Raw genomic sequence first — 72,089 nt, forward strand, 5'->3', positions numbered from 1 at the left:
GCCTTTAGGATCCTAGGTGTAAGAGAAAGGTGACAACGACACCCAATTTTTCCTTTATTAGGAAAATATTCAATAGGGATTTCATCACCCCGTTAGGCTATTTCAGAACTAAAATACCTTTGAGGATTTCATCACCCCATTAGGGTATTTCAAAACTATATTCAATTTAGGTATTTCATCATCTGTTAGTGATTCCTGAGTGGTATTTCTCTTTGGGCTGCTATATAAAAGTCTTTGCCAAGTGCTCCCTACGGCTAGAGCACAACCTGTGTCAAGGGTTTTTCTTATAGGGATTGTCAGAGCTTTAAGTAGCTTTCTTTGAGAATCTATATTTTGATCTCATCCCTCAAAGAATTACTATGAACCAATTTTTTAGTATCCCAAAAATCCTTTGCTTGTTTGTGTAGGAGGTCAGACCTCCAAAGCCACACCACACATACTATTTATTGTAGAAATAGGAAATTCCTTGGTTCATAAGATCTCAGGATCTTTGGGGTACGATATTTGGTGTGCGTGTGCCATGGAGGGGAGCTAGTGTCACCAATATCTCTAGTTGTCGTCTTTGTATCATTATATAGATTTATCCAAGTGGGGACTTAGCAAGTGGTATCCTCTTTCTAGCCCATGATGTACATGCTTATGACTATTTTCAAATTTTTTGAGACCACTGAAAAATTTAGGCTAATCTAGGCCCCATTTAGACTTTTACTTTGATTTTGTGTTAGAGTCATCCAAAAAAAATTGTCTATTGTGTTTTATGTGTGTGTTTAAAACAAACATTTTCAATCACAATCAAACACAACACTTGAAACTTATAATATTACAACCTTGCAAACCTTAAAACTTGTCCAAAAGTCAAATAATACAAATGTCCACATGACCTCTTGCAAAACAAAAATCCCTAAGTGAAGACCCACATTTCATTTTTTCAAACATAGACATTGTAGTTCAAGGTCTATCAAAAAAATGCATCTTGAAGAACTACCACAATCGTGAAATATTACTTAGAAATTTTTACCAACACCCTTTGAGGAACAAACTAGACCTACATATCCAAAACAATCCTAGTTAAGTGCTCCTTCTTTAGATTGCATTTACATTTAATTCTCTTGGGGCATTATTTTTAGTTCTGGTCTTTTAGGTTCTAACCCCTAGTCCTTTCATAATTCAATCATTCCATTTAGTCATATCCTCAATCCTTGCATATTGAAATCATTTCATTCAGTCATATCTTCATTTCTTTCATATCTGTCATTTGTCAAACAAAACTTTCATCTTGCACTTAGGTCACTCTCCTTAGGTCTTGAATAAAATATTGTCCATTGATTACATGTATCACTTGAGGTCCATCAACCTTGAGTTAGGGAACATATCAACATCTTTGAGTAGGGTAATCTACTTGGAGTTCACCATCTCCTACTTTAGCATACCCTCTCTTCATCACTTGTCCTTGTGTCTATCCATCATAGCACAAGTAAATCTTTTGCTTCACAATTATTTTTAGACTAGAGTTGCCTTGAATTCTTCCATTTTTATTAGATCAAGCTTGTTATTTATCTTCATATTTTAATTAGATTCCAATCCCATATCATATCATATAATCATATCCTATCATATAGTTTCTTCCACATTCTAGAGTTTGCATTGCATCCTAATCTTGAGTTTCATACATTGTCTAGTCCTAGGTCAAAGATCAAAACAATCACATATGTCCACTAAAACAAGAAGAAGAATGTTTCAACTAATCATTGGGAGGACAATTTAGAGGGGGAAGAACACATTAGTGTTGCAACTAGTGAAATAAGTGAAACTAATGAAGAAGTAACCCAATCTCATATAGAAGCACTTAATGATCATAGATTCACTAAGATACTTAAAGAAGTGTTCAAATGTAATCCAAAACAATATTTCAAGGCCCTTGGTGATGAAGGAATCCAACTACCACCTGATTTTGATGTACCATTACTCACGATGAATGATAAACCTAAATTTGGTGAATCTAAACAAACCAAAAAAAGAAATGATGACAAGATAAAGGATCATATACCCTTTTACTTATAGCCAGGTTACAAAATATCTACAAATACATCAAAACTAGCATCTACAAATGATCCCATTTTGGATGAACTTAGAGCATTAAGACAAGAATTAGACACTCTCAATAATAGTAAGACATAATCCCACAAGTTGTTTTTTGACGATATATGTCCTTATCCTTTCAATACAAGCATTCCAATACCACCTTTTCCCTTTTCATTGGGAGATACCAAAACTTGATAAATATAGAGAAAAATTGGATCCCAAAGATCATTTGAGAGACTTTTGTGTTGCTAATTTGGAATTTGCCGTTGATGAACCATACGTTATAATTTTATTTCCTAATAGTCTTGGAGGAGGTGCTATGGAATGGTTTTCATGACTATTCTCAACTATCATGTCATTTTAGAAATTGGTTGACAAATTTATTTCACACTATGCTTATAACTATGAACATGAAGTGGCCATGATGGACCTCTTTAATACCAAACAAAAATAAGGAGAATCCTTTGTCTTTTTTTTACAAAGATGGAGACACTTCACCAAAAGAGCACCTTGCAACATTCCTGATAAACATCTAGTTGATCTCTTTTGTCAAATTTTGAACAAAGAAATTGGAAGAGAACTATTCTGTAAATGTTTGGACCCCTTTAATGAAGTAATAGAAATGGGATTTTGGATTTGAACAAACCCTTATTGATGATGGTACTATCAAGATACATTATGATAAAGATCACAATACAAGCTCAAATTCAAACAACAAGACACCTTTTTGGGATAAAAGAAAAAGAATATGGTTAATGATGTATTTGTCAATGTAAAACTTACTAAAACCCCATCACCCATTTATAACCTTAAAGGTTCATGTTTACACAAGAGAAAAGAAAAAGAAATGATTTTTTCTAAATAAAATTTTACACCATCGGTACAATCACTTGAGTCAGCATTGAAAGAACTTATTAAGAATGATCTTATAACACTATCTGAAATGAAAGAATATAATCCACAAGTCAAACCCCCATGGTGGAATGACAATCATTTTTGAAAATATCTTAGAGAAAAGGGACATAAAACTAATAGCTGCAATTGGATCCAACATGTGATACAAGACCTTATTGATGATGACAATATTATAGTTGGACATACTCCTTCTAGTAACTCTGATAATGAGATTTTTAAAATCCCTTCCCTAAGCATGATAAGGATACAGTAAAGGCCCCTAAATATAGTGATGGTGTGAATTAAACCACTGCTAAATATGACTATGTCATAAATAACATCAGTGAGGCCGATAATCATGTAAACACTATCATTATAAAAGGAAAAGAACTTGACTGCAATGTCACTACCTACAAAGATACAATTACCTATTGATGATTATCTTAACACACTCGCCAACAGTCAGATAGCCAATGTGAACACTCACCACCTCTCTTGAAAAGTAATAAGTTTTGGGGAACTAATCACTCCAAGGTCTCTATAGTGGAGTCTCGACGATGATGGGAAGCCCAATGGTTGATGTGGTTGTACCTATTAAGGGGCCTGGTGGTGAAACTAAATCCCACTAATCGTTAATAACTTAACTTCCTCCTTTTTGTATTTTTATGGTTTAAGATTCTCTGAAAAATAAAATTGTGAAAGATAAGGAAACAAGAAAACAACAATGAAACCAATTCAATAACAAATTAACAAGCTACTCAATTAATTCCCTGCAATCCAAAAATTATTAGATATTATCCAAATTAGCATTCAATAATGGACCTCTCATAAACCTGCAAAATCATCAACTTTACAGACTTATAGAAATAAAATCACCAATAATATCGTCTACCACAATAATTCTCATACACCACTTACGTGCACAATATGATTCATAAAGCAATAAACAGAAGATCAAACCACATTGCTAATTCCAAATAATAGACGTTACTAGATCAAAAATAATAACTTCATAGAATATATGTGTAGATTAGGCAATCCACAAGCTACATCTTGTATTAATTTCAAAGAATGTGTAACAAAAAAAACTCAAGTTCATAACAATCTGCAAAATAATCTAAAATTTCTAAGTGGGCCTCAAATCATCAATTTGTGGACCCTTACAAATGAATCAAACTTCTCAATTTATAGAGTTTTCTACCCTACTTTCTATGAAATAAATCTAATATAAATTAAGAACTCAAAACTAGGAGTCACAGTTAACTTGCAAGTTTCTGCCTCTAGACTCCAGTTAACTACTATGAAATGGAGGTTCAATGAGCACTATGAAGAGCATGTTGTATGAGCCAATCTTTTGTAGTCATGCAGAATTTTGTTCAAAACTGGAATAGGAGTTGGAACTGCCATCAGAGTGCCAATGGAGAAGTCATGCAAAATATCTTCTCATAAATATTTTTATCTTTAGCAACTATAGGTTCATCTTCTACTTCCTTTTATAAGATTTATAATTATTAATAATACATGCAACTTCTTCAGCAACAGGATCAGCAACATGCTTGATTCTAAATTTATACTTTTTCAAGATTTCCTGTGCCTTTTCTCTTTTCTTTTCCAATTCCCCTATTGTTTCTATTGCCTCTTGACATTGGGTGATTAGGTACATGTATCTGTCCTTTAGTGTGACATCTAACTAAGCCAGAGGTTGCAAATGTTGGGCCTCATATGCATCCCACTAACTCAATACTTTCTCTTCCTCCATGACCCCTATATTAGTTATCCCTAATCCAAAAATTTTGAGGATGTGCTTCACAAAATCCTCATATTTCAAAACTACCTTAAGGATAGGAACTTGGATGTCTGCCACATCCTTCACATACTACTAAAGCATCTCAATCTTCAGTTCCAAAATGTATGTGTAAGACTACAATTTTTTACAACTATCACCACCCAAAAGGTCCTCCTCCATTATTACCTCTTCTCCTAAATACAAAACTTTATTCAAAATCCAGAATTGTCTACTAAAAACTTTGATCTTTTGCTCCCATTGCTAAGAAGCAAAAGCTAATGCTCCTCCCACCTGTACCACCTCCTTATACTCCTTCATAGTAGTCTATAAAAACAATCTAATTTTCAAGGCATTTATTTGGGCCCATGACTTTGTTGTAGCAGCTACTTGTCTTACCTCTGTTAATGATTTTACCTCTCCCTCTCGAAGTGATGAGGTTGATGGTAGATTATCATTTCTACAAGTATCTAATGGATATCCATCTCTATCAGTAGTTGTTTGTACTACTCTAGCTATGTTTTGAGCTCTATGTGGGAGGTATGTTCTTTATCTATTTGTCCCCTGACAACACTGGTGGCGAGTTCCAAGGTATCCAACTCTCCCCACTTTGTTTTCTTATCCAATTTTACTTGGGATACCTGGTATTTTGGGGAGGCTTGACCCTCTGTGTGAAGTGGAACTGCCACATCTAAAATCACTTCATTGGAGCCTGTTCTTGACAAATGATGTACAACCTTAGGTTTCTTGACCTTTCTTGGCTCCTCCATGATTTCTTGTTGTGGAGTAACTTTAGGTGACTCTACCTTTCTCTACTTCTTCTCAAAATTAAATTCAAGCCACTGTGGTATATCTTTATCTTTGTCACCTTGATGTGACACTATGCTGATGGTTACAATATGAACATCTTCTTGTTCCTCTGCTTCATCCCTCTCTTCTACCTCTATATGTTTAAGATCTTGAGGTGAAGCAACTTGGTGGGCCATATTAGTTTGGAGAGCAATATTAACATTCATTTGTTGTTGCTTGTGCAACTCTCCCAACTTATCACTAACCTCCTCTCCAAATGTCCTTCCCTCCTTATCTATTTCAATCATACCCTTCCTGATAGCTATATCCTTAAGCAAGTCTTCTTGATCTTGAGGGGTTAAGACTAATCTTTCATTCAGAAAATCTTCTGCCTCATTTCATTCTTTCTCCCCTCCAAGTGATCGTTGTTCCCTTGGTTGTTCCTCTTCCCAATCAGAGTCTGATTCAAGATTTGTGATAATTACATTTTTAGTAGTATAATTAAATCCTTGTATCCCAAGTTGCCCTATGGTTGTATCAACTGGTGGTGGTATAGAAGCTTTGGTAATTGGGACCTGTGTTGCAGCTGTAGGAGGAGGTTGAGTGGGAACATCTTCATATGTTTATGTTCCTTCTTTTTTCTCTTGATCACCTTCTCCTATAGTCTATCCTATAGTTGTCCTTGGTGGAAGAACATCAGCAAGTGGCATAGCTCCTAATCCATCTATTACTCACAGGTCTGCAGCCTTCTTCAATAACTCAGACTTACTCATTTTTTCATGAAGCTTTTTAATTAATTCTTTGGTGCTATCTTGGGGCCCCAATACTTCATCAGGGTCAATAGATGTATTCTTTCTTGAACTCAATCTTGTTTTCCAAGCATACTCCTTATAACCCCTAGATTGGGGTACCCCTGAGGTAGACTATTTTTGCTTCCCCTTTGAAGCACTCGGCCTAACCCTTTGACTTAGCCACTCTTCGGTCTTGTTGATGACCAATTGGGAGATCTTTTCTATATTCACATCCTCATTTGTGGACCACCTTATTGGGGAGAGGGGCCTTTTATCAATTTCTTGCTCTTTGTATGCAGCATCTAGTAAGTCGTTTAGTCTCAATTTCAAAATCCCTTATTTTGGGTACTGATAATTTGTTGTAGTTCTTCTCTCTTACTTCAAAATTGTCTTGGAGGTTTACCCAAAAATCCTCTAGTCTAGGCTTATGCCCCTCATATGCCTTAGGCATAGTTTGCTTGAGTTTCTCGTAGGGATCATAAAATTCCTTAGCATAATCAAATTATTTTAAATTCAAATCCTGGAGCTCTTGCTCCGCCAACTTTTCCACCTGGATATTTGAGAAAGAGAAATACCCTATAGATATTGAAAAGTCAATCCATTTTTTGTGCTTGGATGATAGGAGGGATTGGAGGCCTAGCAATTTCCTAACAAATTCTAATAAGATGATTCAGTCATTGCAGTACCTTGGTAGCAGCATTGGGTTTCCTGTAAACCCACTAATCCTTATGTAGGTGGAGTGTGGGTTTTGGATAAACCAACACACCCACTCTTGTATGATAGCCATGGCCTTTGGGCTAATCATGTATCTAGTATCTCCTGTCAGTTTAATAGTTACAGGAAAAAGGAAGGCATCATTGATCCTTTTAAAATGTGCCTTTGCATTGGTGAGGGGGAGTTGGGAATAATATTCCCATACCTCCTTCTGGCCATCTTCACCTTCTAGTTGACCTTCAACCTGTAGACCTAGAAATTTTCCAGCTCTTGCAACCACCTAGATGACATAAGAGATAAAGAATAACTTCTTGGTCTGGTGGGCCTCTTTCATCTGTCTGCATATGTTGTCCAAAAGGATCTGAGGCCAATCAAAGTATTGTTTCCCTATGAGGATTGTGGTCATGAACTGGAACATCTTGTTGGCATATGTGCAGAGTATGTTGACATGATGATATTGTATGTTGTCATTGATGTCAATATTATGAAGAGTGAACTGATATATTGAAGTAAGAACTTGCAAGAGAACAAGTATATGTGAAAAAGTGAAGCGGTATGTTTGTCCAAGTGAACCGGTATGTTGAAATGTGAACCGATATATGTGAAAATGTGAACTGGTATATGTGAACAAGTGAAGCGATATGTTTGTCCAAGAGAACTAGTATGTTGGAATGTGAACCAGTATATGGAATTTTTTGTATCAAGGTTTCATATGGTATGAGTACCAGTTGGTAGTCTTAGCTTCAGGGTTTTCGGTTGAAGTATTCCATGCCTATGTGATTCAACTAATGACATTATGTGTTGTGCTAGCATTGTAATAAAGAATAGATTGTGTTGCCACATTAGCTCTGTGTGCATGAAGGATCTTGCATGAAGGAGATTGATCCTATCTACCTCAAGAATGTGCAAAGTCTCTGAAAATGGTGGAGAATGCATGATGGGTTATTGCCTCCAAGATGTGGTGAAGAACGAACGATGGAGAACGTCTTGAGATCTGTTAAAGATCATTGTATTCAAAGCAAAGTGTTCAATGGTCAGGATTGAACCGACTGAATTGCTTAACCTAAATGTTTAGGGTTTAGGGTTTATGCTACCGACCTATCTATTTCCTATAAGGTCGATGTTGTTTTTCCTATTGAGGCCGTTGGCAAATGTTGTGTCTGTATCTAAGCGCAAAGATACATGATTCTTGCTAGACCAAATATGAGAATAGATACCTAGAAAGTGTGAGTGCAGAAGGAAGGAACTGAAGCAGATTTGCATTAGCATTGAGTGTTGTTACCAAATCATTGTAATACCTATTGACCTCTAATCACTTAAATAGTTGGAAAATCCCTTAACAGGGTAGCTTTAACCAGCTTGATGTAAATCCTTTAACAAGGTGACTCAAAATCATTGAGTTCTAAAAATCCTCTAACAAGGTAACCTTTAACCGGGTTTAACCCTTAACCGAGTATGTTAGCCATCCCTTAATCGGGCGATCCCTAGCAAGATCGGTTCCTAATAGAACCTATTGTAAAGTCTTTAACCGGACTAGGCTCCTAACAGAGTGGACTTCAAAAGGGTTCAAATAACAGCTTGTGGGTATTCATCCCCATCGTGGTTTTTCCCAGTTGGGTTTCCACATGAAAAATATGTGTGTTATGTGTGATGCTTTTCATATGATGCTTTGTTATTCTCTATTAAGTAGTAAAGCATGTTGAACCTATAAGTCTTTACATTCCTGTTAAAGTATTACTAGTGTATGCATATGGGTGAAGTGGAAATAAGATGCTAGATTGTGTGGAAAGCTAAGTTACCGGTTTATGTCTTTCTCTATGCTTAACCGGTAGTAATCTGGTTTAGAACGATGTTATTGCTTGCCAGTCAAATGGCAGGGTTCTTAGTCTAACCAATTCAAGAGAAACTATTTTTCTCAATACTGATTCACACCCCCTCTCAGTACTAGTTTGGTACTAACTAGTCATCATTGACTTATCAATTGGTATCAGAGCTTCCTCCTAGTCCTCTGTGTTGTAAGCTTAACCGCTTGAGGTAAATATCCTACTCTAATGATGAAGAGGGAAGGTCCAAAGTTCAATAGAGACAACTTTAAAATATGGAAGGACAGAATGAAGATATACATCAGAAGCATGGGTGCTCAACATTGGAGCTATGTTGAGAATGCTTATGTTATCCCTACTGGTACTCTCACCAATGACCAAAAGAGAGAGATTCAGGAGAATGGGAAAGTCAAGGAAGCCCTAATTAGTAGTTTATCTGACATTGAATTTATTGATGTTCAGGACAAAGAGAATCCCAAAGAAGTATGGGATGCCCTTGAGAATATCTATGGCAGTGATGAGCATGTGAAACAAGCTAAGGAAGAAAGCCTTAGGGGAAAGTTTGAAGACATGCAGATGGTTGAAGGAGAGACCATTCAACAATATGGAATAAGAATCAAAATTGTTGTTGGAGATATCAAGAGTGCAGGTGGTAAAATGGAAGATTCCACTATTGTTAGCAAAGTTTTGAGATCCTTATTACCGGTCTATGCAATAAGGGTTGCTGCTATTCAAGAGTTGAGGTCTGTAGACAAGACAAAGGTATCCCTGGACTCCATCGTTGCAAAGTTAACAGCTCATGAGCTAAATAATTATGATGGCAGTATTCAGAAGATTGAATTAGCCTTCAGAGCATCTATTGCACCATCCAAAAAAGGCAAAGAAGCTAGTACCAGTGGTGAACCAAGATAAAGTAGAGAAATGGATGATGAGGAGATCCTGATGAAATTTGAAGCTCTTCTTGCCAAGAGACTTCCCAAGGGAACCGGTAAATATAGAGGTAAGCTTCCTTTGAAATGCTTTTCTTGTAACCAGATAGGACATATTGTTGTAAACTACCCTAATGGTGACAACAAGGATAAACTGGAGAGGTTCAAGAAGTTTAAAGGAGGAAACCGGAGAAACTGTTTTGTAGCAGTTGTTGAAGGTGTCATTGATGAGGAATCAGAAGATGAATAAAATGAAGATATTATGTTTGTAGCAGTCATGGAAGATGTATCAGACAAGAAGCCTCTTGTCTCCCGCTTTGATAATTCCAATGAGTGGATTATTAATAGTGGTTGTTCTCACCATATGACTGGTGACCAGAGTAAGTTTCTATCTCTGGAAGAGTATGATGGTGGTGTGGTTTGTTTTGGTAATGATGCACCATGTATGGTAAAAGGCAAAGGGTCCATCTATCTGAATGGAAGAAGTAGTGTTGACAATGTGTATTGGGTAGAAAGTCTAAGTCACAACCTTTTGAGTGTTGCTCAACTGAATGATAATGGACTCACTCTGGAATTCAAAAATGGAGTGTGTAAAATCAAAGGAAAGAGTGGTGAACTGATGGCTACCGGTATGCAGACCAAAGGTAACCTATTTCAGCTAAATGCTAATGTCAGTACATGTCTTATGGATAAGTTTGAGGATAGCTAGATATGGCATAGGAGACTCTGCCATGTAAACTTTGATAATATTGTGAAGGCCAGTAAGATCAAGGCAGTTAAAGGATTTCCTATGCTGAGCAAATCGGAAAATCCTTTGTGCAGAGAGTGTCAATTGGGGAAAATGTCTTCCTCAACCTTCAAAGGTAAACCTTTCACTGCAGACAATTTACTTGATCTTGTGCATAATAATTTGTGTGGTCCTATGAAAACTAGGAGTGTGCAGGGAGATAGGTATTTTATGATTCTTATTGATGATTGCTCAAGAATTATGTGGGCCACATTCTTGAAGGACAAATTTGAAGCTTTTGGAAAGTTCAAAGCCTTCAGAGCACTTGTAGAAAAAGAAAGCGGTAAGAGGATTACGTGCTTAAGAACCGATCAAGGAGGAGAATTCATTTCCAATGAATTCAACCAATACTATGAAGGGAATTGCATCAAGAGGCAACTATCTGCCCCCTGGACTCCACAGCAGAATGGCCTAGTAGAGAGAAACAACCGGACTATGGTTGAAGTAGCTATAACTATGTTGATCCAAGGAAAGGTTTCTCACACCTTTTAGAGAGAAGCGGTGAGCACTGTAGTCTACACAATGAACTAGGTACTCATCAAAAAGGGTAAGGACAAAACACCTTATGAGTATTGAACCAGTAAGACACTAGTGGTAAGCTACTTCAGAGTGTTTGGTAGTAAATGTTATATCTAGAGGAGTGAATATCAAAGCAATTTTGATGCTAAATGTGATGAGGGAATATTCCTAGGGTATTCCACAAAGAGAAAAGCTCTCAAATGTTTTAATAATAGGACTTGAAGAATTGCTGAAAGAATCAATGTTAGAGTTGATGAAACCTCTGAGAAATCTGAGGAAACCGACAGTGAGAAAGTAAGAGATGAACCGGTAGTAACCTTCTAGGAACCGGTTGTAAAATAGCCAAGTACTAGTAACACTGCTCCTACACCAGTGGATGTTGATGCTGATGAAGATGAGGATGAAGAAGAAAAGCAAGAGGAAACAACTAAGATCATTCCTAGGTATGTAAAGTTGAATCATGATCCAAAGAAGATCATAGGAGACAAGGATGCAAGAATTATTACAAGAAGAAAGATTAGAGAAAACTCTTGCATGATCTTTGAATTTGAGCCTAAAACATTCAAATAGGCACATAAAGATGAAGACTGGATCAAGGCGATGGAAGAGGAACTTGACCAGATAGAAAAGAATGGTACATGGTCTTTGGTACCTAGACCAGAGCATAAATATGTCATTGGCACCAAATGGGTTCTTAGAAATAAGTTGAATGAAGATGGCTCAGTGGTTAGAAACAAAGCTAGATTGGTGTGTAAAGGATATGCCCAAGAAGAAGGAGAAGACTATGGAGAAACCTTTGCTCCAGTAGCCAAATTAGAAGGAGTTTGTATGCTTCTTGCATGTGCAGCATTCAAGAGATTCAAGTTATATCAAATGGATGTAAAGTCTACATTTCTGAATGGAATACTAGAGGAGGAGGTGTATATAGAGCAACCAGATGGGTTTGCCCTATTAGAAGATAGTGACATGGTGTGTAGGCTACATAAGGCCTTGTATGGACTAAAGCAGGCACCTAGAGCATGGTATGAACACTTGCACTCCCATCTTGTGAAGATTGGATTTGAGAGAACAAGTGAGGATATTAATATCTACCTGAAGTCAAAAGGAGATCAAATTCTGATCTGTGAGGTATTTGTTGATGACATAATCTTTGGAGGAGATGACAAGATGAGTCACAATTTTGCAGATGAGAAGAAAAAAGAGTTTGGGATGTCACTTATAGGGGAGATTAAGTTCTTCATTGGACTATAGATTCAACAAATGAAAGATGGAATGTTTATCACTTAGTCCAAATATGTCAAGGAGGTGTTGAAGACCTTTGGCATGGAAGACAGCAAACCGGTTGGTACACCGATGGTGACCGGTTGTAAATTATCCAAAGAGGATGACTCATGGTTGGTAAATGAGAAGGAATATCGATCAATGATTGGTAAATTGCACTATGTAGTACATAGCAGACCGGACATTGCACATGTAGTGGGCATTGCTGCACGGTTCCAGAAAAGCCCAAGAGAATCTTAGTTGGTAGCAGTCAAGCGGATTCTGAGATATTTGAAGGGAACTATTGACTATGGATTATGGTATCCATATAGTAATGATTTCAATCTGAAAGTGTTAACAGATGCTGATTGGGCTGGTAATGTGGATGACCGGAAGAGCACAACTAGTGGTGCATTCTTTCTTGGTGGAAGACTAGTCTCATGGATGAGTAAGAAACAGAGTTGTATCTCTCAGTCTACAATAGAAGCGGAGTATGTTGCAGCATTTATGAACTGCACCCAGATAATTTGGATGAAGTATGTATTAAATGGCTTTAAAGTTCCTGTATCTGAACTGGTAAGTATATTTTGTGGCAACACAAGTGCAATTAACATCTCCAAGAATCTGGTTTTAAATTTTAGAACCAAGAACTTTGATCTTAAGTATCATTTCTTAAGGGAAAAGGTTTAGAACAGTAAGGAGCAGTTAGCAGACATATTCACCAAGCCTCTACCAAAGGCTACTTTTACCTATTTGAGAGGTGAATTAGGGGTGTTGGCCCTTCAAGAGGTGAACTAAAGGTGTGTGCTCCACATCAATCAGGACTTACATTGATATATTTTTCTTAGGATTGGTGTGTTGAAGGATGCTACTCATTAGGGGGAGCAGCATAGTAGATCATAGATGTTTATGCCTTCACTTTGGCATTGTTGTCAAAGGGGGAGAAGATGTGAAGTGGAGAAGATATCTGCATTATTGGGGGAGAAGATGTAAAGCTCAGAGATATCTTTGTATATTGCCATCAATGCCAAAGGGGGAGATTGTTGGCATATGTGCAGAGTATGTTGACATAATGATATTGTATGTTGTCATTGATGTCAATATGATGAAGAGTGAACTGGTATATTGAAGTAAGAACTTGCAAGAGAACTGGTATATGTGAAAAAGTGAAGCGGTATGTTTGTCCAAGTGAACCGGTATGTTGAAATGTGAACCGGTATATGTGAAAATGTGAACCGATATATGTGAACAAGTGAAGCAGTATGTTTGTCCAAGAGAACCGGTATGTTGGAATGTGAATCCGTATATGGAATGTTTTGTATCAAGGTTTCATATGGTATGACTACCGGTTGGTAGTCTTAGCTTCAGGGTTTTCGGTTGAAGTATTTTACGCCTATGTGATTCAACCAATGACATTGTGTGTTGTGCTAGCATTGTAATAAATAATAGATTGTGTTGCCACATCAGCTTTGTGTGCGTGAAGGATCTTGCATGAAGGAGATTGATCCTATGTACCTTGGGAATGTGTGAAGTCTCTGCAAATGGTGGAGAACACGTGATGGGTTATTGCCTCCAAGATGCGGTGAAGAACAAATGATGGAGAATGTCTTGAGATCTGTTCAAGACCGTTGCATTCAAAGCAAAGTGTTTAATGGTCAGGATTGAACCAACTGAATTGCTTAACCTAAATGTTTAGGGTTTATGCTACCAACCTATCTGTTTCCTATAAGGTCGATGTTGTTTTTCCTATTGAGGTTGGTGGAAAATGTTGTGTGTGTATCTAAGTGCAAAGATACGTGATTCTTTCCAGACCAGATACGAGAATAGATACCTGCAAAGTGTGACTGCAGAAGGAAGGAACTGAAGTGGATCTACATTGGCATTGAGTGTTGTTGCCAGATCATTGTAATACCTGTTGATCTCTAATCACTTCAACAGTTGGAAAATCGCTTAACAGGGTAGCCTTAACCAGCCTGCTATAAATCCTTTAATAGGGTGACTCAAAATCATTGAGTTCTAAAAATCCTCTAACAAGGTAACCTTTAACCAGGTATGTTAGCCATCCCTTAACCAGGTGATCCCTAGTAGGATCGGTTCCTAACAAAACCTATTGTAAAGTCTTTAACCGGACTAGGCTCCTAACAGAGCGGAATTCAAAAGGGTTCAAATAACAGCTTGTGGGTATTCATCCCTACCATGGTTTTTCCCAGTTGGGTTTCCACATGAAAAACATGTGTGTTATGTGTGATGATTTTTATATGATGCTTTGTTATTCTCTGTTAAGCGGTAAAGCATGTTGAACCTATAAGTCTTTACATTCCTGCTAAATTATTACTAGTGTATGCATATAGGTGAAGTGGAAATAAGATGCTAGATTGTGTGGAAAGCTGAGTTACCGGTTTATGTCTTTCTCTATGCTTAACCGGTAGTAATCTAGTTTAGACTAGTGTTATTGCTTGTCAGTCAAATGGTAGGATTCTTTGTCTAACCAGTTCAAGAGAAACTATTTTTCTCGGTACTGATTCACCCCCCCTCTTAGTACCGGTTTGGTACTAATTGGTCATCATTGATTTATCACATCCATGGGTGAAAGTGTTTGAAATCAGGCTTGCCAAAGGCCTTGCTCAAGATGATGATCAAGTTTCTCTGAGGCTCTTTGAATTCTGCCCTCAGTATCTCTATGGCCTTTAGAGTTGTTTTCCTCTCTTCCTCCAACCAATTTTCATTCATGTGCCTCTTGTTTGAGGTCACATTGTCACTCCATACATTCAAGGCTTCCTCTTTAGTTGAGAGGAATATCTCATCTGTAGTAGGGATTCCGAACACAAATCCTAGCATGTCAGGAGACAAATCTATCATTGTGCTACCTTGTGCATCTGTGCATTTCCTGGTGTCAGGGTCATAGAATTGGGAAATTGTCATTATAAACTCTGGAGACTGCACAGACTATGGGAATATGGTATCCTCTACTAAGCTTGGTCTCTTTATCCTTCTCTGTGGGGATTCCGACCTTGGTTTGTCTAACTAGTTTTAATGTCTTCAATTTTGATGTGTCTGATCTGAGTATCGGTAACCCATTTAATATTATCATCCAATTTTAAAGCATAAACCTTCCCTTGGTAATGGTACTTCATGGTTCTCGAAAGTCAATCAATGTCCTTGCCTCTCTTGCTGGAAGTTTGGTCCATCTAGTTTCTTGAATCTGCAAGAAGGAAACAAGTGTCAATACCTTATACAAAACATAAAAAAACCTTCATTCACCTCGGGACTCCCGGGTTCCAGGGTGGGTAGGTCTCTTTTTTTTAAAACAAGGACCTCGAAACTCTAGGGTTCCACAGTTCTGGGTTGGGTAAGTAAAATCAAAAGGATCTGAAACTCTGAGGTTCTGGGGTGGGTAGTTCTCTTTTTTTAAAAACAAGGACCTCAGAACTTCGGGGTTCCAGGTTGGGTAAGCTTGAAAATCAAAAAGATCTAAAACTTTGAGGTTCCAAGGTTCCAAGTTGGGTAAGCTTGAACGAAGTCCAAAATTCTGGGGTTCCAGGCTGGAAACCATTAATGAAGTCCATAACTCTGGGGTTCCATGGTTCTAGGCTCGATGGATTACAAATGGGTTTGGGGTTCCGGGGTTCTGATATTGAGAGTTGAGGCTAAGTTCAGGACTTCGGGGTTCTGGAGTCCCGGGTTAGACAAAAAGAACACCCAAAAGAACTTTTTAGGAAGACGGTCTCAGAAGAACGAACCTCAGAACTCTGGGCTTTCAGGGTTGATGGTATTACTTCTTTAAAGGGTTAATTCAGAACTCCAAGATTTCAGGGTTACGGATTCATCGAATATTAGGCACAAAATAACCTCAGAACTCTGGGATTCGAGGGTTCTGAGGTTAGGAAAAGCAACTAACCCGTAACTCTGGGGGTTTGAGGTTCCGGGTTAGAACTAGGGCACGTGGGAAGAAAATAAAAAACAAAATGAAAAACAAAACAAGACACACGTGACAAGAAGATCTAATCTAAAAATGACAAGGGGGGCTAGAAAAATCACCAACCTGGTGAGAAAAATCACCCAAGAACACGAAAGGAGCTCAGAAGGACGGAGGCACGAAGTCAAGAATCAAAATGCAAGATCTCTGGAAGGTTGAATGCACAAATGAGCTTTGAAAATTTCCTTCTTCCTATTTATACTCCCCAAACCTCTTCTGTACAAATGCCTAAACAAAACCTCGGGACTCCAGGGGTCCGGAGTTCCGGGGTCGACGCCAAAAACCAAAGAACAAACACCTCACCTAAGGACTATGGGGTTCCGGGGTTCTGGGGTGAGGGAGAACAAGAAAACAAACAATCAACCTCAAGAATCTGGGGTTCTAGAGTTACGAGGTTGACAAGAAAAACACAACATACCTCAAGACTTCAAGACTCGAGGACTCCAGTGTTCCAAGGAAGACAACACAGAATGCACCTCAGGACTCCAAGACTCTGAAGTTCTGAGGTAGACAACACAAAATGAGAGACAATGCACCACTTCAGGACTCTGAGGTCCCAGAGTTCCAAGGTAGGTGCACTAACAAGCACAAAAAGAGACCAAAATTGGGACTCTGGGGTTTCGGGGTAGGTGCACTAACAAGCACAAAAATAAACCAACCTCGGGACTCCAGGGTAGACAAAGCAAACCAAAATGGAAAGAGACCTCGGGACTTTGAGACTCTGAGGTTTCGAGGTAAAAGGAGGAAAACAAAAAGAAACAAAGCAACATAAGGCAAAACAGGGGACCCACATTTCAACACAAGGAAACTAATGGGGGTTAGGTATGCAGGGCATAACATTACCCTCAAAGTTCCCAATTACAAACTCACTAATTCTAAACCCATTGTACCAACTTAATGATATAACTTTATAGAACATTTAGGGAAGACGCCCACAGAAATTTCTATATTTGAGTTATTATGCCTATCCCCTGAGCATAAAGTTGTCCTTGATAAATTTCTTACTATTGCTATAGTGCTTATAGACTTGTATGTAAATCATATACAATTGATGGTGGGACATATCTTATCCCCTCTCACTCTCAATTTTACAAAGAACAATGATTCATACATGAAACAACCACACAACACACCCTTACACATTTAATTCCTCATCCACCGAGTTAAGATCAAGTAAATTTTGATAGATGGAGGAGTGGGTCTTAATATTTATACTATTAAAATAATTAGAGAGCTTAGGTTCTCTAAAAGTGCAGTGGATTTGAAGAAAAATATTACCATAAAGGCATATGATGAAGAGGAACACTAATATAAAGGATCGGTTACATTGCTAATCAAAATGGGACCTGTGGCGAAGGCTGTGATTTTCCAAGTCATTGATCTCCCCTTAAATAATAACATTCTCCTTGGAAGACCATTGTTTCATGTGATGCAATTTGTACCTTCTACATACCATCAATGCATCAAATTTCCACACAATGGTGTCAAAATTATAATACCATGAGATCCAAATCCTTTTGTGTATTGCAGTAATCTAAGCCCTAAGATTGAATCCATAATTCTTATAAATTGTGAAGCACCTGCTTCTCAAGGGTATGTTGATCCTGAATACTTAAAAGCATCCATCTCTAAATCCAATGAAGTTGAGATTTAATTACAAGTGAAAGAACAAGGAGTAGGAAAATATACCATGATTCCTGCTCTTTGCATCAGAAAGTTACCTTTATCTCCTCAAACTTATGGAAAACCATAAATTTTATGGGGAGTTTTGTATGATAAAATAGAACAAGATAATTCAAAATGTCAAGGAATTGGGTACGAATCACCTAATGTTATGGTTGCTAATCCTAAATACAAATCTCCTCTAGAGGTGCAAGTAGCTCTTGATATCAACAGTCCTAAGAGTGGTTCCAACAAAGAATCCAGTGAATATATCTCCAACCTTTTTGATAACTCATATTAGCTTACCATGTCATCCACTCCTTCCATTTCTACTCCTCTCCTAGACTTGTATCAACAAGAATTACAAAATCCCTTACTCATCAGAGATCAAAAATCAAGTTATGAAAAGGAAAATTCAAAAGTAAAAAATAAGAAAAAGTCCTCTAGTCAAAATCAAAATCAAAATCAAAAGCTATTGGACTCTACAAAAATAAAAGTCAAGGATAAAAATCCTATGAATAAAGAAGAACTTGAATTGATCTCCCTTAATGCTAAAATAACTAGGGGAAAATTTTCTAAAATTACAAGTCAAAAGGCATACTTGTTGATCCTAAGTCTCATGCCATGCTACTTTCACTTTCTTTTGCACTAATAAGGTTTCATTCTATATTCATTTGTTTTGTACATCCATCCCCTTTTTGTATATGTCATATCGATGGACTTTTTGCAAAACCTCCTCGAAGGGCTTTGCTATTACAGTTACCCTAACCCACTCAGTTGATACACATATGGACCTATGTGGTACACATATTAGTAATTATAACTTATTTTCTTCATAAAGGAAGGAAAAATATAAAGATGCACATCATTCAATCAAATGTCGAGTTTCTCAACAAGATTGAGAAAATAAAAAATGCAAGTTTGAACCAAATTGGATGGGTCCATACATCATTACTGTTGTGTATGGATCAAGAGAATATCAATTGGCTACTCCAAAAGGTGAATCACTTGAAGATCTAATCAATATAATTCACCTCCACAGGTTTAACAATTGCGAATTTTTGAGAATTTCTTTAAAAATCTTGAAAAAATATAAAAAAATCAAAAAACGTCCTAAAAAAGACAAAAAAAAATCAGCAAAAGGTCCTTAAAAAATACAAAAAAATCAAAAAAAGATCTTGAAAAAATACCAAAAATCAAAAAAAGATCCTTAAAAAATACAAAAAAAAATAGACAAAGGTCCTTCAAAAATACCAAAAAAAAGGTCCTAAAAAAATACAAAAAAATCAGAAAAGTCATGGAAAAAGAAAAGAAAAAAATGAAAAAGGGAAAAAAGAAAAAAGAAAAAAGTGAAAAATTAGAGAAAAAAAAAGTAAAGAGAAATAAATACATCCATGTGTGAAAACCACTTCGATGTTGCCTTGGGAAAGTACCATGGTTAAAACTGGGCAACCTCACTTATCTCTGCTTCAATACTCCACTTGATCATTCTCATCCATACCTTTCCTATCACAAAATAATAACCTTTCCACCCCAATTATACCTTCTGGATTGTTTTGTATAACCCACACACACATTGCTCCTGCATAATAAGTTAATCCTATCCCTCACTGGGGAACCTCCTCTACCTTATCGGTGGGTTGGGATAGGCATCTCACAATTGGAGGAACGATTATCTTTGTATGTCTTTTCACTCACAAACCATATTAAAGTTTCACTTGCACCATCAATCCATATCACCTCACCTTTTCTTTGCAATAAAGACATTCAGTTTGTGGATAAATTACACTTTAGACAAGCAAGCATCTTTTGACTTCAACAAAATCATGACTCGAGTAGACATAATAACATCCTATCAACTTGACAGTTCAAACACATTGACTATGGGACAAGAACCATTTTGCCATGAAACATAATGACTATTTATTTGCTAATGTCTTTTGATTGTTTTTAATTTTATCTTTGGTGACATGTCTCTTATCTTTTTCAACATGTCTTTGACTAGAGATCTTATCTCCATGATTTATTTGACTAGAAAGGTGAGGATGGGACATGTTCACTTCTTTTTTGCTTGTGGATTGTTCCTTAGTAATATGATGACTCATCTTAGGACATGATTGTCTAATATCATCAAGGACATATGGGTCTTATGTGAATAGGGGCATTCCATTACTTTTTGATTTGTTTTCTTACATGCATTTGGTATGTCAATTCATTTGGGTCTAATCCATATCTAGATTAATTCATCATTTTGTCATAATAAGCTCAATGATGATATACACACCAAAAACGTACAAGAATTTTCATCACCTAAATATACTTTTCTCATTATCCATTTTCTCATCACTTTCATCTTCTTTTCATCACTTTCATATCATTTTTCATCAATCATTTCTTTCATCATTTTTTCTTTCTCTTCCTTATCTTAGAGAGATCAATCAATTTTTTTATCCAACTGATATATGTCTCTTAATATTTATCAATTGCTTTATTAAATCAATCAACTTTCTTCTTGAGATTTCATTGCTCCCTAATCAATCAATCATTATACCAATTTGTCTTGCGCTATCATTAATCTCAATCATCTTAATCAACTTATCAACTTGGCTATACTATTCATTTCCATCAATTGTTTATTTATGCCTTTTAGTTGTGAATTTTCATCAAATGTGCATCTCATCTTAATCACTCGCAAAATATCAATGATCCAATATTTTTACCATAATCTATCGAGAGATCAATCTTCTCACAATCTATTTGATCAATCTCTCGAGGGGACATATCATATCAATCATCATCCTTACTAGGATATTTATGGGGTATATATCAGTTAATCATTTTCTTTGAAATAACACGATAGACTGCATTGTCTCAAAGAGGGGCAAAATGTAGACACATAAAAATTTCCTCTAATAATCTTAATGCTTTTATCAATATGTGACTCCATTATTTATTTATTAATTCCTTATTTTTCATTCTATAATAATATTCTTATTTTATTTCTTATTCTCCACTTTAATAGCACATTCCATATTTTCTATCATTCCATTAAATCTATTTAATAAAGAATCCCTTAATATCCACTTCATCCTCTATTTATCATCTTTCACTTTCATCAACCACATCCACTTAGTCAATATGGGATAAACATTTACAGCTCCATATCACTTCTTTTATCCCACATTTATCTTGATACTTGGATCCACCGATGGTAACATCTATAAAATCCATTTCCCCCTCTCATTTCTAGGCCTGACATCTTTTTACATCTCTCTTGCATTTTTCATATTCTTACTTTTATATTCTCTTGCATTTTTTTCTTCAAAAATTGTTTATCTTGCATCCAAATTGCATTCACTTTTCTCAATTTCAATTTTTCATTCATCTTTTAAATTTATCTTCTCCATACCTTCTTGTGCATAGTGCTTTGAGAACAAACATTTTTTAAAATAGGATCTTGATTGATAAGATGGCAATGGAGTTGGAAACCCATTGAATGCATTTGTGTGTTAGATAGTTATTTTGTTTTGCATGTGTTTTTTCTTTTGCAGGTAGTCCATTGTTGTGATGTTGGAACAAATATGAATATTTGATCCAGATATCACAAATATGAATATTCGATCCAGATATCCATTCCTTTGACTCAAAGATTTCTTTGGAAATAGCAACATTTATTTCCATCAAGTTTGCATTCTCGGAGATAGCAATGTTCAGTTCTCCTTGCATGTCTTCATTTTCCACTTTGCTCGCATGGAGTTGAGCAGTTAGGGCACAGATCTCTTGCTTCAACTTGGAGATTTCATGATCATTGTCTTTTACTAGATCTTCAACTTTCCTCTGGTTCTCAAGCTCTTGGCACATTTGAATAGTCAGTCCTTTCAAATCTTTTCTCAGGTTGGAATTGGATTCATTCAGCTTTTCTACTTCTTGAATTAGGGCTTCCATGTCCGCTTCATAAGAAGAACTATTTTCAAATAGCTCCATCAGTTTTTCAGCATGTTCTCTCCTTTTTTCCTAAGAGACCTTATATTTGACCATAAGATCATCATAGGCTTGCTCAGACTGAGTGAGCTGATGAGTAATTTCCCTCATAGTGTATTCCCCCATATCTCTTTCCAAGTGGTTAGACTTATAGAAAGGTTGGCTCTGATACCAATTGATGAATACTAAGAGGGGGCAGTGAATTAGTATGCCCAAAATCTGTGTACTTAAATACTTTACTAGACTACCAGTAAACCAGTAAAATAGTTTAGCAAACAAACTGGTTAGCACACATGCAAACACAATAGAAAATAATGCATTCACCCATAGAAGCACAAACACCATAACACAAGAGATTTTGATGTGGAAACCCAAATGGGAAAAACCATGGTGAGATGAAACTCACAAGTAACTATCTACAGAATAGGAACCAGACCGGTTAAGGTCATACAATGTTCTTTACCAGAATAGATCCTGTTAGGAATCTCAATCTTTGTTAGGAGATAAGTCTGGTTAAAGACTACCTTGCTAGAGGATTTTAGATCTACAAATGTGAACCACCTTGTTAGAGGATTTACAAAAGGCTTTTGGGCCTACCCGGTTAAGGGCTTCAGACTTGTTGAAGATGTGAGTAATCAACAAGTGAGTGATCTAGAAAATAGCACAGATTGCTTGGTTAGATCCTTGATAGCTCATTCCTAATGCATTCCAGCATTAATTAAGTCTTCAACACATTCACACTCTATCTATTTTCCACAGACCTGAACTTGTCTTCTGTGTACTCTCTTACAAAAACTCATCAACCACCTTAAACCCTAGCAACAACCTAAAACCCTAGACATGATGTCCTTATAAAGGAATCTGATTTCATGTCGGTCCAATAGGATTACAATACAATTTCCTAGGTTCAATGCATCTATACATATTCTATAACACGACACAAAAAGCACCGCCAGAGTGTCAGCATTGCCAAACAATCGGTGGATGGTAACTCATCACAAAGTATTACCGGTTCATACAAAATACCGGTTTAAGAAAAATACCGGTTGTCGGTTTGACAAAATGAAGACTGGGAAATATGAGTTGTGTTGCTTTGTTCCTCTGTACCACTTGAGATCCTCAAACCACTTAGGGTCTTCATACTACTTCAGAATAGTAAACACTTTCTGCAAAACACCGATAGTATAAAGACTATAATACATCATACCGATTGGAACAAATACCGGTTGAGCTTTAGCTTATACATACAAAAAGTGATCTCAAATCAAGTGTGTGTCCATCAATGACAATCACAGCATCAATCATCAAAAATTCCAACAATCTCCCCCTTTGGCATTGATGGCAACACTTAGGAAAATTTTGACATCTAAGTGTTTTACAACAAAAATATGCCCTAAACAAAATTACTCCCCCTAAGCATATACACTATCCCTTTTGCAGAAAATACAATGTATACTACTCCTTAACAGAAATACCATGAAAGTATACATCAAAACACTCAAAATTTATACTTCTCCCCCTTTGCCAACAATGACAAAAGTATTGCAGACTAACCCCTATTTCATTAAAATAATAAGTGTTTATGACAGTAAAGAGTAAAACTTGTCAAAAACTGATTTAAAGTCCTACAAAAATTGCTTCATGGATAAGGACCATGAGTCAAGTAGGGAGGTAGCCACCTCTTTCTCTGTTTGGATCTGGGAGACCTGTTCTTCCATGGCATCTATCATGCTCATCTCTTGAGTAACCGTTAGGGCATCAAGATTTAGGTAGCATTTCTGGAGAATTCACAATCTTGGCAGTAGGACCAGTTGAAGTTCCTACAAATTTCATGTCCGATTGCTTATCTCTGCCTCTAGTCTTGCAGACTGCAGTTGAAGCCGGTGAACAGTTTGTCCATATGTGGAAAAGCAATCATATGGAATCTTGAAGGTGCTAATGAATGACTGCATATCAGATTGTAGTTTGTTCTTCTGAATGAGCACATCATCAAAGAATAAATGAGGTTGGCAAATCTTGCTAAGTAGAAGATTGCCCTCATTCATTGCATCTCTAATGGCCTTTTGTGCCTTCTGGAGATCAGACCAAAGCTCTGTTAGCTTTCTCACCAGGGCAGTGTCCAAGGCCTTTTGATGTTCCTTCTTGGCATTTGCTTCTACAACTTCTTACATGCTCTGTACCTAGTCTTCTACAACTGAGCATAGGAGCTTCAATTGTGCAAGTGAGGAATTGCTACTAGGAAGGTTCGTACCGCGTATCAAACTAGTAAGTGTTTCCACCGCAGTTTGGATAACATCTTCCTCCATTTTTCTCCTTATAGCATCCAATCGCTCTTGAGCAAGCTTAATGCTCTGCAACAACTTCGATTCATTTGCAGACTAGAGATCAATAGGACTAGTAATTGTAGCCAGTTTAGCCTGACTATCGGTTGCCATTGGAGTCTCCACCTGTGTGCTCTTTTCCACTGCTTCCTTGTCCTTGGCTTTTTGCTTATCTTCTTGAGCCTTCCTCTGTTCCTCTTCTTCTTTCTTTCTTTTCTCTTCTTCTTGTCTCTTCTATTCACCTTTTCACTTCTTCTCTTCTTCATCCTTCTTCTTTTCCTCTTCCTTCTTCCTCTTTTCCTCTTCCTGTTTCTTCTCTTCCTCTTTCTGCTTCTCCTCTTCTTTCTTTTCCTTTTCCTTCTTCCTCTCTTCCTCTTGTTTCTTATTTTCCTCTTCTTTTCTCTTCTTCTCCTCTTTTCTCTTATCCGCTTCCTCTTTCCTCTTTTCCTCTTCTTTTCCTCTTTTCTCTTATCCACTTCCTCTTTCCTCTTTTCCTCTTCTTTTCTCTTATCCTCTTCATCTGCCTATTTCTTCTTTTCAGCTTCCTTTTTCTTCTTTTCTTCTTCTACCTTCTTTTCCTATCTTTTTCCTTCTGATGGTGTATCCTAACTAACATTTTCACCATCTAGGGCATCAATATCAACGGGGTCCATTTGTTCTATGACCGGTTCTTCTTCATTGTTATACACCTCATCCAGTTTGCTAGTTTCCGGTTCTCACTCAGCTTTTCTATTGGCTTCAGCCACTTGATGCATCTTAAGAGCTTCTTGAGAATGAGTGTGTATCTTTGATCACTTCATTAACCTTTCCTTCTAGTAATAGGAGTCTTCTTCATCTCATGAAGAAGAGGCCTTTGTATTTATTCATAACTTTGAAAAGTTCTAAATTTGATACATCAGGAAAATGTTGAGAAAATATTTCCTCCCTCATTTCCTGTTCCTTTTCTATGGCAATGCGCCATTTATTGTCTAAAGAATTATACAAAGAATCCAGTGTCTCAGATCTAATTTTTGAAGGCGACCGGTCATTAACACATAAATACTTAATGATTTCCTGTTCAACTTCTTCCTTTTCTTTATCATTGAAATCATCAAAACAATCAATTAAATCATTCAGCACTTTTCTCCTAATATTCTTTATAGTTCTTTGACAATGTGTCAAAGGTTTGTAAGAAGAAATGTCAATATTTTCCAGTGCAGATGATGTCGGTTCATTCTTTGTCTTTTTCTTTGTTTGCCTAGTCTTCTTCTTAGGCGGTTCTTCTGACACAGTTTCTTCTGAGTCAGGTGTATTGCTTTTTGTCTTCCGCTTCCTCTCAAAGACTTTTGCAGGTGTCGCTTTCAGTTTCTTCTTAAATGGTGACTACTTGGTCACTTTGGGACTGGCTGCAATAACCGGTGCCGATGCTGAAGGCATTGCCTTTCCTTTCTTTTCTGAGGGTTCTACAACTGGTGTAACCCTTTCCAAATAGGTGTTGGTTCTCTTTGCCTTAGGATCAAGGGATGAGGTGATTAGGGTAGAAACATACTCATCTAGCATATCATTCATTACCTCATAGCCCATAGGCTCTACTTCTTCCTTCATAGGCTCAACGGCCTCCATTATGCATTCATCCACTTTTATGGTGAAGCAGATGTCTTCCTCATACTTTTTGACCAAATCACCAGATATTCTTATCCTTTGGCTCATCTTGCATCTGAACTCATCAAAGTATTTGTTCAGTGCTTCCGGATAGCCGGTTCCAACCACTTGTAGACTTTCCTTGATTTGTTTTGTTACCGGTTGGTTGGCAAACCAATGAATATCACCTACTCCTGGAAAGTAGCCTTGAAAGTAAAATAACAACCCAACCAGTAGTTGTCCGAACTTGAATCTCAGTGCATTGTCCTGTTTGATCGACTTAAGATTCAACATAAGTTGTCTTTGCATACAAGTGCACAAATCAAATGATGCATCTTCCTTGATCATCCTGTAAACAACATTTATTGTTGCAGTAGAGATAGAATTAATTCTGCTGGCAAAGAATGTCCACTAACCTATCACCATGCAGGCATACTTGACCAGATCATCCTTGATTGAGTTGATGGTCATACCATGTGAGTCACTCACTCAAATGGTGAGCTTGGATATTTCAGTCTTGCTAACCTTCCTTAGGGCTGGCACTTCCCCTATATTGCAGAAACTGGTGATGGCATGAATCGCTTCCGGTATGATATCATGCGTCCGCTCTAAGTACATCTTGTCACCGTGTAGCCTACTTAGAATAATGTGAATGTGATCATCCAAAAATTCTTCAAGAAAGTAAACTACATTTTGAAGTTTCTTCTTTTCCAAAATGCTGAATTCTGATTTAATCTTCTTATCCTTTCCACAGAACAGGCTCAGCTGGGAATGGATCACAAGAGACCCTAGGTCTTCAATTTTGCAGTGTATGTAATCAGAAATGCCTTCTTCTACTATTACACCAGCAGGTACTTGAGACAGGGCATTGTATTTCGACTTTCGTTGAATGAAGTCCATAGAATCAGTAGTTGCACTAGAGCTATCATGAGATGCAGAAGCCATGATAAATGAAGAATTATGAAAAATACCTTCACAGATTGAAATTTAGGGCTTCGCAATTTGAACTTCTCTTCAAACTCCTTCGGTTGCAGAGATATCGCTTTGCATTCTACACTCCTCCAATAGATGTTTGCTTCATATTCTTCTTCGGGAATTTGATAAATTCTTTGATTCGTAGTGTAAATTGCTTTCCTTCGCTCTACACTTGAAAAAATTCTTCACTTGAAAAATGATAAGTGAGAAATGATTTGAAAATTCCTTTTAAACAAGTTCTCCACCTACCATAATAAATGCTCCAATATTAGGGCGTAAACCCTAATTTGCCTTTTACCATTTTCAATCTTCTGCCGACTGACAAGTATCTCATACCGGTTAAGGTCTTTTACCACTATAAACCAGGGGTTTGAAGTATTTCTCCATTTTCTCCCCCTAAGCTTTTCTGATGCTTAGTTTGCCAGTTCCATTATTTTCACACTAGGTGCAGAAACTGGTTCTTCTTGCAACACCATTGGTTTCTTTTTCCAGGTTTTGTTCATATCTGCTTGAACAGTTTCAATATCAATCTTTCCTTCTAGAGTGACCGGTATGTCATCCAATATGTTCTTTCTTGTTCTGCAGAATCTGGCAATGTGAACCGGTTTGTTGCAATGATAGCAAACCATTCCAGGTGCTCTCCAAGGTCCATTATTCATGTTACCATTCTTCCTCTTACATGTTGCAACAGTGTGACCATGACAATGATAGATCAAACAGTTTGCTCTCCATCTGGTTGCCGCTTGTTAGCCACCACTTCCCGATTGATGATTAAAGGTGTTAAACTGGTTGAGATTCCAGTTCACAAAAGGTTCTAAACCAACTCCTTGAGTCCTCTGAGGATATCTTCCAGTGTTGTTCATAACAAACCTACATTCAAATGCTCTATGCCCAAACTTGTTGCATGCATAACAATTACCATTGAACTTATTGGATCTACGTACATTGTTCATAAAGTAAGGAAAATTATTGTAGGCTTTTCTCCTACACACATTGGCAGTATGTCCTTTAAGATAGTTAAAGAAAACAGGTTTAAACTTTTGCTTACCTTTATCTTTGAATGTTGGTTGCTTCTTTGATGCTTCAGCATTTTCACCAGAGGTCTCACCTTCCTCATGACTAGAGTAACCAAGTCCATCAATATTCTTGACAGGTTTGGCCGATTCAAGCTTTTGCTCTAGCTTAACAGTATTCTTGTTGAACTTAGCAAGTATTTCCTTTGACTCAGAGAGTTCTTTAGAAATAGCAGCATTTATTTCCATCAAGTTTGCATTCTCGGAGATAGCTATGTTCATTTCTCCTTGCATGTCTTCCTTTTCCACTTTTCTTACATGGAGTTGAGTAGTTAGGGCACTGATCTCTTGCTTCAACTCGGAGATTTCATGATCTTTGTCTTTTACCAGATCTTCAGCTTTCCTCTGGTTCTCAAGCTCTTGGCACATTCAAATAGTTAGTCCTTCCAACTCTTTTCTTAGGTTGGAATTGGATTCATTCAGCTTTTCTACTTCTTGAATTAGGGCTTCCATGTTCTCTTCATCAGAAGAACTATTTTCAGATAGCTCCATCAGTTTTTTAGCATGTTCTCTCCTTTTTGCCTGAGAGACCTTATATTTGACCATAAGATCATCATAGGCTTGCTCAGATTGAGTGAGTCGATGAGTAAGTTCCCTCATAGTGTATTCCCCCATATCTCTTTCCAAGTGGTTAGACTTATAGAAAGGTTGGCTCTGATACCAATTGATGAATACTAAGAGGGGGGGGGTGAATTAGTATGCCAAAAATATGTGTACTTAAACACTTTACTAGACTACCAGTAAACCGGTAAAACAATTTATCAGACAAACTGGTTAGCACACATGCAAACCAAAAAGAAAATAATGCATTCACCCATAGAAGCACAAACACCATAACATAAGAGATTTTGACATGGAAACCCAAATGGGAAAAACCATGGTGAGATGAAACTCACAAGTAACTATCTGCAGAATAGGAACCAGACTGGTTAAGGTCATACAATGTTCTTTACCAGAATAGATCCTGTTAGGAATCTCAATCTTTGTTAGGAGATAAGTCTAGTTAAATACTACCTTGCTAGAGGATTTTAGATCCACATATGTGAACCACCTTGTTAGAGGATTTACAAAAGGATTTTGGGCCTACCCGGTTAAGGGATTCAGACTTGTCGAAGATGTGAGTAATCAACAAGTGAGTGGTCTAGAAAATAGCACAGATTGCTTGGTTAGATCCTTGATAGCTCATTCCTAATGCATTACAGCATTACTTCAATCTTCAACACATTCACACTCTATCTATCTTCCACAGGCCTAAACTTGTCTTCTGTGTACTCTCTTACAAAAACTCATCAACCACCTTAAACCCTAGCAACAACCTAAAACCCTAGACATGATGTCCTTATAAAGGAATCTGATTTCATGTTGGTCCAATAGGATTACAATACAATTTCCTAGGTTCAATGCATCTAGACATATTCTGTAACCCGACACAAAAAGCACCGCCAAAGTGTCGGCACCACCAAACAATCGGTGGATGGTAACTCATCATAGAGTATTACCGATTCATACAAAATACCGATTTAAGCAAAATACCAGTTGCCGGTTTGACAAAATGAAGACTGGGAAATATGAGTTGTGCCACTTTGTTCCTTCGTACCGCTTGAGATTCTTGAACCGCTTGGGGTCTTCATACCGCTTCAAATCGGTAAACACTTTCTGCAAAACACTGATAGTCTAAAGACTATAATACATCATACCGATTGGAACAAATACCGATTGAGCTTTAACTTATACATACAAAAAGTGATCTCAAATCAAGTGTGTGTCCATCAATGACAATCACAACATCAATCATCAAAAATGCCAACAACAATGCACTTTGAAACAATTATTGAAAAGGAAGATGCACATGTTGAAGAATAGATAGATGGATCTAAGGATAGAGAAGAAGAAGAGGGTTCAGAGAGTTCAAATGATGTGCAGGATGAGCATACAGAGGAAGATAAAAAAGTTGAGCCCATTACTCCTACCTTAAGGAGGTCCACAAGGAAATGGAATCTATTTGGCAGGCATAGACCACAAAAATTTTGTTGTATATTTTTTTTGTTAAGTACTAACAACAAACCTAGATCCTTCAGGGATGATCTCTCTTCAGAGGAAAGTGAGTCTTGGATGCAAGCCATTTAGGAGGAAATGATGGTCTTAGATAGCTATGACACCTGGTATTTTTTAAGTTTTCCCAAAGGAAGGAATCTCATTGAATGAAAGTGAATATTTAAACAAAAATTGGAGTAGATGTACAGTTAGAGTGGTACAAGTCCAAACTAGTGGCCAAGGGATACTCCTAAAGAGAGGGAATTGATTTTGAAATTTTATCTCATACTATAAATTTGACTTCAATTAGATTCATATTGTCTATTACTACTACTTGTGATTATGAAATAGATAAAATGGATGTTAAAACTTCCTTCTTGCATGGCAGTCTTGAGGAGGAGATTTATATGTAGCAACTTGATGGTTTTGTTGTGAAAGGGAAAGAACAATTAGTTTTTAGGTTAAAGAGATATTTATATGGTTTGAAACAGTCACCCAAAATGTGGTACTGGAAGTTCAATACTTTTGTATTGAAGCTAGGTTATAAGAGGAGTGAGGAAGATCATTGTGTTTATATTAAAGTTATTGATGATTAGATACTAATCATTGTCTTGTATGTTGATTACATGTTATTTATAGGTAATTGCAAGGTGATGATTAGAGAACTCAAGGCTCGACATTTTGGCACATTTGATGTGAAATAATCGAGGGCTACAAAATAAATTCTTGGGATGGAGATTAGCAGAGAATTAGATCACAAAAAACTTTGGTTAAGCCATAGTATGTATGTTGACACTATTTTGTAGAGGTTTAACATGCATGATTGTAAGATAGTTAGTATTCCTTTTCTAGTTGGTACTAAATTGAGTTTAGACATGTGCTTGAGTTCTAATGATGATTATGAGGATATCTTTAAGGTTCCTTATGCTAGTGTCATTGGGAGTTCTATGTATGCAATGGTTAGAACATAAATATAACCCAAGCAATGGGAGTTCTAAGTAGGTTTATGTCTAATCCTAGTAATAGCATTGGACTTTTGTTGAGTAGGTGTTTAGATATTTGTGAGGTACTTTTGATTATTGTTTGGTTTATCATTGTAATGATGATGTTCTTAAGTCATTAGACTTACAAGGAATCTTTAATGTAAATTGGGTAGGTGTGTTACCTCGTAGATCAGCAAGTGGTAACATGTGTTGAAAATTGAACCTACGAAACTGCGGGGCAATGGGTGCCAGAACATGTGAGGTGAATGAAGTTATTTCATAAGTTTGCAAGCAATGAAGTATGTAGAAAATTGAACCTATAGAGCTGCAAGTGACAAGGAGCAAGGAGGTTTATGTCTCCAAAATTCCATAGATGGTGAAATGTAAAAATAAATTGGCATTGTGAAGCTTCGGAGGACAAAGAGAAAAGGAAAGTATGGTGCCGCAAATCTACAAATGTCAAAGCATAAAGGAAAATTAACTTGCAAAGTTACGAAAGGGTATAAAGTAGTAGGGTGGGCTTGAGGAAGGTAAGGTATGACTACCACAATGGATAAAGACCGCCTAATCAACAAAATTCAAGGCAAAATATTGAATCTTGCTCGATCAAAATGCACATATGGCACAATCAATGACCCAGGTTTAACATACACAAACAACTACCAAATTTTAATTACTTGGTGTATACGGTAAAAAATGATAATGATAAACTATTGCAAAACCACAAAAGATCCAACCACAACAAAACCCTAGTTCTACAACAAAGCATTCACCATACACCATTAAAGAAACCTAATAACATGCAAATCAACAAATAAGATGAAAATACCATTCAAATTCCAAGTAGGGTTTGATCTCCATTGTCTCCTATCTCCATTGATCTTGCTTGATATATTTTCTCTCAGATTTTGTATCTACACAAGAGCTCAACAAAGAATGGATTGTGCTTGTAAATTCACTTGATCGCTTGAAGGCTACATTGCATAAAGTGTTAGGGTTGTAAAAGGAAGAAAGCATCCTCTTATATAGAGAACATATTAAGAAATGGAGGGATAAGATTAAGAGGTGAAAGGATAAATGGTCCGCTAGGATTAAAGGGTAGGTAGGGAAAATAATAAAATATAAAGGGGGTAGGTAGAGGAAAATTTAGAGATAAATGGCATGTGTCATGAAGAGAAAAAGCTAATGAATTAATTAAATAAATAAAGATCTATTTAATTAATAGAGGAAGTGGGATGAATTAAATAAATGAAATATTTATTTAGTTTGGGAAAGATAATTTAAATAAATAAAACTATTTATTTAAATAGGGAAAGTTTGTAAGAGGATTAATGAATTAATTAAATAAATAAAAATATATTTAATTAATAAAAGGCTTAGGACAAAATAATTAAATAAATAAAAATATATTTAATTAATAGAACACTTAGGACAAAATAATTAAATAAATAAAAATATTTATTTAATTATGACAGGACAATTTTAGGTGTCTACACTTGCATCAAGTGCTTTAATGCTGACATTACTAGACCTAGTGGGTTCTATAGAGAAAGCTACAGTAAAGGAGAAAGAGGAAGGGAGAAGGCCTTTTTTCCAGGATATTTTGGATATTCTCCCAGACTCAAGTGTAGACTAGAGAGATAGAGATATTTTTACAAATTCATCTGCTCACTATGGAAGTACTTAGCTGCCTATGATAGGATGGACCCTGTTTTATATGTTTACAAGGGAAGGGATGAGAATGTTCCCATGTCTAACCCATAGTACCTAGAATTGGCAAGGTTAATTGTTCCAGACGTCTTCATTGAGCCTAACTTGATCAAAATATTGTCTCTCAGATATGATTATGCTACAAAAACTTTTAAGTAAATTGAAGGAAAGATTATTGTGGATTTGAACAAGGCTCCAATTATTGAGTGCTTTGGTCTGATTGCACAAGCCCTGATACAAATTGACTTGGACAAGTTTCAAGAAAACTATGAGGGAAAGAAAAGGATTCTTAGGGAAAATTATTTTCCCTTATTTAGACCCAAGGGATGCGACAATAGGAAGGTCCCCATTTTTATTCTGATAAGGATCCTTTCTTGGTGGAAAAGTTTGAGAATCATTTTATTAACACATACTATGCATTATGCCAGGTTTTGTGAAAATATCTTGAAAAGAAAATGCTAGTTGGGATGATGTTGGTCGCAATGAGGATCTACCATAAGTATGCGAATGTGTTATATGATTTTGCTTCATTTTTAAAAGAAGAGATACATCAAGGCCTGATCAAAGTTGGGGAGGATGGGACAAAAATTGTTTTCAAGTATTATGCCCTGGTGTGCCACCTAATCTTATATCAGCACAAGTATGAGTGGAGTGGTAAGTTGGGATTATGATTCTTTTATAAACATGGAAGGGCATTACCAATCCAAAGATGGTGTTACTCATGGGACAACCAATGTCCAATTGTATATTATTTAACCCTTTTGTTGGTTCCCAAAACCACAAATTGGAAAACCAAAAGACTTGCCAAATCCTCAAGTAGTCCAATCGGCCTTGGCCAATGAACAGGGATGGTCAAAGACCAAATACCTCCGTACTTTAGGATCCACTGAACCTAGGTGGGTATGCCTCTTCCTCTCAAGCACAAAAGAGGTTATTTATAGTGGATTTAAACATTTTAGCAAGTTTACACAACTAGCAAATTATTGTTTTGCAACTATGCTTTATTATGTGCTTTAAACGAATGCTTTGAAAAGAAATGATTATGAATGTATATTGAAAATGAGATTGCTTTCAGGACTTAAATGAAATCTGCATAGATCAGTTCATATAGGATTTGGGAAGAACTTTTCTCTATCGAGGACCTTGAATGCATACAGATCAAAACCTTAAAAGATCAATAACAGACCAGTGCCTCTATCCAGGGATATATATGACACTCTGTGGACAAAATATCTTATCAACTCGAGAGACAATTTCTCATCAACTATGAAGGTTAAGTATGCGTTACACAAACAATAAGAACTCAATCTTTCACTTAATGCAACGTCATGTGATTCACATCATAGAAATTCTATAAACAGATTTATCAAGAGGACAAAGATAATCATCAACACAAATGTGTACACAATATGTGGAAAAAGAAACAGCGAAATTTGTATATTAATCTTCAGGAAATAATTGCATACATAAGCTGCACTTGCAAATACTCCATTACAAATTCCTTGCACAAAATGATACTTCTTCTTCCTATAGACTTCTCTATTACAAAATGATATTCAATCCTTACAGCAGTATCTTGTTCTTATGACTCTCTATCCCCTCTCTAAAACTGACTCCCTTTAAATATATGAATCAAAAGGCACATATGAAAGGACACACCCTTTCATACACAGGAGGGGGTTACAGACAGTTGCATTCCCAAAGGACACACCCTTTGGTTTGAAAAGAATTTACAAATGAATCCCTAAAATATAACACTAAGACATTAATAATGCAGATTTAATATTTCTTTTCCGCTTGAGTTCCCAATTTCCAAGCTTTGATAAAAGTTTCCTGCACATAAATTAAACCAATCAGGTTCCTCAAATGGAAAGTAAATCATGATTTTTCTTTGGTTAAGTTTTGCATTAAAAATTAGATCTTTTAAGATAAATAAATAATAATTCTCCTTAATCAAAGTTTTTACAACTTTTCTGAAAAATACTTTTACAAAAATTCATACTTTGATTCTACACAAAAACATTAACCCTAATACACATGTTCCACTTTATTCACTTAGGGTGAAAATATCATCCAATATTATTCATGAATACTATTGAATATATTTCATCCATTGAGGAAGTATTTCCAAGATAAAGATTTAATGTATTTTTCACCAATAATAAAATCATTACATCTTCTAGTATTATATCAATTTATTAAAGAAATACTTCCTGACCCATGGAAGAAATAATATGTTTTCTCTGCACATGAAATGACACTATTTAGATATTGCAATAAATCAAACATTTATCCTTCTAGGGCTAAAATAATATCTTTAATAACATTAGAAACATTTTGCGAGATCAAATTTGACCTAAAAGGAAATATACGATATATATTTAGGGAAAAAATAACTCAAAATACTGTGCCATATAGTCACAAGATTTACCAAAATAAAAAATTCAAAAAGAATAATATTCCCTAAGAATAATAATATTGTATTAATAACATTTTGGGAATACATTACACTTGAATTAAAACTTTCTAAAACCTAAAAAAAATTACTTAATGACCCGCTTTGGAAAAATTAAAAATACTTTACCCTAAAGAGATATATAATCTTTACACATAATTAGAGTAAAAATATTTCTTAAAAATATGATAAGGCTCCAAAAGTAAATGAAATCTCCTTTAGTAAATATTCCAATGGGAGTGATTTACTTTCACTTGAATAATTTCCAAAGTAAAAAGAAATTTGCTATAATAACCTCTTTTGGTAAGGAAATTTAACTTTTGGAAAACTAATAATCATTAGTCTTTGAAATAATAACATTTCCCTACAATAATACTTTTAAGAATAATAAGAGATTATTATCTTGAAATAAGGAAGTATCAAGAATCATGTTTAATCTTTTGAGTAAGAAACACTCCCTCCTAATGTTCGCCCAAGAAACAAATATAATTTTTTGCACACAAAATACCATAATGAGATATTGCAATAAACTCAATACTTTTCCTTTGATATGGTTATCTTGAAATATAATGCCATTTTTATTTTTTTGGCAAGGTGGCAATGCCACTTGATATATTTTATTAATAATATATATTTTTTACAATATCTTTAAAAATTGGTTCAAATTGAGCTCCCAGAAAAAAGAACCAGCAAGAAAAACTCTGGTCATTGCTCATCAGCATGACTATAGAAGAGAAGTAGTGAACAATCCTCTAGCTGGAGCTAGTTACAAATTAGAGATCAACAAAGGAGCATGTAGACTCATTTACAAATAGGAGCATGCAAGATCATTTTACTGAATAGGAGCATGCAAGCTTATTTACAAAATAAGTTCCTGGGCTATCTTGAAGGCCCTGCAACAAAAAACTCCTGCAACCAAAATTGACATGCCCCTGCACCAAAAAACAACTACAACCAAAATATATATATATATATTATAGAACGCAAAGAATTTACAAGAAACGCAAGGTTCCAAAACATGACTGACATCAATGACATGAGATTTGCGGTCTGCCATTATAGACAAATGCCAAAGGAGAAGAGGTGAATGCAGAAATGCTAGAGAGAAACGAAGCCCAAAAATTTTATGTCGTAAATGAAAAGAAAGAGGAGATATATCATAAAAAATCTGACAAATTGTTCACTTTATTTTCCCCTAGTTTAAGTTCTTTTCAGTGGGCCCGGTTGTGATTGCCTTTTGCCAGCAGGGCAGAGCGCGTAGGACACTTGGTGGCATCGCGTTGCTCCCTCAGTTCTTCTTTGGCATCCAATTTTTGAAGCAGCGTGGAGGTGACAAATGGCAATGCATGCCAACTACTCTTTTTGGCGGGCCCACTTGTTAGTGCAGTATGCGAGCGGTTTCTTGTGGCTATACCCTTTTCGCAGTCCATTCATGGTTGGCAGAATCTTTTCAGTTCTTGGTAACCTTCAGTCCATTGTGGGTGAAAAGTGGAGTTTCAGGGTTTGTTTTGCTGGGTGTGCCCTCTATAGCGACACACCATGCTTTCTGTTCAAAGGGGGGTTGTGCCATTTTGGCATTTTGGGAAGCTATTTTTAGGGGCGGTGACCTATTTAAGTGCGGTGTTCTTTTCCGCCAAAAAAGAGAGGGGGGTTTTTCAGAGGATAAAGAAAAGAACAGTCTAGTTTGCTAAGTAGGAGTTTTCTTTTGTTTCTAGCCTTAAAGAACTATTTTGGTCTTGCTATAAGAAGATTATTCAGATTGTGCCTGTGGCCTTTATGATGTCTCTTTGGCCTACTATTAATAGTGCTTTCTGTGCTATTGTTGTTGAAAATTCTGATAACTTTGGGAATATTTTATCCAAGACTTCACTGATTAAACTATATTTTCTGCACTTGTTATCTGATGAATGCATGATGAATATTTCCATATGTTTTCAAGTAAATTTGGTTGTGGCTTTTGATTATGTTCTGGATTCGAACTTGTAGATTGTTGAATGGACTTCTAGAAGTTATATATTTCTTAATTTCTGTGAGTTCATTGTCTCTTAATAGTCTGGCGTATCGCCCCAGTAGTTTAGTGTTACTTTTAAAAAGTATTTGTATCCTTTCCCTTTCCTCAAAACCCAAGGAAGAGTCAGCTTCTCAATCCTGGAGGTCATTCAATGTTCCCCGCGCAATTTGGTCCCCCAACACTGAATTTCCCATAAGGCTGTTTGTCCCCAAAGCAAAATTTAGAGTCAACAGTTCTTTTTTTGGCACGCCTGGTGGGACCATTATTTTAAAAAAAAACCCACATCCTAGCTAGTTTATGAGTCATAGGCCCGTCACCAGGAGTCAAACGGCCCTACATCCTCATCTTATTTTTCCTCCATTGGTGACTATTCATTCCACCTCAGTTTCACCTCCATAGGGTCTCCCCACTATCATACACACTGCAATGGCACAAGTTCCTCCCCAAAATTTCATGACATGGGACAATGGTAGCCCTCTCATTCCTCCAGTTCCACCCGTAGTGTGGGGAGCTATCCCGACAGCCACGTTAAAAGCCATTCCCAAATTCATAGGAGAGTGTCATAAAACCCCTAGAGAACATCTACAGGATGTGGCTACTGTTTGTACTGTACATGGCATCACCGAGCAGAATGTGGCTTTGCGCTTGCTCGTAGTGTCTTTCAAAGGAAAATCTCTAGATTGGTTTAGATCTCTAGGCGCTAGTACTATAGGGGACTGGTATCAGTTGGGAGACCACTTCTTTTAGAGATTCTCAGACAAAGCTAATAGATCATCCCTAATGCACCAACTCATTATGATCAAAAGAGCTCCTAGAGAGGCATTGACTGATTTCAACCTGAGATTCCAGCGAACCTGGCAAAGGATACCGTTCTCTGCCTGCCCCCCGACAGATATGGCTTTTGTATTTTATCTAAAAGCTTTCAATTCTGACATATCAGTAATGATTCAATCCTTAGGGGGTAACTCTCTTCCACAAGCTTTTGACTTAGCAGTTCAGGCTGAAAATAACCTTATCGACACTGGAAATCTTGCACCTCACCCTACAATGCCAGTGTTCCCCGAAATATCTACCCAAGTAATGGAGGAAGCTTCCCCGAGCACCTCTGCTCCATGGTCTATGTACTTGTTCCCCACTCCTCAAGCTACTCCCCAAGCCACCTCTCTGGCTGCTGAGGTCAACAATATGAAAAATATCTTAAGATCCTTCTCTAATGAAGTTGTCAACCTAAAAAAGGGCCCAGGTCTCTCCTACCAAGCCTCCTTTTCAGCAAAACTTCCAAGGATACTGACCTCCCTATCAACATCCTAATTATCGGGCTAATAAAAATCCCCCGCCAAATGGCTAAATAGTCCCCGTCCCTAATCCATTGCAGGCCATCCACCCAAATGGTGGTAGAGAATTGACTGTAGGTCAAAATAATTTGGCATATGATACCAATTCTTGGTGTTTTCCATGCAACAATTCTCATGCCCCGAGGAATTGCCCAAGGGGGAATTTGCAAAAAAAGGTCGCGGAACAAAGGAACTTAGGTATAATACCAGATGAATCTGCATATACATCCCCGGGGAAGGATAATGCAGATTTTGTTGCTCAGATGCAAGGAATGTCATTACAACAAGAAGCAGAAATCACCCCTAATCACGCGCTTTTTTCATGGATGGAGGATGACAATATAGTGCTAACTATTGATGGAGGAGCTCTGAAAGATGGAGCCCCTGTGGTGCATTCAGACTACAACCTTTTCTCTAAAAGGCGTTTGATCAGGGAGGACGACAGCAATATAAGGTCAGTACTCGTGAATAGGCCCCTGAAGCCACCAATCATCAGTTCTTCCTATCCTAGGAAGGAATTCATCCCTTACAAACTGAGAGAGCCTAAGGTGTTCACACCCCCGATGCTAGATGTAGTAGAGAAGTTGAAGAAAGCTTCAGCTCATGTCTCTCTCTGGGATCTCCTGAGTATCCCAGAATAGAAAAGCCGGCTAAGGGAGGCATTGTCCCATGATCAAAAGGATACATGCGTGGTAGCTCAGCCACTCTCTCAGACGAATGGAATGGATCACCACCCAACAATTAGTAAGGCACATCCCCCTACTGCTTTGACGAATGAAGGCTCACCCTCCACTGCACAAGGAGAAGGTAAACCTAAGCCGAATCCTTTTTACCTTACCCTTATAGTTGGAAATAAACTTTTTCATAACTCAATGATAGATTCTGGTGCTATTACCACGGTCATGCCCAAGCAAATTGCCGAAGTATTAAACATTAAGTATGACCCTTTGAGTAAGGGGGTCATGTAGCTCGATGGGAATAAAGTCCAAATGATAGGTCTCATCAAAAGCCTCCCTTTGACTTTATTTTCATGTCCAAGTATAACAGTATCTCAAGAGGTAGTGGTCATCGATATCCCTCCCATCTTCGGGCTCTGTCTGTCCCGAGACTTCACTACTAAAATAGGAGGTTATATGTCCCTGGATTGGTCCCACCTAATTCTCCATACCTGGCATGGTGCTAAGATCAAGATCCTTTTAGAACCCCTTCACGCCAAGCATATAGCGGACCAAGCCTTGATCAATTTCGAGCCTACTCACACCTCTATAACCCATGATGAGCGAAAAGTGGTGGAACTTTTAGAAGATGAAGAAGTAACCGGGGAAATCCCACCCAAACAAGAAGCTTTCCTGAATGAGTTCATAGAGTCTGACCCCTTCTCTAATTACCATGCCATCGGCCTAGGAACTTATTGCATTTTTGAAGAGGATCAGTTGATCCCAAAACTCACCAAGGAACCGTTTTCCAAAGATCAGTTGTCTTCGACACTATGGACTCTACACTTCAATAGTGCCAAATGCAAAATGGGCTCTGGAGCTGGAGTTTGTCTCACCACTCCTACGGGTGATCAAATATGAAGGTCTATCTGACTGTAGTTCACATGTTCGAATAATGAAGTAGAGTACGAAGGGCTAATTCAAGGTTTAAACATGGCAGAAAAAATGGGCATCAAGGAGCTGAAGGTCCTCGGTGATTCTGAATTAGTAGTACACCAAGTTCGAGGGATATCCAGTGCCAAACATGTTCGTATGAGATCCTACCGCTCTAGAGCCTAGGATTTAATAGAAATTTTTGATGCTTTCAATATCACAAGCATTCCCTGGACACTAAATACTGAAGCAGATCACATAGCGACCATAGGAGCTCATTTTGATCTAGTTGTAGACCTCTTAGCCGGCCACCCAGCAGTCAGCATCATGGTCCATCTGGCTATTCCTGATAATGATACATATTGGTAGGTTTTTGAAAGTGATGAGAAGATTTCTCTATTTATTCAAAGCTCGAGAGAGTTTGCCGACCACCTGCAACCCAGGGTTAAAGAAGCTTACGAAAACTAGATTATTCAGTTAAAATCCAAAAAGCTCCCTAATGGTTTGATCACCTTAGAGAATTTGTTTGATCATGAGGATGTTAAGAAGGATAAGTGGAAGCTCACAGCAGATAAAGGAGATTACACTAAAATGTCAGTTGGAAGTGGAAGAATCCTCAAAGTGGGCAAAGGGGTTTCCTTCAAAGACAAGGAGAAATTGGCTCGATACTATGATAAGTATGAAGGTGTCATGGCTTGGTCTTATGATGATTTAAAAGGTTACAATCCTAGCATCATCTAGCACACCATCAAGCTCACAAATGAAGCTAAGCCAGTTCGACAAAAATAGAGACCTGTTAATCCCAAGATCGAATCCCTCATGGCTCAGGAGTTGAAGAAACTGATCGAGTCAAGGATTATTTACCCTATAAAGTATAGTACATGGGTGTCAAATTTGGTCCCTGTAAGAAAAAAGAATGGAGATATTCGACTCTGTGTGGACTTTTGGGACCTGAATCGAGCATCGCTCAAAGATCACTATCCCTTGTCGTCGATGGAGCAATTATTAAGCACTGTAGCTAGATCAGAAATGTTCTCTATGCTCGATGGTTTCTCAAGATATAATTAGGTAAGTGTCAAAATCAAGGATCAACACAAGATGACTTTCACCACCAAGTGGGGAACGTTTACATATCAAAAATTCCTTTCGGCTTGTCAAACATTGGGGCCACTTTCCAAAGGGCCATGGATTTGGCTTTCAAAGAGATAATAAATAAGATTATCTTGATATATTTAGATGACCTAACCATGTTTTCCAAACACCAGGAGGATCATTTTGATCATCTTGAGTTAGTCTTGCAAAAATATCTTGAATTTGGGATCTCCTTGAACCCAAAAAAATGTATCTTTGGGGTTCCTCAAGGGAAGTTGCTAGGGCATATAGTTTCTAAAGAAGGCATCTCTATCGACCCTGACTAGGTCAAGGCTATTAAAGAACTCCCCCTTCCGGTCAACAAAAAGGCAATGCAATCATTCTTGGGAAAAGTCAACTTTGTCAGTTGTTTCATCTCCGACTTTGCTGGGATAATAAGACCTATCACCCTCATGCTTAAGAAATATATACATTTTAAATGGACTGCTAAAGCCAAAAATGCCTTCAACCAAATAAAGCATGCCATCTGTTCAGCACTAGTGTTATCTAATCCAGACATGTTGAAGGATTTCATAATGTATGTCTATTCTGGTCAGCATAGTATCGCTATGGTGCTAACCCAAAAAGACACCCAAAAGGGAGGAGAGCACCCTATAGCTTTCCATTCAAAAACTTTCAAAGATTATGAGCTCTGCTATAACTTTGTGGAAAAGCAAACCTTAGCTGTCGTAAAAGGACTGAAGAAATTCAAACATTTCATTGCCTACAACAAGACTACAGTGTATGTAGCTCATCCTGCAGTAAGAGAGTACATCATGGAGGGCGACATCACAGAAAAAAGGGCGAATTGGATCATTAAGATCCTAGAATACGATGTTGACATCAAGCCCACAAAGCTGGTCCATAGGAGAGGCTTATATGAGTATATAGTGCAGGGCAGTGAACCCCATGATTTTGAAGCCATCTCAGAAGAAATGGTTATGATTATGCCCAACACCCCCAGCGACAGTTGGATTGACAAAAGAAAAAATTTCATGAGGATAGGGACTTTTCCCAAAAATCTTCCCCCGGCCAAGAGGAGATTCTATCGACTCCAAAACAGCGGTTTTCACCTCATAAATGAAATTCTTTTTAAAAGAAATTTCGATGGAGTTCTACTCCAATGTGTGGACCGAGGCCAAGCTGATAAAATTCTCCAAGGATTTCACTACGGCCCCTCAGGAGGCCATTTCTCCGCACCTACAATCGCAATCAAAATTACCCAAGCCGGATACTTTTGGCCATCCATGTTCAAAGATGTACACGCTCTAGTAAGAGGATGTAAAGAATGCCAATATTATATTGGGAGAGGTAAGAAAGTGGCCATGCCGCTCAGGCCTGTGTCAGTGGAAGAGCCCTTCGCTCAATGGGGCCTCAATTTTGTCGAGATGATCAATCCTCCAAGTTCATCTGGACATAAATGGATCCTGACCACCACTGACTATTTTACCAGATGGTCTGAAGTCGTTCCTCTGTGGAATTCATCTGAAAATGAAGTGCTAACTTTCCTAGAAGAACTGACTTGTCGGTATGGCCCCCCAAGAACCGTTATATCATATAACATGTGTGCCTTCACGAGCTCGTAAATCACACAGTTCACTCTTAGCAGAGGTATTTATCTCAAGACCTCCTCTAACTACTACCCCCAAGGGAATAGTCTGGCAGAATCTACTAACAAGAACCTGATTCGACTTATCAATAGGATAGGTGTGGAATATAAGAGGGAGTGGCACAATCACCTAAGGAGTGCATTATGGGATGACTTCATAACACCCAAATAGATTCTCAAAACCTCCTCGTACAAGCTGGTCTATGGAAAAGATGCATTTTTTCCTTTGTCACTAGAAATTTTGGCGTTATAGTTGCTAAAATCTATGGATATCACCGAAAATGGTCCAATAGCTGTAAGGATAGCGGAGATTATGGAGTTAGAGGAAGCAAGGGAGGCCGCCTTCACAGCTCTCCAAGATAGGCAAGAAGTTGTAAAAAGGTGGTTTGATAGTAAAAAGAGTTCTGATGTGATATTCACCCCCAGAGACCTTGTTCTAAAGTACAACAAGAGGATGGCGAAGCCAGGTCAACACACCAAGTTTGACTGCCTATGGGAGGGTCCTTTCCTCATCATAGGATGTAAGGGTTTCAATGCTTTCGAGTTAGAGGACATGAATAGAGACTCCATCTCCATCCCGGTCAATGATTTTCATCTTAAGTCCTATTATTAAGGGTCCCTTTCCCTTTCCAAGTAAATAGTGTATACTATGTGCATATGTGTGGTGTATATTTATTTTAATTATTTCCAACTTAGCAAGCATCAAGAAAGAGAGATTAGATAAAGAGAAAAGTAAAATCATTATATTAAGTCTTTCTCGTATTTTGTTACAAAATGTACGGGCCCTCGGCCTCTCTTTTGTTTACATCTTGCAGTTTCAAGTGCAAGTCATTGTTTGCCACTCTTTTCAGAGGCTAGCTTTAGTATCTTCCTCCTCAGTGTTGGAGTCCCCTTCTTCTCCTAGCCATTCTGAATCAGAAGAACTCTCAGGCTCCTTGTGCATGAATATAACCACCATGATAGGAGGCTGATCCAGCATTAGGACTCTTGGGAAAATATAGTCCCTGAACCCAGTATACCAGTTTGTGCCTTCCAGAATGGGGACCATAATATGTACTCAAAGGATAAATTCTGCAGCCAACTCAGCGTGGTACGTATGATAAGACAATGACATGGTTTTGAAGCCATTGATAAGTGGATGCCACTTCACTTCCTCATTTTGTAAGATGAAATTCTCTAAGTTGGACGCCACAGGGAGTCCTAGGAAAGGTACATGATACGCGACTACATCTTCAAGGCCTCCCAGGTAGTCTAAAGGAAAGAGTGCTTGAGTCAGCTATGTTGTCAGTAACCCAGACTGGCCACAATCTAGCAAAGAAGCCACAAAGTGCGAGCAAATATCCATATTTACTTGGTATCGATCTAAATTCCCAATGAAATCCTCCCCAAGTATCCATTTGATGACAACAATTATTAATGGATTCTTCCTTCACGTCATCCCTTGTAGCCTTTGGTCTGATTTGTTCCTCGGGAAAGCGACTTGCACCCTTTTGCTGACAATCCAAACTGGAGTATCCATTTCTTCAGAAACTCCATCATTTTAGCTCACGTTGTGATGAAAGAATGTCTAAAAAGACATATTTATAGCAAAAATCTTGGCAGGTAAGCAATCAGCAAAATAGAGCTTCCCCTTTTCCCATTTCAATGTCTCTGTCACACCTCTATTAATTCGCGTCATGTGAATGGGATTATTTCCAAGATATCAGTGTCTCGTCAATCACCTCAAAAAGGGGAATGGATGGAAACAAAGAGCCATGCATACTTTCAGGTACGTCACCCTTAAATGCAAAAGCTCCGCCAGCCTGTTCCAGCTTACGTGGCCATTATTCCTAACTGATCCTCTCAATCAAAGAAAGATTTTTGCCTAAGAAACTTTTCCTGAGGAATGCCAAATCAACCAAGTAGTTTTTTAGGAAAGTGGGAATGACGGCTCCCCTCATTCGTGAAGGTTGATCATAGCAGCATTTTTGAGTTGGCTCGCATGTAAGCCAAGCCTTAGCTTTCGTGAAAAATAAGGCATGTCATGCATTTAAAAGTTCAAAGATTCTCCTAGTCATCAATCTATTCATTTTGTTGCCAAAGAGTGAGGCTAGAGGAAGACGTGCAGGCTCCCATCTCTTATCTCTAGTTCGCTAGCAAAACAAGAAAGGAGGATTGTCCACCTTGATGGATTCTGAGGCTTCGTCCACAAAAGTTCTCCCAGAGGTTTCTGGGTTAATATTTTTGAAGAACTATCTTACTCCTCTCATGCCATTCCACCAAAGAAGGAGTATCCAAAAATGAAGGCCAAAAAGAAAATGATGACTCGAAACTCGTCAGTTGTTCTGGATTCCTTAAAAAATATCTATAAGCCTGAGGTCCAAAAGCAACCCAAAAACCTTAGAGAGGCTACTTGTTCGAGGATGCTGCATCACATAAATGATCCTCATTCCATTGCGGTGCATTTCTAGAAGAGTGGTGCTCCCCAATCTTTGGTCCCCACAGTCCCCTACTATCCTGAGCTTGTGGCTGCCTGTGCGGAGGTTTTTGATCCTGCCTCATGTTCTATCAGCAGCTCACACCTGAAATTGATCATATCTCCAGAAGCCATTAGGGAAATGCTATGCTCCCCAATCTTTGAAAATACTGAGGTTTTCTCAGAAAAATCCATGGAGGAATTCTGGAGCACCAGGAGAGATGCGTTAACTTTTTGTCAAAACACCCTCAATCGGAGTTTGTCAGCAGGGCTTCCAAAGTTCCCTTTGTCTTATAGTGATCTGAAGCAAGATGACCTTAGAGATATCTCATCTACCCTAGCATGGATGTGTGGTCATGATAACAACCGAAATATCACCATTTCCATGATGGGATTTCTTTTTAAATGCAGGAAGCAAAGGGAACCTTTCCACTTTGACTTCTCCATGACTATCACTAAGGTCATGGTCAAGCAGTTATCTGAGTTTCAACAGTTGTGATGATTCAAGTTCTCTTCAGTATTGGTGCATCTGCTTCTGCATCAAAATGAAGCTTTCTTCACACAATTCATGTGCTTGGCGACTTTTGATGAGGTGAGAAATGTAATGCCAGTGTCTTGTTAGATGCCTCTGTTGCTGGCCTCTTATGATTCCTACCAGTTTTCAGATTTGTTCTTGGCTCCCGTGCTCAAGGATTTCAGAGTGATTCCTAATGAACCTCTAGCCCGTTTCTCATAGGTACAAATGAACTGGATGTAGAATGAACGCCCCCCTTGCGACTGGTTCATAGGCCCTAATTTCTCTTTCATCTGCATGCATGGTTTCTCTGAGGAGCCGTTTCAGCTACCTACTTACATGACTGACCGAACCCTCACTCTGGAAATGGCAAGGTAGCTGGCAAGAGTCGAGCAAGTGATTGGCACTGGGAAGCATGATACCTCCATTAGAGAGGATAACAAGGCCATTGGCCCAATTACCCTAGTAAGAAGAAAGGTAGCCGAGGAAACCCTTACTTCAAAGATGGTGCAACTAGGTTTCATGGTAATCGATGACTCTTGGAGTTATGACCCTGATGGCTGCTTAAGCAAAAGGAAAAACACTATGAGGCATGAGCCTCGAGACTCATGGTGGAGCATAAAAACCCCCGGGTTGACGACCTAAGCAAATATCTGTGTCCTGATGATTTTCCTATTTTGGATCACCCCTCATGGTTAAAATTTTATACCCCAGTACAAAGGGTCAACCCCGCGAAGCCTATTCCTTAGGTGTTGTTGGAGGGCATGAAAACTCTATCCTGGCCCAGAAAGAAAAGGGAAAATTTTTGGGTCTATCGTCAAGAAGTAAATCATCTTAGACCTAGGCTTGGGAATGCACCCCTGGATGAGCATTTCAAGTAGGAATGGAGTAAGGTAAATAAATATCACGATGAGACAGGTGATAGTTCCTCACGCGGGGACTCATCTCCCGAGATAGCTGCTCAGCAGGAAGTTGGGATTATAAATATCAAAGGGCAGGAGCCAGAGCCAGAAATATCTCTTTCTTTAGACAGTGCAACTTGCAGACCTCATTCACAATCTAGTAAGAGGTGGTCCAAGAAGTAGTCTTCTGAGGGCCCCCCAAAGATGAAGCTATATCTCAGTGGGTTAGAAGGAGTTGCACCTAATATATCAACAGCAACATCTACAGATCTTTAGCCGCTGCATCCTTCTGCTGATCAGGTACGCCCCTTTTTCCCCTCTACCCATTCTTTGATTGTTCTAACAACTACCCTCGCACCCATAATGCAAACCTCAGTCCCTACTGCTCTTACTTTCGCCCTGTCAGGTATGACAGTTAATCCTCAAGAGGTACTCACATAGGCTTCTGTTCCTTTCCTGGGCACGATCCCCATATCCACAACTTTTTAGTCGCCCACATCAGAAACAGTCACGTAGGCTAGGTTTTGAAGAGTCTTCCCCTCAGAGTATGGTTGCGGCATCTGCCAGTTCTTTCCCTTTAGTGGGCTCCCCTTTTGTCCTGTTATTTTCCCCGCTGGCAGTGACTCATCTAGTCCAATCTTCTTTCGCTGCCCCTTTTTCGCATTTCCCTTTCGCTGTCCCTCCTAGTGCAATTTTTGTAGGTCAAGCCATCGATCATCCAGATAGTTTCCAGCAACAGGTTGTTTATGATAGAACCATCACTTTGAATAAAACCAATAAGAGGAAGGAGAAGGAAGGTGCTCGTTGCGCTCACCCTCGCTTGCAAACCCATTTCAGCGAGCAAAGAGATTGCCTTTACTTTGCAAATCTAGTCCCCAAGGTCGACAAGCCAGAATCTCAGATGAGGCCCGATGATTATGAGCTACAGGCAATGGGCATTAGTCTCCAAATCACCACAGCATCTGACAAGGTTGGAATGATGGAAGAAACTTCCAAAGCAGTGTCCACAGACTTTATCAAGAAGAGTCGTCATTTGGAAAAGCTCCAAGCAAAAAATGTTAGCCTTTATGATTCCCTTTCCCAACAAAGGAAGGAAGATAAGGCTCGGGTATCAGAGATCAATTATCTGCAGAGCCTACTAACTCAAGCTAATTTAGAGAAAGGAAAGTTGCAGTTGGCCCTTAATAGCATAGGTTCTCAGCTAAAAGGTCAAGAAGTGACAAGAAATGTAACCCTGAAGGAATTGCAAGATAAAGACTCTGAGATACAACTATTGAAAGCTGCTTCCATGGATGTTGCCCAGGTTTAGATGCAATTGCGTGAAGAAATCCTTCTCAAGGAAGGTTATGCCCATCAACTAAGTGAGGCTCAGGTATCACGGTCGGACAAGAGGACGAATTTCGAAGCTGAACTAAAAATGAGAGAAACTAGCCTCGAACAATCTGGCAAACACATTTCAGAATTGGAGACCCTTCTGCAGTAGGAGCAGAATCATACATTGTAGTTGCAGCATGCCGTCAGGACTAGGGAAGCAAAAATATTAGCCTTGGAAAATCAAGTGGCTATTGAGCAAAACAAAATCCAGCAGCTCCAGCAGGAGACGATTGGGAAAGATAATGAGATATCTTGATTGTTGAGTCTCCCAACCCCTCAGCCGATTGCTCCAGACTTCTCTACCATGTTGATAGAACTGTATGTTTCCCATTAGAAAAAAGTAAAGCAGTACTGCCCATCCTTACAACCAGTGTTAAGATTTCTCAGTGATGCGTAGTCCCTCTATGCCGAGGCTGGGCACCTTATTAATAATTCTATGCTTATCATCGGTCCAAAGTTCCCAATAGCCCAGAATCTTATTCAGTTTCTTTATTCTACTCAAGAAGAGGAGCTTAGGGAGAAAGGGATTGCAAATCGCTGGCAATTAATCAAAAGGACTAATGCCTTCATAAACCGCCACAGGATAATTATGCAGGTGTCAGCTGCTCTGGTGCTTTGCAATTTTAAGTACCAGACATTAAACGGCGTGTCAAGAAATTTGTTTCTCTAGGCTTACCTTCTCCTTTCCCTGCAGATGGTTCTATGCTATGGATTGAGCAAGTATTGCAGCAGATCAAGAATGTGCAGCAGGATAGAGTTTTCCTATCACAACTAGGAAGTCCTATTTCAGTAAATGAGGTAGAGTGTCTTTTGCATCCTCTAGCCCAGCTCTCCGCTCTCCTAATCTATGTCCAAGAAGAACCTATACCTCTGCCCTTGGATGAAGTAATTTGCCTGGAGCAATATTTTCAAGATTTGGAAGCGCAAGTTACGTTCTCTGAAGATGAGTGGCTGCCTTTGCAGCAAGCTTTTGATCTTTTCCATCCCGTTGTGGCTTGAAGCCTGGTCTGTGAAACCAGTAATTTTGGGTTCTTCTATTCCGTAGGCAAAATCACCCCTGTTAGTCGCCAGGAAATATTCACTTTATTTTCCCCTGGTTTAAGTTCTTTTCGGTGGGCCCGATTGTGATCGCCTTTTGCCAGCAGGGCAGAGCACGTAGGACACTTGGTGGCATGGCGTTGCTCCCTCGGTTTGTCTTTGGCATCCAATTTTTGAAGCAGCACAGAGGTGACAAATGGCAATGCATGTCGATTATTCTTTTTGGCAAGCCCACTCGTTAGTGCAGTATGCAAGCGGTTTCTTGCGGCTATGCCCTTTTTCGCAGTCCATTCGCGACTGGCAGAATCTTTTCAGTTCTTGGTAACTTCTAGTCCGTTGCGGGTGAAAACTGGAGTTTCAGGGTTTGTTTTGTTGGGTGTGGCCTTTGTAGTGACACACCATGCTTTCTGTTCAAAGGGGGGTTGTGCCATTTTGGCATTTTGGGAAGCTGTTTTTAGGGGTGGTGACCTATTTAAGTGCGGTGTTCTTTTCCGCCAAAAAAGAGAGGGGGGTTTTTCAGAGGATAAGGAAAAGAACAGTCCAATTTGCTAAGTAGGAGTTTTCTTTTGTTTCCAGCCTTAAAGAACTATTTTGGTCTTGCTATAAGAAGATTATTCAAATTGTGCCTGCAGCCTTTATGATGTCTCTTTTGGCCTACTATTAATAGTGTTTTTTGTGCTATTGTTGTTGAAAATTCTGATAACTTTGGGAATATTTTATCCAAGACTTCACTGATTAAACTATGTTTTCTGCACTTGTTATCTGATGAATGCGTGATGAATATTTCCATATGTTTTCAAGTAAATCAAGTTGTGGCTTTTGATTATGTTCTGGATTCAAACTTGTAGATTGTTGAATGGACTTCTAGAAGTTATATGTTTCTTAATTTCTGTGATTTTATTGTCTCTTAATAGTCTGACGTATCACCCCAATAGTTTAGTGTTACTTTTAACAAGTATTTGTTTCCTTTCCCTTTCCTCAAAACCCAAGGAAGAGCCGGTTTCTTAATCCCGGAGGTCATTCAGTGTTCCCTGCATAATTTGATCCCCCAACACTGAATTTACCATAAGGCTATTTGTCCCCAAATCAAAATTTAGAGTCAACACAAACCAAAAGAAGCAGTGTACAAAGATAATCATGAAAACAACGCTACGCCAAACTTTAAATGGCATATGAAGGATGGATTCCCAATGTGAAAATAAATATCTCTAGATTTCGCACCAGAAGAGAGTACCAAACACACGAACAACATCAATAACAACCAACTCATCATTAATGAATGCCAAGTGATGATCAAGTAAAGCAAAGTACCTCAAATCAAAACCAAATGGAATTATGAAAAGAAATACCTCACCAAGAGAAGAGAATATCAACTCGTATAAACGAGCAATCATATAATAAGAAAGATTAAATACTCAAATCTCTACACGCTATACTTAATAGGTTTGGGAAGCTCATCAAATCACCCCCCAATTGAGAGGAATCAATAACAGTTTTGTCACAACCCATATTAGTGAGGCAATCAGTCAATGCATTACCTTCATGATAAGCATGTGAGATGATGAGGTGCTCAAACATATCAAGAAGAGTCCATATTTGTTCAAGAATATACCAGAAATGCCAATTATCAGCTTTTCTTGCCTTGCAAGCATTAATAACAATAGTTGAATCACCTTCAATATGAAGGTATTTGAAATTCAAATCCTTAGCCATAACAAGACCTTCTAAAAGAGCACAAGCCTTGGCCATATTATTTGTGCCAGGAGAAATTGGCATAGCTTTTAATGCTAATAAAGAACCCAAATAATCACAAAAAACTATCCCTATTCCTAAATCACCAAGATTTCCACGGGAGGATCCATCAAAATTCAATTTACAAAAAGGGGCATTAGGAGGATGCCATTTTATGGAATTTCTATCTACGGGTGTTTTCTGAATCCTTGGAAAGGCGGGTGATATAGGAATAATGATACTTTTCCAAGGAGAGATCATAAAATTGTCCCAAGAAGAGAACTCTGAATTCATATTAAAATATTTCTGAACATGAGGATTAACTTGCTCAATAATACTTTTTTCCAAAATCCCAAGAACAACCGACAAATCCAATGAGTCACATCTAAAAATTGAAATATAATGCCATTAGAAATATTTCGTAAACATTAATTTGCCCTAAAAGGAAATTAACTTTACATGACACAACCATTAGGGCAAAATATCTAATTAGACATTCCTTAAATTACAATAATCAAAGATTAAAGAAAATAAATCTATAAAAGTCACTTTAAACATTATTTAGAAAATCTCAAAATGTAAATATATTATATAGAAAACACATGAGATTATTTACTTTCAATAAAAATTAAATTTAAAGGTAAAATTTTAATTAATAACCTCTTAAAATTAATTTTACCTTTTTAAAAATAAATCAGAAGCAAAGATTAAAATACATTACCTTTTCTTGATTTAAAAAAGATAAAAAAATAAAAATAAAAATAACATTACCTCTTTGCAAATAAAAACTAAAATTCAATACCTTCATGCTTTGTCCATCGGGTTAGCTTGCTCTATCGGGGTAACACTTTTTTAGTTACCCTGATGCCCGATGGGTTTCACCCACCAGGCCCCACTTTGTGCAAATGCCACTTTTACTTATAAAGTTTTCTAAAATAAAAATGAATTACCTTTTGGAAAAAAAAATTATTCCTTTTGGAAATATATTAAATCTTTTATTTAAAAGATTTACAAAATAGGCTCTCCATAGATTTTGATATATATTTTGTAAAAGCATTCATATTTTACCCTCTTGAAAATAAACTTTTATTTACCTTTATAGTAACCCTGCATATAACACATCAATACCAATTAAAATTTGTGTTAATAAAAAAAAATCATTTGAAATCTTATAACACAAATAAATGAATATGTTATAACAATATCTAAATTAATATATCAAAATTAATCATTTTATGCAGGAAAAATTAAAATAAGATGTGAATAAAATGACTCTCATATGACATGAACAAATATGGTTACAAAATTCTGCATTAGGTTGAATAAATCATAATCATTTCAAGGAAATGGTTGGCTTAGTGTAATGATCCTGCAAGAAAGAGAACTGTTAATATCCAAATGCCATTATTTAAAGAAAATTCAAAATGATACATAATGGACTTATTTAAATTTACTTAAAAATGATATAGTAAATAATATCATAAGGCTCTAAAATTTGACATGGTAATGCTTGAATGTACACTAAATGCAAATAAATCAAAAACTTGACATAATTACACTCAAATGAAATGAATTTTGGTTCAGAAGAGCGTACCTAAAAATTCAAGCTTTGAATACATATACATACCTGGAAATCGATCTCTTAACGTGTTCATAGGTTTTCGAGAGCTGGTCATAGGTAGTGCATACAATTGCATTGAGAAATCCTCTTTTTGGCATGAATCTATAACTCTAAAAAATTTCAAATTTTAGGGTTCCAACACCTTCATGAGTTCTTTTTTGTTAAGGTCACTTCATTGTGTGACTATTATCTTGATAGATTGTCAAAGAACATTATGCAACTATTGAGGCCAAAGGTAGAAAGGATAGATGAGGTCAAGGAGTTTAAACATGGTGAATGGGTTTTTCTTTCCAATTATACTCTCCTAAGAACTTATTGTTTCCCTCAAGAACTACAACACCTCCCCATTATTATAACTCCTTGGTTGGTATTTCTTTAGTATATGTGGCAGTTTATGTGGAGAGAGAAGTTGATGCATAGTGGTGTAGTCACCGGTTAGGAGGGACCTCAAAAAGATCAATCTGGACCAGACAACAAGAGTAAAAAAAATGGAAACAAGAGGATATGATGGAGGCAATGCAGAATTGAATGAATTAGATCATGAAAACATCTGAAATACAAGATTCGGCTCACTAGCCTACTACATACATGCTCAATTATGGAATCGGTCAACTCTAGACCTCTAATTCTTAAGATCTATCTTCTAACTTTCTTGGAATTAAATTATAATGCTTAATTAAAATAATTTATATGATCCAGGGAGATTCGTTCAACCCAAAAGGGATCAAACATTACCGAAGAACAAGATCAAACATGTAAAACCAACAAGTCGGCCTCCGCCAAAGATATTCCTCAAAAAAATCCAAGGGATGAAGTATGAATCAAAGGGAAGTTTGGCCGCATGCCAAGGAACATTGGAATCAATTAAATGAGGCACTGCAAGATATGGAAAGGATCTGCAAGATTTTCCAATATAGGTCCAAGCAGTTCCAGTGTCCTAGGCCAGAAAACAGTCTCAAAATTTGGAATTGATAACTTACTGAAAAATTATCCAAATGCTTCAAGGCTTAGGAATAAGGAAGATGATCATGTCCTCAAGAAAAATATAGCTCTGCAAGATCCGATGAGCCAATGCAAGAAAATGCAGAAAGAAATCTTGAAACTGCAAAACAGAAAACAAACTGGAAAGGAAATGTTTTTGGTTGATGCACGATTGCCAAGAACTGAGGATGCTCCTGCATCAAACTCAATTTGGACCGAATAGCAAGAGTAAACACAATGGAAACAAGAGGATATGATGGAGGCAATGCAGAACTAAATGAATTAGATCATGAAAACTAATTACAAATAACCGGTAACATCCGGGATACAAGATTCAGTTCACTGACCTACTATATACATGCTCAATTACATAATCGGTCAACTCCGAACCTCTAATTCTTAAGATCCATCTTCTAAATTTCCTATAATTAAATTATAATGCTCAATAACAATGATTTATATGATCCAATGAGATCCAATCATCCCAAAAGGGATCAAATGTCGAAGAACAAGATCAAATGTGTAAAACCAACAGGTTGGCCTCTGCCAAAGAGATTCCTCCAGAAAATCCAAAGGATAAAGTGTGGATCAAATCGAAGGTTGACCACATGCCAAGGAACATTGGAATCAACAAATTGGGGCTCTTCAAGCTATGGAAAGGATCCACAAGATTTGCCAATATAGGTCCAAGTGGTTCTAGTGTCCTAGGCTAGAAAACAATCTCGGAATCCAAAATTGATAACTTGTCAAAAAATGATCCAAATTCTCTATGGTTTAGGAATAAGGAATATGATCATGTCCTCAAGAAAAATCTAGCTCTACAATATCTAGTGAGCTAATGCAAGAAATTATAGAAAGAAATGTTGAAACTGCAAAACAAAAAACAACCTGGAAATATAAATATTTTTGGTTGATGAAAGATTGTCAATAATCGGGGATGCTCCTGCATCAGACATCCGAGGTTTTTGAAAAAGTGAGTCTCACTTTGCTAGGATCAGAGGAAAATCAAGGCGTTGTACCTTTTCCTAAGAAATCCAAGATGAATCTTCAACTGGTTTGTCCTTCCATTTCACAAGATACTCCATGTAGTATACCCAATCCTACTGTCCAAAATGTCTTCAATATGCTTTGGTTCCTTTCAAGGCAACTATTTCTCCAAGTCTATGATATTGTCTTCACTAAATTTTGATTCATGATAGTGATGTAAATCTACATTGTTGATTATAGGTGAAATACTCAAACTATGTGGTAATTCTACTTCATAAGCATTTCTGGAATTGAATTTCCTCAAGATTTTGCAAGGTCCAAACTTCCTCATCTGCAACTTGTTATAGGTTCCAACTGGAAATCTTCCTTTTCTCAAATACACCATCACTTCATCGCCAACTTCAAATTCCTTATTTCTTCTCTTCTTATCTTCTTTTTCCTTATACTTGTTGTTCATATCCTCCAAATTTTTCTTAACCTAAATATGTAAGGCCGCCATGTGATCTACAAATTCTTCTTCTTCTTCATTGGACTCTTGTCTTCATTATTAATATCTCTCAATTCTGATATACCTCTAGGGTGTACTCTGGTAACAATCTCAAAAGGTTTTCTTTCGATACTCCCGTTCACTGAATTATTGTAGCCAAACTCTGCTTGCGAAAGAATCAAATCCCAACTTATCGTTTTCTCTCCAACTAAGCATCTCAACAAAATTCCCAAGCTCTTGTTTACTAACTTTGTCTGTCCATCAGTCTGTGGGTGAAAAGTATAACTGGACTTCAAATTTGTCTACATCTTCTTCCAAAGTGTTCTCCAAAAATAACCAACAAACTTAGTGTCTCTATCTGAAACTATGCCCTTAGGTAATCATGCAATCTCACTACCTCCTTAAAAAATAAGTCATCTATATGCACTTCATCTGATGTCTTCTTACAAGGTATAAAATGAGCCATCTTTGAGAATCTATCCACCACCACAAATATAGAATCATTTCCTCTTTGTGTCATAGGGAAATCCAAGTATGAATTTATTGTTATGTCTTCCCAAGGTCTCTCTGATACTATCAAAGGTTTATACAATCCCACATTCTAACTACTAACTTTTGCAACTTGACAAATTCTACAACTCTGCACAAATTCCCTGACATCCTTATGAATTTGAGGCCAAAATTAATGTTCACTCACTAATGCTATTATTTTGTCAACACCAAAGTGTCCAGCTAATCCTCCACTATGCTTCTCCTTTATTAGACTCTCCCTCATAGAACTCTTAGGTATACACAACTAAATGCCTTTGAATAACATCCCATCCTAAATGAAATAATCCAACCATTTTCTTCTATCTACCATAACCGGTGCTCTACATGATTTCCAAGGTTCTGCAAAATTTGGGTCATCATCATACAAGGTCTTCAACTCTTCAAATCCTAATACAGTCACTCTCATCCCTATCAATAAATTCCTCCTTCTACTTAATGCATCAGAAACTTTGTTTGACTTCCCACTCATGTGCTTCAACACAAAGGTGTAACTCTGCAAGAACTCTACCCATCTCATATGTCTTTGATTCAACTTACTCTGACTGTTCAAATACTACAAGGCTTGATGATCAGTATACAACACAAACTCCTTAGGTAATAGGTAATGTCTCCATTTCTTCAAGGCTTGAACTATGGCATAAAATTCTTAATCATACACTGAATATCTCCTCCTGGCATCATTCAACTTTTCACTAAAATAAGCTACTTCTCTCCTTATTGACTCAATACTGCTCCAATTGCATTCCTGCTTGCATCACATTCCACATGAAATACTTTGTTGAAATCTGGTAAAGCTAACATAGTTTGTTCAGTGACCTTTTGCTTTAGCAATTCAAAACTTTTATTTGATCTGGTTGTCCACTTGAATTCCTTCCTATCTCCTATCATTATCTCAATCGTAGGACTACAAACTGAACTAAAATTTTTGATAAACTTCTGGTAGAAACTAGCCAAACCATGAAATGATATAACCTCTCCAATGATTTCTAGTGTAGGCCATTCAACAATTGCTCTTACCTTCTCAAGGTCCATCTTCAATCCATCCACAAATATCACAAATCCCAAATAGACTAACTCTTTATTCATGAAAGTACACTTCTTAAGGTTTAGCAGTAGCTTTTCTTCTCTCAACCTTTGCAAAACTTGTCTTAAATACAACAAATTCTCCTCTTTTGTCTTACTGAAAATTATAATGTCATCAAAATATACAATAACAAACTTACCCAAGAATTTCTTCAATACCTCATTCGTCAATCTTATGAAAGTACTCAGTGCATTAGTCAATCCAAAAGGAATCACCAACCATTCATACAATCCTTTGTTCATCTTAAATGTTGTCTTCCACTCATCTCCTTCTCTGATTCTGATTTGATGATATCCACTCTTTAGGTCTATCTTTGTGTAATATTTGGCTCCACTGAAACAATCCATTATTTCATCCATCCTAGGTAAAGGAAATTGGTACTTTAATGTGATCTTATTTATTGCTCTAGAATTGGTACACATCCTCCATTCTCCATTCTTCTTAGGTGCTAACATTGTCAGTACTACACAGGGACTCAAACTCTCTCTGATCAAACCTTTCTTCAACAGCTCCTACACTTGTCTATTCAACTCCTCATTTTTTTTGATGTCGTTCAATGTGCAACTTCTTTAGGAAAACTAGCTCTACGAATCAGGTCCATGCAATGATTGATACTCCTCATAGGTGGTAATCCATCAGGCACATTATCTGAAATGATGTCTTCATATTCTATCAGCAATTCTTTTATATCCTCTGGTTTTTTTCTTCATGATATAGGTTCTCAGTCTTCTTAGGAACTAAATAAAAATGCACATTTTCATGTCTCATTCCATCTAGAAATTTCCTTCCATCCACCAAATAGATTCTAGCATTCTTAAAGACTTCACTCTTCAAAGGATCCTCCAAGGGTAACAAGGTTTGTTTCATTCCATTCACTACAATTGCGTATATGTTCTTTCTCCCATCATGTATTGCCTGTATATCATACTACCAAGGTCTACCCAACAAAAGGTGAAAAATATCCATAGGCATAATATCACACAAAGCTTCATCATGATAATTCCCAATTTTCAATTTCACCAAACATTTCTCTCTTACTAAAAGCTTATGATCATACTGAATCCATCCTATTTGATAAGGCTCGTGGTGTTTCAATCTTTCCAACTTCAATTTATTCATCATTTCTTCTTAAACAATATTATCTAAACTACCACTATCAACAACTACTTTACAACACTTAACGGATACCTTACATCTGGTCTTGAACAAATTTTTCCTCTACCAAGGGTTCTTCATCTTCTCCAGTATGACACAAATCTCTCCTCATCATCAACAGTTCTCCATCTTCCAATTTGTTAGATTTCTTCTACCAATATTCTTCTCCCAGTGTTATCTATCTTCTTACAGTCAAAATCATGATGTCCTTCTCCTCCATATTTAAATCAAGTTTCTCTAAACCCTATCTTGTCTTGTATTATATCATCTTTTCCAAAACTCTCATTTCGATAACCATCAGGTTCTCTCCTTTGATAGAAACTTATGTCATTCTTCTGGTATGAACTGTCATCTTTGCTTACGTCCTTATCCTTGTTCTGATTTTTACATATTCCTCTTCCTCTGGAATATCCTTTTCCTCCTTGAAATCTTCCCCTGCAAAATCTTCCACCTCTACCTCTATGTCTCTGCTCATGTCTTTTATTCAACTTCTCTTCTTCTTTCAGGGCATATTGATAAGCTTCTTCAACACTCTCCAACTTGATCAAACTGAGTTCATCCTGTATAGACATCCGCAATCCATTCAAATATATTTCAACTTGTTCAACCTCATCATCAACATGTTTGGATCTGATATTCAACTTGTAGAATGCTTCGGTATACTCCTTTACATTAGATTCTTTCTTCTTTAAGTTCTACAACTTCCGGAATAGACTTACTTGATAATCCACTAGAATAAACTTTGATTTTAACTTAGCAATCATCTGCTCCCATGATTTGATCTTCTCTTTACATATTATCTATCTATCAACTTGTAAATGTTCCCACCAAATACATGCATGACCTTTCAACCAGGTATAGGCATATTTTACCTTTCTTTCTTCTGTTGTGTTCTAAAAATCAAAATACTTCTCCATCTCTGAGATCCAATCCATTAATTTATCTGAATCCAACTTTCCATCATACTCTGGTGGGGTAAAATTTAATTTATTGTTCTCCCTACTCAAAACCCTCAAGAACCTCTCCTCATCTAGATCGATCGCTAGTGGATTTGCTACTTGTTATGTTTGTGCTTCTTCTTCATCTTTGCTCACATTTCTAATAGGTCAGCCTCTTCACTGGGTTGTCTCAACGGCTTCCAACCGGGCTACAATTCCTCTCAATATTTCCATCACAGTAGGATTTGCATTCCCACATGCTCCACCATTCCTATTTCCTCTTCATGCCATCTTCACGCCCGTCCTCCACGAGTGCAAGTTGAATCCACAATCCACCACCCCACAACAAAAATATTAGGACAACACAATCTCTAAAACAAAATCTAGCTTTGATACCACTTGGTGTAGTCACCGGTTAGGAGGGACCTCAAAGAGATCAATCCAGACTGGCAGAAAGAGTAAACACAACAGAAACAAGAGGAAATAATGGAGGCAATGTAGAACTGAATGAATTAGATCATGAAAACTCATTACAGATAACCGGTAACATTTGGGATAGAAGATTTGACTCACTAGCCTACTACATACATGCTCAATTACAAAATTGATAAACTTTGAACCTCTAATTCTTAAGATATATCTTCTAACTATTGGCAATTGACACTCATCAGATTCATTTTATTGTCATTTATGGCAACAAGATTAGATGGAAGTCATATACTATCATTAGGAGGGTAACATTTGGGATAGAATATTCGACTCACTAGCCTACTACATACATGCTCAATTACAAAATTGATAAACTTCGAACCTCTAATTCTTAAGATCTATCTTCTAACTATTGGCAATTGACACTCATCGGATTCATTTTATTGTCATTTATGGCAACAAGATTAGATGGAAGTCATATACTATCATTAGGAGGCATATACCAGCAAACACCAGCTTTAGAGCATTCAGGGATACACCAGCACCGGCACCAACATCAATACTTGAAGGAAGCCAATATCAAGGAAGATTTATTATAGAAAATCATTTTGTAATTATTGTCAAGGTCGACATTGAATAATTTTTTTTAAAGAATTGTAAGCCAACATAAGGCATACTATTTGTAATGGGTATATAGGTCAGTCTTCTAGGTCATTTTGAATATGATCAGAGGAAAATGGCATAGGATGTGACATAGGAGAATATAGAAGAACTCTACAATGCAAAGTATATGTATGTAGATCATTTGTATGCGAATGTTATATCATGCGATGATCTGTGGATAGCTTGGAAAGCATTCTTAGAGGAGAAGAGATACTGGTAGTATTGTTCAGGGTTTATCAACTGCTACAGAGCAGAGCTAGAACCGGAACTCTATTTGGCATAGCAGATGCATTTTTGAGTTTAATTTTATTTTTTTAATTCAGTAGAAGCTTGTAGTCAGTGAGACCCTTTAGTGATGAGCACTATACTCTAGGAAGTGTGTCTTCCTGCATGTGCAAGCCCCCATTATATCTAATATCCTTTCATATGGCCAGTGAATTGATATTGTGGGTCACAAATCCCACTGTGTTTTTTCCTCTTTGAGGTTTTCCACGTACAAATCTTGTGTTATGGTGTTCATTTATGTGGCAGGTTTATTTTCTTCAAGTTATATGTTTATTTGTTTATCGGTTTATATGTGTATGGTATAAAAGGATAAAATATAGTGTTACCAGCAGAACACTGATTCCCCCCCCCCCCCCTCTCAGTATTCTTGGATACCAACAATTGGTATCAAAGTTTGGTACCTTGAAAGAAGTTTAACAGCTTGAGGAAGATCCTGAAATTGGAACCTTTGAACATGGCTATGGAGAAGCAACTTGAGATGGCTCTTGAGGATTATGATGCTGAAAGGATGAAGAACCTGAAATTGAAAAAAGAATTGAATTTTGCAAATGAATTCATTATTATCCTGCAAGAAATGTTATCATCTACTCAAGCTAAGAGAAAAGAACTTTTGCAAAACCCAGATGATGAGGATAAGAATGTACTTAAGGAACAATGTCAGAAACTAAGTCAAGCAAACATGCTCATGAAAAATGAAATGCAAGATCTGACTATGAGGATATCAAAAGATATTGAGGACAAAAAGATGAAGGAATATAATCTTGTTATATCTCTAAAGAACAAATTTGATGAATGTGGTGAATTGACTCATGAGAATAATCTGTTGAGAACTGATTTGGCACACTCCCAGAATAATGAATAAGAACTTGAAAGACAAATAACTACTCTGACAGATGATCTAACTGCTGCAAGTCAGTATAAAGAAAAATTCAAGATTAGTGTTGCACAGTTGGATGACTTATTGAAAAGACAAAGGCATATTGATGATTCTAGAGGACTTGGATTTATACAAGGTGAAATCTCTAGTACTGCAAATGAAGATCAGACAACCGGTATGCAGAACTCATCATAATAGAGGAAACCAGTAAGGCAATCTAATGCTTATAAATTCAATGGTAGATGTTTTGTTTGTAATAAATTTGGGCATGTGTCTAAACAATGTAGAAATAAAGCAAATCAAAATTACAATTTTGTTCCCGGTCAATGCACAAATTGCAAGAAATGTGGTCATAGATCAGAAGATTGCAAAATGAACGTTAAATGTCATGCATGTGGAAAGTTTGGACATTTTGCTAATCACTGTAGGTCAAGGAATGACATCAGATTTGTCAAAGAAATTCAGAAGAACAATGTTACATGTTATGCATGCAACAAAATAGGTCATATTGCTAAATATTGTAGAAGCAAGACTCAATCGGTTAGGAATGATAAAGATAATGAGAAGGGAAAGAAGAAGGTAGATGAAATACAACAAGATCACACCAAGAGATGGGTTAGAAAATCTAAAGAACCAAGTGGAGATGGATCTACACCGGTAACTCCACTGGTAGAACATGGTATTCCTCCACTGGTAGGAAATTCCACCGATAACTGAGGCATAAGCCTTAGGGGTTGGAAAAGTCAATGCAAAATCCTTCATATTACCCTGGAGGAGATTTGGAAGAGATCTGGAGAGTTGTGTTCATCATAAATAAAGGTTTACCCAGCACAAGATTGTGAAACTGGTACCCGATAGGGTTGTTCGTGAAGCATTTATTATAGAGAAATATTAGGGTTTTATTTACTAATAAAAGCGGTAATTGAATTTATTTTCACTCACTGAGAATTCAAGCATCCAGAGAAAAGAAAAGGCAAATTCTAGGTGAAATAAGAGCAAGTAGAGGCATTGTGAAAGGATTTCAAGCTAAATTAAATCTTCCACCAGCGTTCACTTTCAGGTATTCTTCGAAAATGGCATCTAGATCTTCAGCTCCTACTTTCATTGCAAATCCCACCATTGTCAAAGTCAAGGATAGGTTAAGGCCCGTATTCAAGGAGGTTCCCAAAATTGTTAAGAAGGAAGACTCTCCGGGAGCATTTCCTAGGGTTCCTAAATGTTGAAGATGTGAGGGCATACAATCATTGCACCCTAGAGAATCTAGGCACAGAGGACATCAAAAGCATGTGTCAATTCATGATACTAGGATACTCTGGAACCATCAAAATGGAATACAAAGCAATTGAGGATTTAGGATTAACCGATATTCTATACATATCGGAATTCAAGGATGAATTCATCAGATATGTTTTGAGCAGGGTTCACAATGAGTTTATCTGCTTGGATCAACCTTACATGATCACAAAGGAGGCTATTCAAGAAGTCATCAGCTTACCCAAAGTTGGACAAGAACCTGGAAAAAAAAATTCCAACACTGAGGTCGAGAAACTCACTGGTGCAGCTCCTGATAACAGATCAATGAGGATCAGCACAATCACCGACACTGACATGAAATTTGCAAGCATGATAATAGGTTATAAGGTAACTCAATCCAACTGATTGAATTATGTTTCTAGTTCATGCATTCATGCTACATATCAAATGCTAAGGAATAATGTTGTTGGTGTAAATAATTATTCATCTTGGATATTATTACACTTACTTAAGTTTACTTAGGATAATGCATTTCATAGTAGTTTGGGTATGAGACACTTGGGTGTTTGTGCCACATTGGGATAGTGTGTGTAGGAGAAATTCCACCTTTTATGGTGTTGATTTTGTTGTTACACTCCACATTCAGTGGGTGATCCACCTCATGTGGACTATTATATTATTTCTCCTACCTACCCACACCTATTTCCTACCTACCCTTGTTTCTTATTGAGCCACATGTCATGTTTATGTGCTCACATATCCCTAGCCTTGCCTATATAAGCAAGCTCATCTACATTGTATGTAACTATGTAATTGATTATTGATCATTTTCTATTGATGAGAATACAGTTTATTCTTGTCCCATATTATGTCTCTATTTTGTACATTTCATTGAGCTCTTGATCTTGGCAAAATCTCACATGGTATCAGAGCCATTGGGGCTTCATTGATTCATCTTGAAGAGGCATTATTATGACGTCAAGAGGAAGATCCGAGGAGCAGCATCTTTTGGAGGCATCCTAGACCAGATCCGACCCCGCCATTGCATCTAGAAGGCCGTTTCCATGAATTTTGGTTATAAAGTCGGCCTATTTTGGTGAGAAAAAAAATTTCACCAATTTTGCTATAATCGTACGGATTTCAAAAAAAAATTATATATTTTTTTTTTAAAAAATGTTAGAGTATTCGGGTATTTACTTGATTAATTAAACATTCTTTGTTTAATTATTTAAGTTCCCTTTATCTCTTTTACACTTAAGCTAACTTTAGGTGCATATAATTAATTGTTTTAATTAATTATTATGTGCAAACCTAGGTTTTCCCTTTTTAGGGTTTCTTGACCTATTAAAGGTTGAGTTCTTTCTTTTCATTGTAAGAATCATATTACATAATTTTGTGACTATTGAGCTCTCTCTTTTTGAGCATATTCTCTGTGTTTTGTATGTTCTTCAGATTTTGCTTCATTGCTTCTCCTTGTAACAGGTTATTCGGCTTGCAGAAAATCTTTAGGCTCCTGTGGTGTTGTATTTTCTCAACTCCTATATGGTATCAGAGCTTAGATCTGCAGCTATCTGTTCTTGTTTTGAGATTTTTTGGCTTTGGAAGCAGATCTGGGGTTTCAGGAATTTTTTTATGTACCTAGGGTTTGAGCTTTTTTCTGAGCACTTTGGGCCTAAACAGACCTCACCATCCTGCTCAGAAGGCCCGAAAACCCCTATGGTCATATAAAATTTGACCTATTTTGGTTCCTGAGTCTCTGGGAACATTTTTTTTCTCAAATCCAGGCCGTACGGCCTTGGCACGCAGATCAAGAAAAAAAATTCACAAAAAAAATAAAAAATTTGCCTTTTTACGGCATGCAAGCCGAAATTTGTCTTTTCAAAAATATTTTCTTTAAAAAAGTGAAAAAAGGCAACTAGGGTTTTATTGAAAATATTTTTGGCAAAAAATAAAATAAAATTTTGGGGTTCCCACGGTACGCAGGGTACCGTGGGACCCCTGCAGGTGTCAGTATGGCCCCTGCCGCTACCTGCCCTCGGGCCCCGTGCCGCCTTTTACCGGCGCTTCCGCCGGCCATTGCATGTCGTTGCTCCGGCCCCCACCGGCCAGCTCTCGCCATCGGCTAGTCTCCGTCGGCCACTGCATGTTCCCGGTCGTCGCCGCCTGTCTCCCTGCCTGCAACTCAGCCCGGCTCTGCCTGGCCGCCGCCTCCCTGCGCTGCCGGCTGCCTGGCCCACCGCCACCGGTCTCCCGCCTGTAGCTCAACCCGGCTCTGCCCGCTCCCCACTCAACTTGTCGCGCTCAGCCCTGGCCCCGCCACCTCTGCCAGGCCTGTTTTTTGGCCAACCACCACTCTGCCACCGGGCCACCACTCGGCCACCGCCCAGCCACCGGAGCTCCGCTCCCTAGCCACTGGACCACCCATTGGCCACTAGACCCCCTTTTTTGGCTTTTTCAGGGGGGGGTTTGGTTTTTTGGCCCTATCTTGGGCATACGGAGTCAGATTTTGGCGAATGAATAGGTGTCAGAAAGCTGGTTCCAAGGCCAACCTCATAGTGTTGGTAATTTTTTCCAATTTTTTTGTTTGACTATGTTTTTTTTTGCAGTCAAAGTGAGGTCTCTTTTTTGTACTCCGGGAGACATAGAATGAGCATCCGACCTCCGTTTTTCAAAAACTTTATATTTTCAGAAAGCGTGTTCTGTGTACTTTCAAGAAATATGAGTTTTTTTTTTCCAGATTCTGCTCCATGCATATTTTATTCAGTTTTTTTCTTTTCAGCACTCTGGTGGATATCATGGTTGTTTCAGGTCCTGGAATCTCTTTTATGAGTAGGGTGTCTCTGTTTTGATTCTCGTTTCTATTTCTAGTCTTCTTATCATTGTAGCTTGTAATTATGCAAATACACTGAGATAAAGTGCCATCATGCATTGTTTACTTGGAATCTTGCATATCTTGTGTCTCGTTGTACATGCACTGTTGATCAAGTACCATGAGGGGGTTGATGTTTGCCTTTATTTGCCATCTTCCTTTGTCAAGTGAGTGTTCCTTCCATGACATTTGCCTCATGATGATGTGTCTCCGCAACTTTGATGTTCTTGGTTCTTCATCATGTAGTTGTTTTTGGCTATCCTTTTTAGTGTTCCTGTCCCTCTCCCATTTCCACATTATGGGGAGATTTATCCTGTTGGTTCTAATGCTTCCGTGGTTCGATTGATCAGCTCTTCAGGCTTTGGTTTCTCATGCAATCTGTATCTTCAATTTTAGTTGTTTTGCCTTGTTTGCCTCCTGATTCGACTAGTGTCATTTGAGGGCACTCATGTAGATTACAGTCTTCTCTACCTGGTCATGTTCTAGTTCAGTGGATGTTCTTCAGATCAGCAGTTATTCTTTGACAGAGTTTGCATGTTCTTCATGCTTCAGTGGTGTTCTTCCATCTCTTTTTGGAGTAGAGTTTTGTTCCCATGTGGTTTTCTCTATTTCTTCGGTTCATAGAGATTTCATTGTATTTGGGTACCTGATCAGGCCTTGTTGTCAAGACCCATCTTTATTGCTTTCAGTAGTTGTTCTAGGTTTTAGCTTCTCCCTAAGTCTAGCTTAAGGGGGGGTGTTAGAGTATTCGGGTATTTACTTGATTAATTAAACATTCTTTGTTTAATTATTTAAGTTCCCTTTATCTCTTTTACACTTAAGCTAACTTTAGGTGCATATAATTAATTGTTTTAATTAATTACTATGTGCAAACCTAGGTTTTCCCTTTTTAGGGTTTCTTGACCTATTAAAGGTTGAGTTCTTTCTTTTCATTGTAAGAATCACATTACATATTTTTGTGAGTATTGAGCTCTCTCTTTTTGAGCATATTCTCTGTGTTTTGTATGTTCTTCAGATTTTGCTTCATTGCTTCTCCTTGTAATAGGTTATTCGGCTTGTAGAAGATCTTCAGGCTCCTGTGGTGTTGTATTTTCTCAAATCCTATAAAAAAATTCATTTTCTGAAAAAAATTTCGAAAAAAAAAAAACTTTTCAAAAAATTGAAAAATCAAAAATATTAAAAAAAAAAATCAAAAAAAGGTGTTTTTGGGGGGTCCGCAGACCCCCCCATGACCCCGTACTGTAGGTCTATAGCACAGGTCTGTGCGCTGTGTACACTGTCGACACCGCCGCCACATCCCGTCCTCGCCGCACGTCGCCGACGTCGCCGCCATCCACAGGTTCCCTCCGCATGTAGCTTCTCGACAGCAGCTCTGCCCAGCACCGCCCGCTACCTCCTCCCCAGCGCCCTCAGCCTCCACTGCCGGGCCCTTGGCTCCGGCCGTTCCCTCCGCCGGTGAACACGCAGACCAAAGGACCCACGCCCGCCACGTGGCAGGCGGCCACTGGCCCGTGGGTACAAACCATCCACATCAGATCTATACAACTGCCACGCAAATGCCATGTGGCTCACATAGTCAGCTTTCCATACACCACTGTACAGTGCCCAGTCAGCAAATCCGTATGGTACGGCCTGCACAGTCACCTGCCACGTCATCTGTTCGTACAGTATGGACGCCCAGTCAGCAGAGAGGCAAAGTTTTTGTGACAGTCATATGGCTGTCAAATTTAACCCAGCGACTTGCTAACGTCAATGCCACATCATCATTTTTCAAAAATTTGGTAGGCCCCTCTCATTTGTATTTTTGATTTTGCAATTCAACTTCAAATGGCCATAACTTACTCATTTTTGCTCCTTTTTTGGTGCAATTTTTTTTGAAATGGGCTAGAATTTCGTGCTCTCCGCAGTGGTGAAGAAATTTTTTTATTTTTATGCATTGTTTTTTCAGAAAATGTAGTTTTTGGTGACTATACCTGAGTAATCCCAGTTTTTGCAACTTCAGAGGCTTCGTTTGGGGTCATACGACCTTCTTTTCAAGTGCCATTTTTTTTTGAAAGTGCATTTTTTTTCGTCTACTTTGACATGATGCTATCAGATTGATGCCATTGTAAGTAGAAATTGTACTTTCAGATTTTGGCCATTTTTGGCTCTCTTGGTACTTGTATATTTGCTTGAATCTCAGTTAGATTCATTGCACTATTGATTGAAGTCTCTTGTATCACATTTGAGAAGTTGTAAAATTTGCATCATAAGTCCACTTTGCCTTGTTTTGCAAGTGGCTCATTATAATTGCACTAAGTATAAGTGCCAAAATCATCACTTTGGGGGGGGGGTACTTTGATTGATTGAATTTGGGGGGTGTCTCTTGTGCTTTTGTGCTCTTGTGTTCCTTCCTTTTTGCTGCTATGGGTTCTTCTAAGTTTCCTCTCTTAACTCCACATAATTATGCTACTTGGAAAATTCATGCATGGAGTAAACTTACGGAAAAAGGACTCACTCATTACATTGATGGAACTATTGTTGCTCCCACTGATCCTAAGGTTGATCCAGTTGGTCACTTAGATTGGCTCACTAAAAATATCATGGCAATTGGTACCTTAAAAAAGTATGTATCAAAGGATCTCATTTTTCATATTGAGAAGTGTACTCTAATCAAGGATGCTTGGCAAAAGTTTCAAGACTTGTATGGTCAAGTTGATGAGATTAGGGGATATCAAATTGATAGTGATCTCACCATGTTAGATCCCAAGAACTTTGATACTATACAAGATTATGTCACTAAGGCAAATGAGTTGAGAGCACAACTCAAAGATTGTGGCATTGATAAGAAGGATACTCAATTGATATTCAACTTGATAGGCAAGCTTCCACAAGAATATGCAGCATTTGTTTCTAGTTTCCAAACCCATAGGATGACAATGGGTTCAAGCTACAAAATGTCTGCATTTGATGCTTTCAATGAAATGTTGATGATGGAACAAACTAAGTTGATAAGCATGGGCATTCTTAAGGCTTCTAAGTCTCAAGCATTAGTGGCAAATCAAGGGAACAAAGGAAATTAAGGAAAGGACAACTCAAACAAGAAGAAATGGCAGTCAAAGCCTAAAGAAAAAGCACCATCTTCTCCACAACAAGGAGATTCATCCTCTTCCAAGAGAGATAATTCACCAAAGAGGGAGAGACCTACTTTTGCTTATTGTAAAAAGATTGGTCATGAGGAGCATCATTGCCATTCTAAGAAGATTGATGAGCTTACACATATCATCAAAAAGCATAACATTGATTTACCTAAAGTCTACAAGAAGGATGATTCATCAACTTCCACTTCCTTACATTCAAAAGGAAAAGGGCAAGCATTCATGGCTTCTACAAGTGGGAAGACTCACTCTTTTGGAACAAGAAAAGGAAAAGCTCTATGTGCTACTATCAGTCATGATTCAGAGAGATGGCTTCTAGATTCAGGGGCTTCTCATCATATGGCGTCTTCGCAGTCTATGTTCTCTACATTTGAGCCTTGCACCATGCCACGGATTTTGATGGGCAATCATACATACATGGATGTGATTGGGAAAGGATCTATTGACATTGGGGATAACTCCTTCAATGATGTGTTGTGTGTACCCCACTTGACAAATAATCTGCTTTCTATCTATCAAATCACACATGGCGCAACTAAGAGAGTTGTGGAGTTCACACCTGACTCAGTTTTCATTAGAGACTTGGAGACTAGAGTTATCATTGCAACTGGGGTGGTTGATCATGCATCTTAGTTATACTCCTTTTCAGATTTTGTTGATGATGATGATTTCACATTTGATGATTCTACACATAATGATCACACTTCTTGTGATGGTTCAGATTTTGAGGAGAACTTTGGACACTTGAACATGGGGATTCTCACATGTGAACCCATTCTTGAGTCTTGTATTTCATCTCCTCATATTGATATCACATCACCTATTGCACCTGATGATATGGATAGTGTGACAGTTTTGCCTTCATGTGATTCAGTGCAGCAGGATATTCATTGTCTTCCAGCTTCAGATTCATGGGATGATTACTTGACAGATATTACAAGTTTGTTTGTGGAATCCTACATTGCAGATTTGGGAGACATCATTGATGACATTCATCTTCTCTTTGATGAAGGTGATCCTTCTTTGATTGTTGTGAGGGCACACTCTGACCCTCTTGTTCATTCTCTACATGATCATTCTTTCAAGGTTGACATGATTGTGGATACTTATGTATAGTAGTTGGAGGAGGTCTCATTATTTTTTGACGAGACATGTGAGTCTTTGGGACATGTTCTACATCCATCTCCACTAGATCTTGGAGTGTCTTTTTCAGTAGTGTGGCACAGTTTACCACCTTTGGAGGGGGTATCTTTCAGCATCGACATGGGGACACTTGAGCAGTTTTCAGAGATTCCATTCATCATGAGTTTTCTTCATACATCTTCCTTTCATGAATGGGGAGACTTCATGGATACACCTTTGGTTTTGTTTCTTCCTAAGGGGAGGAATGTTGTTCGACGTTCGTGGAGTAGTTTCTTCATACATCGAGCTTCTATCATTGGTGCAGATTCCACATTGAGGGGGGGCTTTCTAGCTTCTCTTCTTCTCTCATATGGGGGGGACTTTTTCCTCACATGGGGTTTTGTCCTTCACGTTCTTCTATGAGAGTTCTCTTGTATGTTTTCATCTCTCTTTTGGGGGAGGGTTTTTTCCCATTGGGTTTTTCTCTCTTTCCCCACTTTGTGAGAGTTTTTCATTGCATTGGTTTGCATGCATTTGCATTTGTACATGGGTACCTAACATGGCCTCGTAGCCGGGACCCATCTTGCATTGCTTAGTTGCATTGTATACTTAAGTGCATTCCCCTAAGTTGCACTTAAGGGGGGGTGTTGGTGTAAATAATTATTCATCTTGGATATTATTACACTTTCTTAAGTTTACTTAGGATAATGCATTTCATAGTAGTTTGGGTATGAGACACTTGGGTGTTTGTGCCACATTGGGATAGTGTGTGTAGAAGAAATTCCACCTTTTATGGTGTTGATTTTGTTGTTACACTCCACATTGAGTGGGTGATCCACCTCATGTGGACTATTATATTATTTCTCCTACCTATCCACACCTATTTCCTACCTACCCTTGTTTCTTATTGAGCCACATGTCATCTTTGTGTTCTCACATATCCCTAGCCTTGCCTATATAAGCAAGCTCATCTACATTGTATGTAACTATGTAATTGATTATTGATCATTTTCTATTGATGAGAATACAGTTTATTCTTGTCCCATATTATGTCTCTATTTTGTACATTTCATTGAGCTCTTGATCTTGGCAAAATCTCACAAATGCAAAATATAATTTATATAAATGGATGAGGAGTGAATTGATGTTGAACCTTGGGAAGATCAAGAGAGTTAAGAAAGGAACTTTAAAATGTGGAGATTTGATTGTTTGTTTAATGTTTTACTTCCTGAATGAGCTACCTAGTCTTGGAAAGAAGCATTGGGCTCATGATAGACCAGTAGGTATGTAGATCAAGGAAGAAATCACCGGTCTTGGTATCGGCAGAGATGAGAAACTTTGGGGGTATTTAAAAACATTCCAAGAAAACATGAGGCAAAGGGAGAGAATATCAAAGAAAATTGTGGAGAAGTACTCCACTGATATCTATTTTATGGTGAAAATCAATGAAACCCTTATGGAGGCAGTTAAACCTAAGACAATATAGATTACTGAGCTTGGATATGAAGTGGATGATAGCATTTTTCACCTCTATGCAGAAATGTTGCTAGATGCCCCATTGGATGACAAAATAGAGCATTTTGGTACAGCAGAAGAGACAACCCTTGAAGTCAAAATTGGATTTAACAAGAAGAGAAGAGAGAATAAAATAGAAAAGATGTTTGCATATGTACAAGATGTAATTCATAAGATAGACACTCAGTTGGGTTCTGGATCCAAACCGGCAGCAGAACCGACAGTGGCTAGTACTGTAGAGGTGAAGAAGCTTGAAGCTTACATTTCTACCATCACTTTTGATTCTAACCCTGAGGACAATGAACCTCTATCTTTCAAAAGGGTACAAAGGAAGAAAGTGGATCATCCATTGGTAGAGAAGAAGAAGGCAGAGCCTAGGATGAGACTTGTCAGAAAGGCAACTAAACCTAATGCACCACCACCTCTAGTAAGGAAGCCTATATGAAAGAGGAAACCAGTTACATTTACACCGGCTACCACAAGCAAAAAAAACAAGAGTGATGATACTAAAACCAGTAAGACTAAAAAGACGTGTGCTGAATTAATTGATAAAATTACAAAGGATGGAATGTTGAAAAATGTATCTAAGTACTATGAATATTTAGAGGATGATGAGCAAAATGAGATTGAAGAGGCAATTTTTTTGTACATGGATATATATAAGAAAGCCTTAGTAGAAATTTTAAAGGAGATACCTCTATCTTTGTATAATAAACTTGATGTTGGAATACTTGACATTGTCAAGAGCGATAGGAAGATTAAGGAGGTAGCACTTTTGGAAATGTGTGGTTCTATAAACAATTAGGAAATGAAAAGATGCATAGATGTTGCAAATAGGATAGTTTTTAGTAGTAAACCCTGGCAGATAAGTCTTATGATATGCAAAGTAAATGAGGTGATAAATGAGACCAGTAAGGGTTGGACCAAATTCTTCTAGAAGAATCTTGATTTTCTTACATCTCAAGAAGAATTTGCAAAAGCTACATCTTCCACCATTCCGAACAAATCAAAAGGGAAAGGTATTTTGGGTAGTTCAACTCCAATTTTGACTACACCGGCAGTAACTATAGACATACGGACACAACCGGCAATAAAGGAGAGTGTACAGTCCATATCAACTGAAACTATTTTTGAGAAAGGAAATATACAAGATACTGTAAATACTGTGGATAATACTCCACCAGAAGTAATTGACACTATACCAAGTGGCAAAGTCATCGGTGCAAAAGAGGTTGTAGTGGATAAGGTAAAGGAAACTAGGTCTATACCGGCAGTTAAAAGTGA

The sequence above is a fragment of the Cryptomeria japonica genome, chromosome 11 (assembly GCF_030272615.1).
Source record: "Cryptomeria japonica chromosome 11, Sugi_1.0, whole genome shotgun sequence".
NCBI lineage: Eukaryota > Viridiplantae > Streptophyta > Pinopsida > Cupressales > Cupressaceae > Cryptomeria > Cryptomeria japonica.